Raw genomic sequence first — 72,089 nt, forward strand, 5'->3', positions numbered from 1 at the left:
GATACTCCGGGGGCAGTTTGGAGTATCCAAGGCCTGCAACTGCCCAGATTTCACCCCATTAGCTGCCCCCCCATTCCTGTGCCATGAAAGCTATTTACATGGGTGTCACACTGAGCTGCCCATCACATCCACCACCGCTGTAAGTCATTCCCTTCTGAGGTCAGAACAAGGTGTTCAGTGATGGCCTTATGGCTGAGGGCCTTCTTATGACCTCAGAACAAGCAGCCCATAGTAGCAGCAGATGTGCATGGCAGCTCTGTAGGATGCTAATGGAGACAGCTACACCGGTGTGGGAACGGAGGGCTCTGGCTCTTCCCAGAGGATCTGGCATAACAGGTAAGTTTTTAAACTGTAGTTTAAGGCTGTTATACCCCTGTTCTGGTGCAAAACGTGCCAGACATTGTCCAGACTGCTCATGCCAGAACCAGAGTTTGAGATGTGCATCGTACAGGACAATGCTTAAACAGAAGGGGGGAGATGGGCTTTTTGGCTCATACAGGCAAGGCCTAAAAGTAAATATTTATTACTTTTGAGAAATGGGAACAGAAAGCTTGCTTTTTAAAATGAAAGCTAGCGGGGGCATAGGGATAATAGTAAATAATTGTAAGTAAGTAATAGTAAGTAATTGATTTTCAGTGTAACTTTCTAAGCTCTATTTGAAATAAGAATGTTCCAATGACTACCAATGAGCTGTGTTTCCTCCTTAACTTCTTTTCATTTATAAGACAGGAAAAGAAGTCGTTTTGTCTGCCTTGCAGATACTGTATCACAGGTCCAACTTAACTGTACAAGAAAAAATTTAGTGGCTTGAAGCAGCACTAAAGCTTCATGCAGTCCTATTTATACTCCCTAACATCCTCCATCTCTGAAGGCGGAGTAGCTGGCATAGTAGGTCATTCAGTTCAGTTCAGCCATGTGAGCCCACAAAATGTCTTTTACATGATAAAATTCTTCATTAGCATACCTTGCTGCTTCATAGTTTTGGGAAAAAACCCTGAGGGAACTTTTCCTGAAGCATCTGGAGAACGTAGAGCTAGTAATATGGATCAGCTCTGCTCATAACCTTCGAATCTGACTGTGTGTCAGCAAATAACTTTGTCCTTCCCAGGAGGGGGTGTAGCTGAGTAGTGAGCCAGGTCAGCAAAAGCGGCTTTTTAAACATCAGCTATTGGTATGTAAAGAGTAACAAACTTTGCCATTCACTAGAGCAAGGAGGTCAGAGTCAGGGGAGTGGAGGGAAGAGAAAGTTATTAGGAAAATCTTAGTTTGAATGATGGGCATGGAGCTATCTACAGTTGGGTAAATAAACAGGCTTTATTTGTGCACACTGTTAACTAGGACAGAAGACAGCAAAGCCTCCCTGTTGCATTTCTGAGCTTCTGGTTTCAAACAGCCAAGATGCAGAAGCAGAAGCAGAAACCACCATCCACTGGAGGGACTTTGTGTCATCTCATGCCTGGGAGGTCATAGGACTGACTGTTTTAGCGCCTTAATATCCAGTTAGCACTATGACATCTCAAAAGAGCAGAACCAAAGATTTACATTTTTTCAGTGACAGGATTTTTTCCCCTTTTGTTTTAGAATTTCCTGGCTACCATTCCCCCATAAATATAACCCAGTGTTATTGGACAGATTGCTATCTAACAGGACATTCCATATACATGATGGAAGTATAAACAGTTTTACTGATAAGGTAGGACTCTTTTCTTTAGAGAGGTCATTTTTCATATCCCTAAAAATCAGACAGACTACACCACAATCCTGCCAAATCTCTTTCCCTCCATATGTGTTGTACTCCTATCATCCTCCCTGCCACCCTGGCTTCCAAATTAAAGGTGTAACAAATCTGCTCTGGGTTTTAGTCCAGGTACTTGGACAGGTACTGTCCAAGGTGCTAAACCTATGGGATTCAGTACAAGGTTCACCACCTTGGATAGCTCTTTTAAAATCTGGAACAAAACATAGTGCATGTTCATCACATCCCTGATAAGGAAGCCCCCAGCTGCTACCTCAATCTCTAGCTGGACCTCTTGAGTTCCCTTACTTTACCCCTCTCTTGGAGGACAACCATGTGTATGCCAAACAACCACTTCTGAATAATCTTCTCCATCATGGCTCTAGTACGCTCAGCAGAGATGGGAGACTCTGAGAGTCAATATATGTCAATATACTTGGAATGAAGGGGCTGCCATCTTGTTCTTTGCAAAAACTGCAGAATCATAGAATTAGAGGGGATCACCAAGTCCATCTATTTCATCTAGCTCTTAAATCCAAGAGGTTCCTCCTAATGTTTAGGTACTGCTGTAGCCTCCGAGGGATAGAACAGACAGGCACAGGTCCACTGCGCCTAGGCCCAACAGCTGAGGACCTTTCTTCCTTCCCAACTGCCACTGCTCTGGCCTCTGAAGGAGAGAAGAATAGCCAGCTTCTGCTGGACTTAATCCCTTCCCTACAATCTCTGGAGTAGCAAAAAAACAAGTTCACTTCATCTTCTCCATGACCACATCTCTCCTGTGTTGGCATCCCTTCACTGGCTCCCCCTCCCTTTCCGTATTCAGTACAAGCTCCTGCTGTCGACATTTAAAGCCCTCCATGGACTGGCCCCTCCTTACTTATCAGACCTTCTTTCTCCTCACCTTCCCACCAGGGCCCTCCGTTCTGGTAGTCAAGGTCTGTCTCAGCCCAGGATTTCCTCTGCCCCATCCCGGATTCGCCCCTTTTCACTTGCTGCCCCCCACTCCTGGAACCTTCTTCCCCCACAAGCAAGAGCCATCGCTTCTTTAACCAGCTTCAAAATGGAGTTGAAAACCATCCTGTTCAGAGTAGCCTTCCCAGGCATTGCATAATTGTCACTTGCTATTTGGTGTTCTTTTGTTGTCTGTTTATCAAACCATTTCCTGTATTGCTATGTACTGTATATGCATTATCCTACTTGAGAGTATGTATTTTCCCTGGAAAATGATTAACCATCCATTAAGAACCCAAGCCCTCCCTCCAGTCCATCTGCCTTAGTCCAGGCCTTGGAGGTAGAGAGGAACTGCTGGACCTCTTACCCTTTCCCTCCACCACTCTCTTCTCCTTCTGTGTCATGTCTTTTTAGATTGTAAGGCCGAGGGCAGGGAACCGTCTAACTAAAAAGACTGTATGTACAGCGCTGTGTAAATTTACAGCGCTTCATCAATAAAGGTTAATAATAATAATAATAATAATAATAATAATATCCCATTCAGATATTTACAGTTGGCTATCATATCAGCTGTCACCTTCTTTCCTCTCATCTAAGCATCCCAAGCTCCCTAAAGGACTTGGTTTTCAGACCTTTTACCATCTCAGTTGCCCTCTTCTGGGCATGTTCCAGCTTGTCATTTGTCTTCTCAAAACTGTGGTGCCCAGAAATTGGAAATAGTTTTCCAAACGAGGTCTGGTGAAAACAGAATAGAGTAGAGCTATTATTTCCCTTGATCTGGACACTGTTGATGTAACCTAGAAGTTCACTGGGATTTTTGGCTGCCACATCAAAATGGCTTGGGCCAACACCATCTGTGGAACTGGAGCATCTGCCCACCTATTGAAGAGCACGGTGCTTCTTCTCTGCATGCATATTTGTAAATAAAGCCAGTATCCAACAAAATCATCATACAGTTTTTGTATTGTTGCACCCCAAACAGACCCTTCTTACCACTTAGAGAACTGGAGAGGCATGCAATAATACTGTAAAAAGTAGCATATATTATCTTTTTTTAAAAAAAAAAAATTCTGGGCTATGTATGCTGTTCCAGATGTGAAGGATGGAGAGCTAATTAGTTTTTATAGATTTGAATAAACCACCTAAATTGCTAACAGAACTTCTCAGCAGTATACAAAAGCATGGGGCTGATTTTCAAATGTGTCTACTATGCCCACAACTCTAAAAATAGCTAGAGGCCACCACAGCCAGGGAAACAGGGAACATGTCATATTGAGAATCTTAAATAAAACTTAGCAAGGATGGCTACACTGAAGGAAAATGTTATTTGCTTTATGGCTTTATTTTAAGAAACATTTATAGCTGTTTAGCATCCTCATCATCAATCCTTTCAATGTAGAAAACCTCCTGAAAGACATATGTGTATAAATTACTGCCACCTCCCTGCTAGGAAGTTAACTTAGCAATCCTCCTACTCTTCTCAACATGTAAACAGATTTAAATGGAGCCAGTCTTGGGGTGGGGGATGTAAAGGTAATTGTCAATGCTGCATCAATCATTTCTAAAGATCTTTAATAAGAATCTACTGTCCCACAATGGCACGACTTGTAAGTAGGGATGGCTGAGAATTCTGTTTATCTTATTCATTAAAAGAACTTTTTGCAATTCACAAATATCTTCATCTATTTCCCAAAATATAAGATGTGGGAGAAAGTGAAACCTTGTACAGGCAGGGGTGTTTTGAGTGAACATATGTTGAAAGTTTGGCTTTGAAATCTTGCCTGTTTAACCACATTTGTGATACTGCATTACATTTGCCAGATCCTCTTTTTTTCTTCCTACACTTATGTGGGCCCCAGGGTTGAGTCTGTGGCCCTCGGGGCTTCCAAAAAATTTCCACAATTTTTTTTTGCCCCAAATGCATCCTATTAGGTGTGGCAGCTGTTGTTGTTGTTGTTGTTGTGTGACTCCAAGTCATTATTTACTTATGATGACCCTAAGGTGAACCATATAATGAGGTATGGAAGGCCCCCTTAGACCTAACAGTTGCCCACCTCTGTTCTAAAATCTTTTAAGGCAAGTTGAACATGATACCCATTTACATGGAAAGCAAGGCCTTACTGCATGATATCATAGTTCTTCAGTTCTCTTTCTGTGGGAGATAGTCATAAAAGTGAGTCTTTCTTTCTACCTGGAAAAATCTGTTCTGCAAAAAACTTGCTTTTACAGCCATCTCCCATGGAAAGAGAACTGAAGAGCTATGATGTCATGCAGTAAGGCATGTGGAAAGGCACTGCTATCTAGCTGAACTCCCACTTTCTTTCCTCATGCAATAAGTATCCAAGTCATTCCCAGCTAATGGCAACCCTAAGATGAACCTATCACAGGGTTTTGTTGGCAAAAAATTGTTCAGAGAGTGTTTGCCATTCCTCTAAGGCTGAAAGACTGTCACATGCCCAAAGTTACCTGGTGTGTTTCCATGGCCAAGAGGGGATCTGAACAATTATTCGCAAGGATCCTAGTCTAACATTCAAATACTGCACCCAGTTAAAGATTGTTGGGTGGTAGTTATCCAAAGTTTTCAGGAGGGTTTTCTGAGTTTGCTACCTCTAACAAAATCCAATAAATAACCACCACTAAATCAGATTGTTGAATCAATCACTGAATAGTAAGTAGACCAACATTTGCGAAAAGCCCACTGATTTGATGGATCTTCTCTAGCTGGACCTAACAAGTGGATGTGGGTTTTTCTTTAAACTGAACATGGAATCTGGACAAATTTCCAAACTGGACAAACAGAAGACTATCCTGTGTGAACATATGGTGTGTGTGTGTGTGTGTGTATAGTCACAGTACCTCAATATCTACAGAATTATCAAGCCAAATATTAATGCAGGTACTAACAAAAAAATTGGAGAGGGATGATTTTTAATAGCAAATCCTGCTGGGGAGGGGAATCCCTCTGTCTGCTTTCCCTCAATCACTTCATTGTTACTCAGACTGAGGACATGTTTTTACAACCAGCTTGATGGTAATATTGAGATGACCTCGATCAGCAATCCGAGTCTTACCTCATCGCTGTACAAATACATTCTCTTGCTCAAGTTCCAGCCTGAATCAAATCAGACTTTTTCTTCATGTTTGAAGTGATGGAGATATTCATTTCCTGTGTGTAATGTGATTAAATGTCTTGCAGAAAAATTGTCAGGAAATGGTGGGGATTTTTGTGTATGTGTGTTGTCTTGCAGGGGGAGGGGGTTCACCTCTTGACAAGCAGTAATAATTGGCAAGATTAAGACCCTGAAGGCAGGGTGGAACTTTCTCTAGTCTATTTCCTAACACCAAGCACCCTGTTTTAGATGTTTGAAAAAAATATTTATTCAGTGTTCCTGCTGTTAATCATCTTTCCAAAATTTGTTTCAAAAGCTTATGAACCAGGGCAGGATTTTTCAACAGACATCCGTGCCCAGTATAGCATAATGAGCAATAGTTCTCCCCCAAAATAGCAGGGTAGGCAGTTTATTATGATTCACTTTATTTATAGCCCACCTTTCCCCCAAAATTAAAATAAATACAATACAGTTAAAATATATGAAACAACTACATTAAAACACAATTAAACGATTAATGGCATTGGCTGGCAAACTACACTGTAGTTATAGATTCATAACCTAGAGTTATAGATCTGTAATTCTTTGTATTCAGTCATGCTCCATATTTATAATTGTCTCCCCCAACCTACCTTAACAGGCAGCAGGTGACAGAGAACTGTGCTGTATGTAGAGAGATCTTGTAGCACCTTTGAGACTAACACTGCCCTGTTGGTGATGAGGGTGCAGCAGGATGACATTTCAAACCAGGAATCTCCAGTGTAACTATAAAAAGGAGGACCCCTCTCACAGCTCCTGATTACCAGACTGGAGATCACTAGCAGGAAAGGGTTGGAAAGGTCATCCTGTTGTGCCCTAATCACCAGATCAGTCCTCTGTCATTTGATGTGGCTGCTGCCTGTTAAGGTAGGTTGGAACAGGCCTCCATTGGTACAACAGACCTCCATTGCTCAATGCAGCTGCTGGCTGATAAAGAAGATCTGGGGTCAGCAGATAAGATGTAGTTATACATTTTTCTCTCAGCAATTAAAAACAATTTAGAACATACAATTAAAACAGTACAGCACTCTCTTAAAAACCTTTCTTTAATATTTTCAATTCACAGAACTCTGTTGGAATAAAAAAAGTTATCACTTGCCAGCAGCAAGAGTGCAAGGAGAGAGCCATTCTGGCCTCTTATGAAAGGAGTTCCATATTTTGAAGTGAAGTAATCACACATAGCCATCTAAAGGAGGAGGCTTCAGTAAGCCCAGGAGGTCAAGGGAGTTTTAAAATTACCTAACTTAAAAATTGTCTGGCCTTGGTTCATTTTCACAACCCTGCTTCCTTGTTAGCTTGTGTCCATCGTGTTCAACCCCCTGCCATGCAAGAACTTAGAGTCAAAGCATCCCCAACAGATGGCCATAAAGCCTTTGTTTAAAAACCTCCAAAGAAGGAGACTCCTCCACACTACGAGGGAATCTTTTCCACTGTCAAACAGTTCTTACTGTCATGAAGTTCTTCCTAATGTTGAGGTGTAATCTGTTTTCCTGTAGTTTGAATCCATTGCTCTGGGTTCTGTTCTCTGGAGCTGCAGAAAACAAGCTTGCTCCATCCTCAATATGACACCTCTTTAGATATTTAAACAGGGCTATCATATCACCTCTTAACCTTCTCTTCTCCAAGTTAAACATACCCAATTCCCTAAGTCACTCCTCATGGGGCATGGTTTTCAGACCTGTCACCATTTTGGTCACCCTCCTCTGGACACACTCTAGCTTCTCAGCATCCTTTTTGAACTATGGCCCAGAACTGGACACATTATTCCAGTGAGTCCTGACCAAAGCAGAATAGAGTGGTACTATAATTTCCCTCTATCTAGACCAGTGATTCCAAAACTTTGGTCCTCTGTTTTGGACTTCTACTCCCATAAGTCCCAGCCAACATGGCCAATAGTCAGAAATTCTGGGGGGTGAAGTCTAAAACATCTGGAGGACCAAAATTTGGGAATCACTGATCTAGACACTATACTTCTATTGATGCAGCCTAGAATCACATTGGGTGTTTTAGCTGCCGCATCACACTGTTGACTTAAAAGAAGTGGTCTTTTAATAGCAAGGATCATAACTGATTATATAATTGGCTTAAGTAATACATTCCTTCATTTACCTTTTAATTATCATTCAGAGTTTGAAAACATTACTTTTTGGACAACAAATCCCCGAATCCCTCAGCCAGAGGACAGAGAACCCATATGAACTGCCTTTATTTGTTTATGACATTTTTGTTTCACTCTTCATCCAAGATGCTCATGTTAGAAAGAATGTCCTGACAATAAGAGCTGTTTGGCAGTGAAACATGCTGCCTTGGAACATGCTACCCTGGAGTGTCATGGAATCTCCTTCGTTGGAGGTTTTTAAACAGAGGATGGAAGATCATCTGTTGGGAGTGCTTTGCTTGTGTTTTCCTGTATGGCAGGGTGTTGAACTGAATGGCCCTTGTGGTCTCTTTCAACTCTATAATTCTATGACTTTTTTCAGTGAGGCTGGTGGTCAAACACTCTCAGCAGCTGCATGGGTTACCACCATTCCCACTAGAATTTGTGCAGTAAGTGCAGTTCCCTACAGCAAACATGGCATATGGAGTTTTACCAGGCCCTACATTAATGCTGGAACTTAGGGCAGGCTCACTACTAGCCTACAGGAAGGGCTATCAGAAAGGACATTGTTATGATTGTGCACCTTCAAGTGCCTTTCTGACTTATGGCAACTCAAAGAAAACCAATCTCAGGGTTTTCTTGGCAAGATTTATTCAGAGCGGGTTTGCCTCTCTGAGGCTAAGAGAGAGTGACTTGCCCAGGTTCATTCAGTGGGCTACATTGGATAAGCGGGAACTCGAACCTTGGTCTCCAGAGTCATAGTGCAAGATTCAGACAACTACACCACACTGGCTTTCCCTGAAAGACCATCTATCCCTATAAGAGATTGTCCAAACTTTCAGATCTTCAGGGCAGGGCTTTCTTTCTGCCCCATCACCATCAATTGGTAAGAAAATTGGGTGATCCTTCTTAAATGACTGCTCTCACACAGCAACACTGTGGAACTTCTTGCCATGGGAGGCCAAGTTGTCCCCTTCTGCAATCTCTTTTTGTCAGCAGGCAAATAACTGTTTATTCCTTTATTCTTTCACCTGTTGTAGCAGAAGGTGAAGAACTGTCAACCAGCCTGGGATGTGGCCATACTGTCTGAGAGTCTAATGTTTCCAAATTCTGTCTACTAATGTAAACTTGTTGCTGTTAACTGCCTTAAGATGATCCCAACTCATGGCAATTCTGTAGATGAAACATCTCCAAGATCCCCTATCTTCCACTGCTCTGCTTAGGTCTGTAAACTCAGGCCTGTGACCTCCCTGATTGAGTCTATCCATCTGGTGTGCAGTGTCCTTCTCTTTCTACTAACCTCTACCCAACCTAGCATTCATGTCTTCTCATGATGTGACCAAAGTATGCCAGTTTTATTTTAATTACTGTATATACTCACGCACAAGTCGACCTCATGTATAAGTCGAGGGAAGGTTTTAGGATCAAAATCTTGGATTTTGATATGCCCCATGGATAAATCGAGGGCAGAGTTTAGGAGACAGATTTTAAGATTGGCCTTAACGGAGGGGAAATGGGAAATGCAAAGAGGAGGCAAGGTTTGGAGATCAGCTTGCAAATGGAGGGAAAGGGGGGAAATTTAAACAGGAGGCAAGGTTTGGAGATCAGCTTGCAAACGGAGGGAAAATGGGGAAATGCAAAGAGGAGGCAAGGTTTGGAGATCAGCTTGCAAACGGAGGGAAAATGGGGAAATGCAAAGAGGAGAAAGAAAAGTTTGGAGATAGGATTGAGAAGGGAATCACTACATGCACACTCACAATGGTGCCGTGCAGCTCTTTCAGCAGGTGCTGCTGAGACATGGAGAGTGGGACATCAGGGCTACTTTTTAAAGGAGCTTTATGAGCATTATTACTGTTTGTTGTTGTTGTTGTTAACTGTCCTCCAGTCGATCTCAAGCCAATTATACAAGACCCTTGTATAATTCGCTTGAGATCGACTGGAGGACAGTTATACAAGACCCTTGTATAATTCGACCCCAAATTTTAGGGTCAATATTTGGGCATAAATTTCTCGACTTATAGTTGAGTGTATACGGTATCTTAGCTTCCAGGGAGATGTCAGGTTTAATCCATTTCTTTGTCTTTTTTGGCCACCCACAGTATTCCCAACACTCTTCTCCAGCACCACATCTCAAATGAGTTCATTTTCTTCCTATCCATTTTCTTCACTGTCCAGCTTTCACATCTTTACATGGTGATAGGAAAAACAATGGCTTGGATGATTCTAATTGTAATATTCAATTTTACATCTTTACACTTTAGAATCTTGTCTAGTTCTTTCAAAACTGTCCTTCCCATTCCTAGTCTTCTTATTTCTTGACTGCAATCACCTTTCTGATCAATGTTTGATCCAAGGTACAAGAACTCTTTATAGAATCATAGAATTATAGAATCATAGTATCATAGAGTTGGAAGAGACCACAAGAACTATCCAGTCCAACCCCCTGCCATGCAGTAACTTTCAATCAAAGCATACCTGACAGATGGCCATCCAGCCTCTGTTTAAAGACCTCCAAGGAGGAGGTCTTTACCTGACTTATGCATCTAAAGAAGTAGACTTTAGTCTATGAAACTACAAAACTGACAACTTTTTTCTTTAGTTAGTCTCAAAGGTGCTACAAGATCTCTCTACATACTGATTCTACAGACTAACACAGTTGTATCTTGAACTCCTCAACTATTCCTTATTGTCTAGGTTGAATTTATGTAGATCCTCTGTGGTCATTATTTTTGTTTACTTTATGTTCAGCAGTAAACCTGCCTTTGAACTTTCTTGTTCAACTTTCCTTAGTCAGTGTACCAAGTCTGAGATGTTTTCTGCCAGTAGTATGGTGTCAGAAACCCAATGTAGCATAGTGGTTTGAGTATTGGACTATGACTCTGGAGATCAGTGTCTGATTCCCCATAAATCAGACACTGAATCAGCCATGAAATCCACTGGGTGACCTTGGCAGCTCACATGCTCTCAGCCTCAGGGAAAGGCAATGGAAAACTTCCAATAGCAAACCTCTGAACAAACAAAAAACAAAAAAAAACATGATAAGGTTTTCTGAGGGTCACCATTAGTTGAAAATGAAGGCACATAAGAACAATGTATGGTGTCATTCATATATCTTAAATTGTTGATGTCCCTGCCGTCTATCTTCACTTCTTCTGAATCCGAACCTGCTCTTAGTATGATATAAACTAGCATAAGTAAAAAGTACTTATTTAAAGTAACTTGAAATGTACTTCTGCTGCTTTATAGTAGCAGACAGAGCTTGGAAAAGTTATACTTCAGCCTCCAAATCTACAAGGTCCGTTGTAGTTTTCACCTCTCTTTGGGTTATGTGACAGTGGCCACCCCAGCAATTGCAACCATCTTTTCCTCCCCCTCCTCCCCCAGATAGCACAAATGGCATGACAGTTCTTAAATAAATTAGATCCCAGTCATGTTTTATGATGTCATGGTGAGTGCAGGCCTGACCCTTCATAATCAGCTTCACAGCACAGTGGGGAGCTTCCTGTTTCAGCCATTCTAACAGCTCAAGGAACTTGCCTACACTGCAGAAAATAACATGAATTACCTCACCCCTGTGCATCGTAACAATAACTAGAGCACATTATGCCACATGCTCAGTTTTAGATTTGGGAAAGGAGAAAAGAAGAAGAAGGAAGAAAAGACAGGCCCTCAGTAATGTCTAAACCAGTCCACATGAAGCTTGGTTAATGTCGAGCTGTGAAGACCATTCTTCATAGGAGACCTGGATGCAATTCTTGCACACATAAACTACCTAAGTAAATTGGGAACACAAGAATCTTTGAGATTTTCTCCCAGAGCAAGTAACAACATTATCCATATTTCCGACATTTCAGGCACAGGGTTTTTATTAACACAGAGAACCACTCCTCGCATGGAAATATCCAAAGATACTGTAAATTTCATGGCTATGGGGTTTTTTTAAATGCAAGTTTGTGAACAAAGCCAGATGGAGTTCATCAGAGACTCTCTTTTGTGTGAGAGTATTTCTTGCACAAGTCTTGGTTATTATGCAAATCTTTAGCTGAGATCCAACATATATACAAGCAGACAGTGTAAACTAATATATCAGGATAGTTCCTTTCAGAGCCGATAAAAAGGCGCCCTTTTCGGCACTCCTATCAGCACGTGTGGTATAAACGTCATGCCAAAAGAGCGGCGTGACACCACCCGCCTCTCCTTTGCCATTCTTGGCTCCCTTTTAACTCCCCCCCTCCCAAGTCTTCATGCCTTTTAACAATTTTAACAACCTGTTCAGGCAAATGGTCTGAATGAAACCAGTGGGCACAATGACCTACACCAGGGAGTGGAAGAAAATCAATCTGCTTTGTACTGCCAACCCATCCAGTCTACTTCTGAACGTTTGAATGGATCCTCTTTGAACTGCCTTCCCTGAGCAGACCTAGATCATCCAAGTTCCAGTCCAAGACCCAGTCCAAGATATGCCACACTGGTAATCTGATCATCTGAGTTACTGGGAAAATTCAATGGGGGAATACCTTAATCAGCCAAGTGGCCACTATCCATTCTGACCAGGGAAGTCTATGAGCTGTAATCCAACCAAGAAACCTTTTCATTTTCTGCATTTTTGATATTGTTTGGCTTATTATTTTGATCTTATTGTATTTGTTTTATATGTTGCTGCATACCTTCCAACTGTCCAGATCTGCCAGGGACAGTCTCAATTAATTCTTTGTCGTCTTACTTTTTCAGCTGATTTTAAAGTGTTCCAATTTCTCTCTCATCCTCTCACTTTCCCTCTTTATCCTAACCTTATTTCATTTGCTGCAAACTGGGTTCAAAATGCAAAACGAGTTTGCACAATCAACTAAGCAGGGAGGAGAGGAGAAAAAGAGGTGGAATCTTGCCCTTCCCAGTAGGTGCAAGCAAAAGCAAACTGTTGCCGCCTCTCCTAGTTTGTGTGTCCGTCCTCATTAATAATGTTTGCCATCTTGACCACACACCAATGTTACTTGGCTACATGAATCCCATTTTTCATCTGAAAAATGTTGGAGAATATGTTATTGTTAGCCACTATGAGGTTCTGTTTGGAAGCAGAGTATGCACATGGAAATAGAAAATAAATCATGGTTGAACACAGCTTTTCATCCAAAGCCACCAGCATCAATGAAAATCTTCCCCCTAACTTCAGCTGTCTTTGGATCAGTCCCACAGTTACTATCAGTTCCAATTTTTCCTTGACACTAGTCCAGGAGGAGGAGACTTCTTGTTAAAAATATTTCGTGTACAGTTTGAAAACAAGGCCCAAAGGCATTGTGATGTGTATCTCAAATCCTGGCTACAACCAGGAAGAGGAAACTAGTAAAACAAGATATCAAAATTTTAAAACATACTAAAACTAGGTACTCAGTTTTTCAGGGTTTGATAAGTTCCTCAGAAACCCAGAAAAATATATAGGGATGTTTTGCACAGTCTATTCAAAAGAAACTTCTGGATAGGAAAGTAAATAAGAGTTCTTGGCTATGTATCTGTTCCTGTTTGCCCTAGCCAAACTCCCCAAAAGTGTAAGGCTGTTTACATCCCAAAACAGACCAAACCTTTTTATTTAAAAAAATGGACCATATGCTCACCAGTGGCAAATAAACCTCCAGAAAGCCAGGCAACAAAGAATTGTTGCCGTTGTTTTAATTTCAGGTTGTCAGTTTGCCATAAATGTTCAGCACAGACATATGTGGGCAGATGCACTAGTAAAAGTTTTTGCAGGCTACAAATTGTAGCAGGCTACTCTGGAAGCCTGTACAAAAGAATTCATTTATTCTAATGATGTTGCAAAAATATATAATTGCCTTTTCAGAACTGAAATTGCACAGAACAGATGGTGTACATGTAACATGCAATGCTCAGAACAGTATGCTGTACATGGAACCAGTCCAAGTACTGTTCTTTCACTTGCTTGCATTGACCTCCATTTCCCTCTCCTTCCATTTTTTTTCTTTTTTCTTTTGAATTATAGATCATAAGGTTCTTAGGTAAGGGACTTATCTTTTGGTCAGTCTAGATGTTTCACAACGATGCAGAACACCAGTGCCCAAGATGCACCTATCATGGAGCAGCCTTTAAAAACTATTTGGTACATTCACTACCAGATTGGTAGGCCTTAGAACCACTGCAATAACCCATAGAAACATTACTTCAGGGGTACTATGGGAAATTTGAAAGGGCATCTTTCAGACACCAGGCATGAATCAAAACAAGAGTTTAAAATTTCCAAATAAAGACTCTAAGTTTGCCAGCAGGAGATGGTTAACTTAGAAAGACCTAAATGTAAAGGACCCTAAAACAGATAAAATAAGATTTATTACACAAGTAGAAATGGAGGACCAGGGATTACATAAAGGACAGTTCTCTTATAGATAGCATTATGATAGATACAATATACAGTAGATGCTGAAGAGCCTGTATAACCAGCTTAGTAGGAATACTATGGCCCATGAGGCACATAAGGCCCTAGAAGAACTTCCTGATGGTTAGAGCTGTTCGACAGTAGAATATGCTACCTTGGAGTGTGATGGAGTCTCTTTCTTTGGAGGTTTTTAAACAGAAGCTGGATGGTCATTGCTGTTTCTGCATGACAGGGGGTTGGACTGCATGGCCCTTGTGGTTTCTTCCAACTCTATGGAGATTTTCATACCAGCGCTTACTGTGGGGTAAACGCTGGTAAAACACCAGTAAAATGTTTAGGAAGCTCAAGTGTCTGAAAGCATAACACACTTCCTAAACATCAAGGAATCATCCCCTCATCTCCAGCATCCCTGAATCGTTCAGGGAGTAGCTATTTCCCATTAACAGAAACTTTGCATTAATGGAAAATGTCTGCTTCCCGAATGATTCAGAGACCCTGGAGACGAGGGGATGATTCCCTGACATTTTGGAAGCTCATCAGGCTTTCAGACACCTGCACTTCCTAAACGTTTTACTGGCATTTTATGGTAAGCGCTGGTATGGAAATCTTCAAAGATTCCATGATTCTATGATTCTAGGTGGACTTCAGTGTGGCCCTTCAGATCACACTTAACCCAAAAGACTCCAAAATCCCCCTCAAATATTCAGTTTGAAAAAATTCAGGTAAATAAAACAATTGATAATAACAATACCCCACAAGCTCCCCAATTCTTTAAAACAATTGTATATAGTAATAGCACCCTCTCACATCCCCTAATAGCAACTGGGAGTGATGTGATATATCATAATTTCCTCCTCCAACATTTCACAGATGAAAACCAGATAATCTTGCCAGGCAACCTCAGAGCATGATTGAGATGACAAAAGTTATTAACAAGGAAGGACACACGGGCTAGGAGAGGCTGCAGCAGTTTTCTTTTGCTTAGGTCGAAAAGGAAGGGAAAGATTCTGCCCCTGCCCACTAAGTTAATTGCACACAACTCCTTTTGCACTGTGGACTTGATTTGCAGCAACTGAAATAAGGTGAGGGGAAAGGGGAAAGCTGAAGATGAGGAGAGAGAAAGTGGGACATTTTAAAAACAACTCAAAAAGTGGGATGACAGAGGATTCATTGTTACTGTACCTGCTACACTGCGGCCTTTGGAAGATATGCAGTAGTGCAGCTGGGGCATTGTTGGGGCAATAATGATTCTAACAGTACAAAAATTACTGTATCAATATAATTGAAAAAAAAAACATCTTCTCATTACTCTTTGTGTTAGCTTGATCTGAGCAAATCTATCAGTTAATCATATAACTACTGTATACCTAAATGCCAAACATTCCCTCTCAAATGAAGAACAAACTACTAACTTGAACAAAGAACACAAATAAAGGCATTTGTATTCCAAATGGAAGCTATAAATCCAAAAAAGAAGAATAACATCTCAGCATTTTTCTCACACCGTTTATCACTTCATTTGTCATCTTTTGTCTTCTTTTGTCTTTGCTCATTCACTTTTTTATTTTTATTTTTGCAAGGGGGAGCCTGATAGCCAATGTAAACAGAATATATTTCCCTAATAAGTCTTCTCATTCTCCTCCTTTCTCACTTCATGCTTATAAAGAATTTTCACTCAGTCACCCATGGCCTCTTGCACTTCTAGCGATCAAGTTCCACTTGCAAATCTGCAGCACTCTTTACTTTAGCAGCCAGAAAGGAGCATTTTAATTATGAGTGTTATTCCACTCTCTCAATCACTCCCTCTGCTCAAAGGCATTCCTCTTCCTTATCCTAATGGCCATGTTGATTTTCAATCCAGCTGTGTAAGGCCTTCTGAACAGTACTTAGCTATGTCTTGTTTTCTTTTAATTGTTCACTAAACCTGTGGAAGAATATACCTTGCCTGTGGAAAATTTCTGTACATTGCAAAAGGATTAAAAGAACACCACATGACTAGGCCTAGAATGAATTTGGCTCAAATTTCTCACAAAGAGGATGACTTGTGAATATCTAGCCATGTTGATGATTCATTTTGAGGTCATGTGTTTCTGAAGAACCATGTTCTGTCTCTCTTCCTCTCTCTCCTGAATTAATTGCATGCAAACAACCTTTGCATTTTGAACTTAGTTTGCAGCAACAGAAGGCTGGAACAGACAGGCAGGAAAAAGTAGCTCAATCCTGCTTTTTCCAAAAGCGGGTCAAAACACCACTGTCCATATGGCCCACTCCCAAGGCAGGTCGAATACACATGGACTGGTTGCACAGTTTATAGTCCTGGAGCATGGCTTTGGCCAAGTTTCCAGTCACTTTCAAGGCTTGCTAAACATCCTGCTTGCTAAACATCTAAACATCCTGCCTTCAAAGTACTCGGAAACTACTCTATTTTGCCCATTTGTTTCACCCCAGAAATAAGCTGAGGACAAAGAATAAAAGTGGGAGAGAGGAGAGAGAAACTAGGAAATTATAAAAGCAGCTGAAAAAGTGGGATGGCAGAGGATTAATCAGGGCTGTGGCTACCAAATCAGTATTGTTGGAGGCTATGGGTCTGTTTTTAGCTGTACCCAGAGGAAAGAGAATGAAAGCATTGTCTGTCAAATAAGAATGCAATCTTTCAAATTAATTTTTCTTTACTTCTGAAATGTCTAGCATTTCAGTAATTCAAAATTTCACTTTACCATTTAGAAATAAAGTTTAAAAATACATCCAAAGAAAAACGGCAAGCAAAAGTACCAAGGTAAGACAAACACAGCAAATATAACAGTTCTAGGTATGAACAATTTCCAACATCTCACTCTGGAATACTAGAAATTTGAAAACTGAAGGGAAATTTCATAGGAGATCATCACACAGGGCCAATCCAGTTATGATCCTATCATTAACCCACTATTATGCATTATTATTTAATAATGGGATAATAATGGGATCATAACCTATCTTTTCACACCATAGAGCAATAATGATATATTCACAGGTTAAAAATGGGAGAATTGCACTTTTAACTTATATACCTAGTGTGGCTGAAGTGTTAGCCTTTCAGCATACGCTTAAGCCATGCTGGGGAAAGGGGCAGTGCCCCATAAGGGGTATTGGTGCATGTGCCCATGGTGCGCATGCGCTGCCACACCACCACACCGCTGCATGCCCACGTGCACAAGCCCCATTCGTTTAAATGTGGTTCGAGCATAGGCAGAATTCCCTTTACGTGTGGGGGAGTCCGGAACAGATCCCTCGCATAAAGGAAGGGCAGACTCATAAACACTATTATCTTGTAGGACATAGGGCAGGTCTCTTAGGGGCTCCACAAAAGAAATAAGGGTTCTGTGAGTCAAAAAGGATGGGAATCTCTGGCCTAGAGAATCTGGTATTCATTAGTGATCTCCCATCCAAGTATTAACTAGACCTCATCCTGAGTAGCTCCCAAGATCAGACCAGATCTGGTGCCTCTGCTTAGCCCAGTTTAGCATGGATGGGCCTACCATAAAACACTGAGAACTTTTTCTTCCATTGGGAAGAGTAGGCAGTGACTGGCAGCAAGGTAAGAGCAAAAGCTTAAAGACCTCCTTGGTCTTGGTCCAGCTTAGGCCACACTGCACTTGCTATCATTAAACAGGGTGAGATACCTTGAGCAGTTAGAAAAGGTGAGCAGTGGTGCTGTGGGTGGACACTGCCTCAACCCTTGTTCTAGAATTCACTACCAGTCCAGTTTGCTTTTATACTTGGAATTGGGAGATGTACCATCTTGTCCTTCGGCAAGAGCAAACATCATGGACTGGCCTTGCTAAGGTACTGATAAGGCATTAAAACCCATATGTCTGCATGCAATAGCCCTCTAAATCAGCATTTAGGAAATAACATGTTTCTTTAGACCAATCTGGAAGAGCCCTAAGTTGTACATGAGTTGGCAAACATCATACAAATCTCTGGGAGACACAGAATGTTGGTGAAGCATTCTGCAAATCAGTGTTGGCGCATTTTGGCACAGGGGCATTATCTTGTTGCCATTTAGTAGACTTCATTCACTACAGCTACCATGGCAATAAATCCAGCCAACATATTTTAAGATGAGGCATTTACCTGACTGTTGATGTGTGTTTTTAGTTAAAGCCTGATGCTCAATGTGCCGTCTGTCTTCTTTAATGATCTGCATAGCATGTCATCACTGAGAGAAATCTGGCACTCCTACAAGGTCAATCTGCAAGAAGCAAACTTCCCATAATTCAAATGGGATTTGGATCTAGAGTTCTGTCATTGAACCATTATGCAAAGCGAAGCTCAAGCTGTGCATTTTAGCTTGAGGTTCAAACTTGCTCAAAGCATGAGGCATGTTTTGCTCTCATGTTTTGTTATGTTTCCTCCTCTGCATAATCCTTCCCCTCTCCTTTCTGTCAGCACTGAGCAGAAATAGCAGTGCAAATTGTGTTGGGCTCATGCCTCTCCTCAAACTCTTTTATTCAGAGTGTCTTGAGATTTGTTTCCCCACATCTCCTTTCTAATGAGCTTCAGCTGGCCACATCACAGCTCAAAAAGTAGTGTGTGATACTTTAGGCTAATAATAGGCAATTACATTTCATGAAGCTCTTAAAAATCATGACAGCAAGAGCAAAAAGTTCAGGAGCCTGGTTTTCTTCCCAATAAGGATGGAAAGAATATTCAAAAAATATTCAAAAATGTTTTTAAAAACCATGTTTTTGAACCCTGAATCAAAAAGAATCATAGAATCCTAGAGTTGTAAGAGACCACAAGGGCCATCCAGTCCAACCCCCTGCCGTGAAGAAACTCACAATCAAAGCACCCTGACAGATGACCATCCAGCCTCTGTTTAAAGACCTGCAAAGAAGGAGACTCCACCACTCTCCTAAGGAGTTTTGTTCCACTGTCGAACAGCCCTTACTGTCAGGAAGTTCCTCCTAAAGTCTAGGTGGAATCTCTTTTCCTGTAGCTTCAATCCATTTTTCTGGCTCCTGTTCTCTGGGCCCCAACTGACTAAGGGCATGTTCATATGGTAAAAAGAATCCAGGATGAAATCAGGAAGCAGCATGTTCCACTGTTGAACAGCTCTTACTGTTAGGAAGTTCTTCCTAATGTTCAGGTGGAATCTCTTCCTATAGCTTGCATCCATTGCTCTGGATCCTATTCTCTGGGGGAGCAGAAAACAAGCTTGCTCCATCCCCAATATAGCTCTTCAAATATTTAAACCTGGCTATCATGTCACCTCTTAACCTTTTTTTCTCCAGATTTAACACCCCCAGCTCCCTAAACTACTCCTCATGGACCATGGTATCCATATCTTTCATCATATTGGTTATCCTCCTTTGGACATGCTCCAGAGAAGAATCCTGTCCTGATGAGAATCTTTTCAGGTCTGGACTTATTCTACATAAAATTAACGTGGTTGTTTTGCATGAGAAACAACATATTATGTTCAAGAAACTGCATTTTCTGCACAGAAAATAATATTTCTGCATATAAATATTATACATAAATATTATTTCCTGTGCAGAAATGGCCATTTTCTGTGTAAAACAGTCATGTCAAAATTTTGCATTGAACAAATCCCCTAAATTGCAATTACACTTCGAAAACTGTGTAGTTTTTTAAAACTTCCGTGCAGTGAAAGGAAAATTGTTAAAATGATTTGTTGCTTCATTCAAGAAGAAACGTATTATAGAATTGCATCACTACTTCTCAGATTGTCACCTTTAGGCCAAGAATGGAGCAGTGTTCTGTATTTTTTGTGGAGTTTTCGGGCTATGTGGCCATGTTCTATAAGAGTTTATTCCTTTTGCCAGCATCTGTGGCTGGCATCTTCAGAGAATGCTGACCTGGAAGAGAGTGGGTATATATATACTGTGTGATCCTAGGTGAGGAGGAATGATTCCCATGTTAATCTTTGTATTGTTCTGTTGTTGATGGCCAGGCCTCAGGGTAGGAGGATATGCAAAAGAGGATTAGTGTCTGCTAATTGGTGATCACCAAAGCCAGGACTCAGCAAATGCAAATGAGGGGCTCTCTCAGCAGACAATAATAATAATAATAATAATAATAATAATAATAATAATAAAATTTTTATTTATATGCCGCCCTTCCTACGATCAGGGCGGCTTACAGCAAAATAAAATGTACAAAAATACATAGTTACATGGTTAAAAACAAACAACAAACAAAAACCCCATAGCCCAACCTCTTGGCCACGGAAGAGGAGGGAGGCCCACAGGATATTTATTCGGGGAATGCCTGTTGGAATAGGAAGGTTTTAAGATCCTTCCTAAATTGGGCCAGGGTAGTAGACGAGCGGAGCTCTGTGGGCAGCGCATTCCAAAGGGCTGGGGCAGCTATGGAGAACGTCCTCTGAGTAGTGGAGGCCAACCTAGCCCCAGGCACCTTCAGCAGCTGCTGCCCAGACGTTCTGAGGGTGCGAGGCGGAATGTACGGGGAGAGGCGGTCCTTTAGGTATCCTGGGCCCAAGCCATTTAGGGCTTTATAGGTAATTACCAACACCTTATATTGGGCTCGGAAGCGAATGGGCAGCCAATGGAGATCTTTTAGAACCGGTGTTATATGGCTGGTCCTGGGAGCACCAGTGACCAGCCGGGCTGCCATGTTCTGCACCATTTGCAGCTTCCGAGTTTGGTATAAGGGTTGCCCCATGTAGAGTACATTGCAGAAATCCAATCTCGAAGTTACCAGAGTGTGTACAACCGTTTCTAGGTCCCTCTGGGCCAGGTATGGGCGCAGCTGGCGAATCAGCCGAAGCTGATAACAGGTGCTCTTGACCGTCGCACTCACCTGAGCAGTCAGGTGAAGCGACGAGTCCAGAAGCACCCCCAGACTGCGCACGGAGTCCTTCACAGGGAGCGTGACCCCGTTCAGGACAGGTGGAACCACCGCCATTCCTGGGCCAGGAGAACCTATCACTAGTACCTCCGTTTTCTCTGGATTCAGCTTGAGTCGGTTTTCCCTCATCCAGCCCATTACTGACTCTAGACAGGCCACGAGAGGAGAGACGCCATCCCCAGTCACTGCATCAGTCGGAGACATAGAGAAAATGATTTGGGTGTCGTCAGCGTACTGATAACCCCGCGCCCCATGTCTCCGGATGATCTCTCCCAGCGGTTTCATGTAAATGTTAAATAGCATGGGAGACAGAATGGCTCCTTGAGGGACCCCCGTTTTAAGGGGCCTCTCGTCGGAACACACGTCTCCCAGCTGCACCATCTGGGACCTCCCGGAGAGGTAGGAGCGGAACCACTGGAGTGCAGTGCCCCCGATTCCCACCTCTGCCAGGCGTCCCAGAAGGATACCATGGTCTATGGTATCGAAAGCCGCTGAGATGTCCAAGAGCACCAGCAGGGACACGCTTCCCCTGTCGATGCCCAGACGGAGATCATCGACCAAGGCGACCATGGCCGTCTCAACCCCGTAACCCGCCCGGAAGCCAGTTTGAAATGGGTCCAGATAATCCGTTTCATCCAAGACCGCCTGAAGCTGGACAGCAACCGCCCTCTCGATCACCTTTCCCAAAAATGGTAGCAGCGAAACAGGCCGATAATTATTATGTACCGGGGGTCGAGGGAGGGCTTTTTTAGGATCGGTTTTACAATGGCCAATTTAAGATCCGATGGAAATAGCCCATCCCTCAAAGATGAATTAATTATCCGGCGTAACAATGATGTTACCACCGGTCCCCCCTGGGCCGCTAACCACGAGGGACAGGGATCAAGAGAGCAGGTTGTTTTCCGAACACTTCCGAGGATCTTGTCCACATCCTCGGTACTCACCAACTCAAACTGATCCAGTTTAACATAGTCCACAGAGGCTCTGGACACTTCTACCCTAGGTTCTGCATTAATGTCGGCGTCCAGACTTTCGCTTATACGAGAAGTTTTATCCGCAAAAAAGTCATTAAACAAGTCACAGCAGGCCTTAGAAGGTTCAAGGATCTGGTTCAGGGCGGGAGGGAGCTGAGTTAGCTCCCTAACCACCCTGAACAACTCTGCCGGACGCGACTCAGCGGACGCAATACGAGCACCATAGAACGAGTTCTTTGTTGCTCGTATTGCCTCTCCATAGTCCTCTAACAGTTGGTCTAGGAGAGTCTTATCATCTAAGCGAAGGTGTTTCCGCCAACGGTACTCTAGCCGTCGCAGAGCTCGCTTCCTTGCCCGGAGATCTTCCGTATACCAGGGCTTGCGTTTGGAAGCGGGCCTGAGAGGGCGCTTGGGAGCGATCCTGTGTATAGCCCTAGAAAGACCGGTATTCCAAATACCGGTGAGGGCATCAACAGAGTCGCCGTCATTTCCAACCGTGAGCCCCTCTAAGGCTTCTTGGAACCTCTCAGGTTCCATCAGCCTTCGGGGGTGGACCATCCTAACAGGTCCACCACCCCCGGGGGGGATCTGGGTAGAGGCCTTGAGTTTCACCTCTACCAGGAAATGATCCGTCCATGACAGGGGGGAAAAATTGACTATTTCCGCCCACGGATTCTCCGCCTCCGAACAGAAGACCAAATCGAGAGTATTACCCGCACAATGCGTAGGACCCTGTATCAGCTGGGACAGGCCCATGGCTGCCATGGTCTCCATGAATTCCCGAGCCGCACCAGATGGAACATGGCTGGCCGTGAGGGAGATGTTGAAGTCACCCAGGACAAGGAGCCTGGGTGTCTCCAGCATCAGCTCAACGACCAGCTGTGTCAGCTCGTTAAGGGAGTCTGCTAATGCACGGGGTGGCCGATACACTAACAGAATCCCTAGACTGTCCCTAGCTTTTAGGGTCAGGTAAATACACTCGATATAGGAGGTCTGTCGGATGTGGTTCCTGGAGAGGGACACGGTGTTCCTATGTACCAAGGCCACCCCCCCCCCGCCCACCTAACCTAACCGATTAGCAGACACTAATCCTCATTTGCATATTCTCCTACCCTGAGACCTGGCCATCAACAACAGAACAATACACAGATTAACATGGTAATCACTCCTCCTCACCCAGGATCACACAGTGTGTGTGTGTGTGTGTGTGTGTGTGTGTGTGTGTGTGTACACATTCTCTCTCTCTCTCTCTCTCTCTCTCTCTCTCTCTCTCTCTCTCTCTTTTACAGGCCAACATTCTCTGAAGATGCCAGCCACAGATGCCAGTGAAACGTCAGGAATAAACTCTTCTAGAACATGGCCACATAGCCCGAAAAACTCACAAAAAACTACAGATGCCGGCCATGAAAGCCTTCAACTTCACAGTGTTCTGTATGACTTTGTTCAAAGACCCAAACACAATTTCTAGTCTACCATTTTCCCAGCCACTGACTGCCCTAAAAAGTGGGGAATAATTTAGGAATATCTAATCATATGTATTAGAGGCCCTTATTTTAAGTGGCATCTCCAGTTTCACACACAGATCCAGGCAGCCTGGGACCTCAGTGATGTCAGAACATGGCCTATCATTAGGTAGATGGAGACTTTTACCTCAGCTGGAAAAATGGGATGAATTCATACCAAACAAGACCTAATAATGGCTCATACAAATGATAGAGACATTCTACAATATTTCACACAATATTGATGCCAATAGCCTGTGGAGATACCAAGTAAACCGAGGTAAATAACAACAACAACAACAAAATGAAGGCCAGAAAAAATTCCAACAACTCATGATGGCAAAGTGCATTGATGACAAGATGATTACACCTAGTGGAGTTGTTTGGTTGATCTTCTTCAACATAAACAATTTTCAATGTCCAACATGTCACTTCCCAATAGTGCATAAGCTCTAATTGTATCAACCTAGTCCGTGTTTTTTTCTTTCTTTCTGTGTCACCTTTCAATACGTTAAGACTGGATGCAGTTTCCATGACTGTTTGTAATCTGTGACATGAACTGCTGGAATTCTATTCAAGCCTACATTTTTTGTAATTACTTACCTTATTTTCCTTGTTATCTAAACAGGTCATAGGTATTGACATTATTTGAAATATTATGCACTATTTCTATCACTTGTGTGAGGCATGTTTATTTATTTTTATGGTCTTCAATACAAGAATGGACTACTCCTCTTGTACTGAATGAGGCTGCATCGACATTGCAGAAATAATCCAGTTTGAGACCACTTTTACTGCCATGGCTCCATGCTAGGGAATTTTTTGGACTGTAGTTCTGTGAGACATTTAGCCTTCTCTGTCAGAGAGCTCTGGCGCTACAACAAACTACAATCCCCAGAATTCCACAACATGAAGCCATGACAGTTAATGTGGTGTCATACTGGATGCCCAGCTCATAGTAACACTGTACCACTGCAGCCGCACTCCTGCCTGCCACAGCTGCTTGGCTATATCACCTATGGTGGCTTTTTCTGCCTTCTTCACACCTTGCAAACCTCTCTTGCTTGAAAAAGCCAATCCTCTTTTGTTATTCACCCCTCCTCCCTTAGCATGTTATGAGAGAGAAGAGTATGGAAAGCACAGTGAATATGTTGGTCTATGCTGATACCAATATGTAAGTATCAGAATGACATATGAAGCAAAAGAAATGTGGGCAGATGTAGACAGAGGCCTGATATCTATTGGTTAGCCCCACCCAAAATACATCCATTGAATAAATTGTTAAATACTCAGTCAACATGTAGGCAAATCCCATTGATTTAATAGGTTTATTCTGGTATATTATTGCTAGTTGCTGAGCAAGGCTGATGGGAGCTGTTGGCCAAAACATTTGGGGCCTTTTCACACTATAATAATAATAAATAATAATAAAATTTATTTATATCCTGCCCCTCTGCACTCAGGCAATCGGGGCAGCTTACAACATTAAAAATTATACAAATCATATCCCCCAACCCTCCCACTATGCAATTAGAGCCCTGTGATTCCCTTTTAACTGCCATAGTTCCACCTTATGAAATCCTGGGATCTGCAGTTTAGAGAAGGGTACTTAGAATTCTCTGGTGCCTTCTCTGGTTACAAATCCTGAGATTCCATAGGTTGTTGCTGTGGGAGTTAAGTGGAAACTTAGCTCTATAACTGTGTCATGTGAAAAGACTCCTAAAGGATCAAAGGTTCCCAACCCAAGTTATAATCCATAAATGATTTTTTCTCATGGATGTCATCATTTTCTCCACCATTGTCTTTTTTTATTTCTTTTTTTTTTTACACTTTCACTTCATTCATTGTTTGAAAAATAACATTTGATTTTATCTGGCAAATATTTTAGTGAAATTAACACACACACACACACACACCTTTCCAAAATATGCCTTTCTGATCGATTGTGTATGAAATCTTACATTTCTGCAGGCTCATTCCTAAACTCAGGCACAATAAAAGAAGAGGTATGCTAAATGATGCTGTAGTTCTTTCCCAGAACTAAGCCCTGTGATATGCATTTGCAGCAAGAGAGTAGTTACAGTGTGCTGTTAATGGAACAAGTCTGCTTTCCATTTAGTCCAGGGGGAAAAGCATAGCACTGGCACTGAACAGAACGAAGTGTGGAAAGTCTAACCCTTTCCATAGTCTCTTGCCATTCGGATGTTTGTGTTTAAGTGAACAAATTTATGATCTGCTGAGGATTCCTTTGAGCACAGGCATATTCCAGCTATATACTGAGTCCCAGAAATATGCATATTGTGAGAAACAGATTCATAGAGTTGGAAGTGACCTTGGATTACAGATGGTTGAGAATTTTGTTCAGTTCATATAAGTTTTGCCAAATTTGCACAATTCTTCATAAACAGGATGGGGAAAAAATTGAAAGACAAAAAAAAATGCATGTGGGAAATAGCAAAACGTACCTATTAATCCACCTAGGAAGCAGGGTTTAAGTGGTTAGTTCTTCATACAGATGAACACTTCTTTATTAATAATAAATAAATACCTTTATATATTAGAACTGAGGGAATGTGCAACTGACAGATTCTTCTATCCCTATCTTGGAGGGCACCCACAGAACTCAGAAATAAATTAGATCCTCCATCAGGACACATAACTATGGAAATATATCTATGCCCCCCCCCACCAAAAAAGCCAAAAAAAACCCAAACCCCTACATACTTTTAAAGAAGTGCAGCCCCTACAACATGGCCATTTCCATGTTTCCAGAGAGTGGGGAGATAAGCAGGGATGCATCTAGCAAGAAAAGAGCAGGATATGTCCCAGCTTATCCCCCCGCTCTTCAGCAATATGCAAATGGTGGTGTTTGGGGGGGCTGCACGACTTTTTGTTGTTACATTTTTGGACAAGAATTCTGACATGCACAATGTGAACTGTGATGGTATGAGTCAGACTTACAACACTGTAATTCATGGATGAGCTGAATGCTAACCATTGTATTAAAAATAATGTGTCATGTTAATACATTATGATTTTTTGAATAATGTGCTGTAATTCAAGGGAGTGTTGTAATTCAGGGGAATGTGCTAGTGGTATCTAGCAGAGATTTCTGAATATCCCACCAAATTACATATCCCATAAATCTATAGAATGTAAGCATGATAGTTATAGTGATATCAAACTGCTCAGAGCAGAATGAATTTGGGATCCTAGCTCCTGAATGTAAAATATGTACCACTGATTTCTACAGACCACACTTCTTGACTAGGAGTAGGGAGGAAGAAAGGGTCCCGTAATTCATTTGCATAGGAAAATGTTCTGCACATGCTCAAATTGACTCTGAAAAAAATTCATATTAAGAATTATTCACTCTTGTTTTGCTCACTAATCTTTTCAGCTACCATTCATTCCTGTACTTGCAGAGGATCAATGCCCAATAACTGGAATAAATCACTCCTTATTACGTACTATCAACACATCTGAACAATGGGTGAACAGTATATGTTGGTGGGGATGGAAAGCAAAGAGAAATGTAGATGAATGACAAACTGAATCGAAGAGCTTATAAAGTGAAATCTCACACTTTGGGACAGACTTTCACAACCCAACAGTTTCCAGATGTGTTAGACTCCCACCATTTTCAGTCAGCAAGTGTACAGTGAGACCTCCATATCCTGCATCTATGGATTCAACCATTCAACCAGCCTCTAAAGCAAACTTTTTTTTTCATTTTATATAAGGAACACAATTTTACTACCACTGTATAAAATGGGACTTGAATATCCATGGATTTTGGTTTCCTTGGGAGATCCTGGAACCAAAACCAAACAGATACCAAGGGGTCATTGTATTATGAGAAAACATGGGGGAAAGTCTAGCTTGGGTCCAGTCACCTTTAAAATGACAGAAAGAGCCATTTTGATGAAGCCCATAACAAAATGTACTCCTTTAAGATCAACAGTATCAACCTCCATTCTCTGCAAATCGCATTGTCTGGCCCATCCCTATTGTTCTAAACACTTATTAATGGTAACAAATAATTAAATGATTTAATTATTAATCTTTATGGTGATGAATTCATCTGGCTCAGTGTAGCCTACATTAGGCAGCAGTGGTTCCCCAGTGGTTTCATCCCTGCGTATTTTCCAGCCCTTCCTGGAGACGACATACATGGATCAGACTGTTCATACATATGCTCCAATCTGTTTATGGATTCTTTTTAAATCTTTGTAAAGTTGTCTGCATTTAAACCTAAAATACATTTTTGATCACAAAAGAGGCACCTCATATGCATTTCAGAACAATATAACCTTCTTATGTACCTTTTATCATAGAATATGTATTTTCTATGCACCTCAGTACTCTTTAATGGTGAAAGCTGCATCATGGAAGTGTAGACTTGGAGGAATAATTGTGTACCAATGTGGACATTGGTCTAGGATGTGCAAAACAGAACAATTTGCATTCAGTTCAGACCCAACAAATCCTCTAGCATCCTTCATCTTGGAATGCTAGGGACTGAACTTTTGAAGCATGCACTACCTCTGCGGTAGAGTTTTACTTTAGCTGAAGGAAGGTGGCCAATCTCTGTGGAAATATCAAGAAAAGGTATCCATTGGAAAATTACAAAATGAGACCTGGTGGTGCAGTGGTTAAATGCCTCTACTGCAGCCACTGGTAAACCAAAAGGTTGTGAGTTCAATACCAGCCAGGGGCTCAGGGTCGACTCAGCCTTGCATCCTTCCAAAATCACTGAAATGAGTATACAGCTTGTTGGGAGCAATTATCTTACAGTTGTAAACCATTTAGAGACTGCTTAATGCAGTATGAAGCAGTATATAAATGAATCTGCAGCTGCTATTGCTAAAATTCCTCCCTGAGACAAGCCATCTGTTTAATGTTCTGCCCACTAACAGCTCTGAAAAAGATAGCAAACCCATTACTGTTCTATTTCATCAAACTGAATTTGGGAGTTGGCTGCTCATGTGATTGTCTCTGTAAAATATGCCAGAACAGTGTTCCACAAAATGTCTAGAACTGCAACACTACCCCTTATTTCACTCTCAACTAACAGGAAATTTACCAGTCCATGGTCCCCGCCTGACACAAGAGTCATTGCTCTTTCAGCAAAATCCATGTAATCCCATGATACATTTCTGGCCTTTTGGTGTCCTTTGGAGTCACTATGGTCTAATGCTTACTGAGTTGATAAAACTATGTGTATCTAATGCTCATTGAAATGATGAGACTGCAGATAAGGCCTCTCTTGCAGTAATCCTCATCCATCTAAAACAGGGGTAAGGATTGTGCAACCCTTCTCCCAAACCCAAGTTCAAATTCTAAAAATTCAGCTGAATAAATGTGATTTTTGCCTCCAGTGGCACAATTTTGTATTTTAATGCTTAGAGAGACATAACGTGAAATAGCATAAAATCATCTCTCCACTCATCCACTTACCCACATATATTGTTCAAGAGTGATTCCCAGTTTGCAGAGCATCTTTTGGATTTACCTAAAATGGCCACAGTGCATCTGATGCAGGATTTATAATCCTTCAATCATCCATGCATGCAGACCTAAAAATAAAACAAAACCATTAAAATCTTGCAGGCTTGGAGGCTTTGCAACATCAGCCCATTGCTATTAACACTGCAAGTGTTTTGTTTTGTTTTAATTATTACTACAGATGCAGATATTTTGCTGGTGTGGTCACATAATGGGACTCTGCTCTCCTCGCCTTGCCTCGCCTTTCTCCACCCCACAGTGCTTGGGTACCTTCCTTCCCAAACTTGCTCCAAATGAAATTTGGAGAGCATGCAAGAGGATGCAGGGGAAGTGTTAATTCTCTCCTCCTCCTCCTCCTCCTTTTTGTTTTTTGTTTGTTTGTTTGTTTTTTGTTTTTGTTTTTTGCTGATGGAAACCATTCCTTCCTTCACTGAGAGGGGTTAACTGAATGTCATCCATTGTATCTGTGCTCAAATACTATTCATTCTAGCTACCCACAGACACAGTGTGAGACTATTGACATGGCTACATGTGGGTTCATTTTAAAATTGTGGTGACCTCACTGGCACAGTTGCAGATTGTGTGGGCAGGAGCAGTGAATTATCTTTCTCAGGGATCAATTGGGGGCTCTTCCAGGTTGATCCAAAGAGCATGAGTTGTCATGGTATAAATCCTTGGGTTTGGTAGAGTTTTGCTGGTTACTGATGCTTCTATATCCCCTTGTTAAATTCTTTGGAGGGGCTGATTGTAGCAATTATTTGGATCTCCACTAGAGCTCTCCCAAAGATTGTTTTTCTTAAACTGGGGCTTGGCTGGCCAAGATAGTCCTTATGTCTGATTTTTCTCCTCTGATTTTTTTTCAAGAGTTAGTGCAAAAGTGCAATTTTCCTGATACAAGAGTTTTTTCAAGAGTTAGTGCAAAAGTGCAATTTTCCTGATACACTAAAACAATCTAAATAATAATAATAATAATAATAGAGGAAGGAAACATAGGGCCTGAACAGACAGGCTTTAGTACTGAAGCGCAGCTTTGGTGTGGCTTCCAGCCTCTTAGGACGCATGAGTCATTTAAACAGCACACTTCCAAAGTGACCCAAAGCAGCTTCATTTTGGCCTGTCTCTTTGGGCCCATACTGTTCTGATATGTCTCAGAATTAAAAAGAAACCCACTTGAAGGTAAGAATAAAATGTTGCAGCAGGTGCTACTGTAACCCCTATGAATTACTGGTTTGGATGAATAAATGGGGAAACCATAAGAAGGGGCTATACTTACTAGCTGAACTAAGGCGAGGTACAGATCGCCAAAAAGAGGCGCATACAAATTGTGCAGTGTTGCTGTGCAGCAAAAAAAGAGCTCCAAAAAGCGGCTCTTTTTTGTTGCGCCGCAAAGCGCCAGAGACGGCGTAGTTACGTTGCAGCTGCTCAGCGCCGTTTGGAGGCGGTGCAGCTGCAACGTCATTGTTATTCACGCCATCTGTAAGGTGCTGCGTAATGGCAGCACATCCACAACGTGCTAGGGTTGCAGGCCGTGTGCACGCACCACCCCAAGGCAACCGTAGCATGTCATGGATGCGACACAAAGGGCCCACCTGTACAGGGCCTTAGACAGAGATGAAGAGTTGGAGCTGTAGAGGTGCTGAAACTGCCTTGCCTAAGGAGTAGGGTTTTTTGCCTTGTAAAAGATGTTGATATTTTTCATTTATGAATTTAGGAAGGAACATTTAGGAGGGCATCTTCTTTATGGTGTAATTTCTATATTGCATTTACATCTGTTTTGTATTTTTTATTTAGGGCTTTAAAGTTGTGTTAAATGTGGTAATAGTTCTGAGAAGTACAGACAGAAAAGTCCTTCAATCAAGTCCTGTATTGGCACTTCACTGGGAACATAGAACCTTTGAGTAATAATAACAATAATAATAACAACAACAATCAATAAAATCCTAAATGACCTGTTACAATACATAATTTTACATCTACCTAGGAATTGGGAGGCAGTGTTGCATAGTGGTTTGAGTGTTGGACTACAATTCTAGAGACCAGGGTTTGATTTCCAGCTCAGTCATGAAATCCACAGGACACCAATGTACATCAGGCATTTTTCTGCCTCTGCTACATAGAAATATAACAGCAGCCATCTACTGGTTATGGACATTACATGTGGAATTCTAATTCCAGCATATGTAAGTCCACTTACAAAGACCTAAGTCTGCACCAGGATTCCAACCAATAACAATACCAATAATAATTCGTTGTATTGTTTCTAATATATATATAGAATCATAGAATCATAGAGCTGGAAGAGATCACAAGGGCCATCCAGTACAACCCCCTGCCATGCAGGAAATCTAAATCAAAGCATCCCTGACAGATGGCCATCCAGCCTCTGTTTGAAGACCTCCAAGGAAGGAGACTCCACCACACTCCAAGGGAGTTTGTTCCACTGTCAAACAGCCCTTTCTGTCAAGAAGTTCCTCCTAATGTTGAGGTGGAATCTCTTTTCTTGCACTTTGCACCCATTGTTCCGTGTTCTAGTCTCTGGAGCAGCAGAAAACAAACTTGCCCCATCCTCAATATGACATCCCTTCAAATACTTAAACAGAGCTATCATACCACCTCTTAACCTTCTCTTCTCCAGGCTAAACATTCCCAGCTCCCTAAGGTGTTCTTCATAGGACATGGTTTCCAGACCCTTCACCAATTTAGTTGCCCTCCTTTGGACACGCTCCAGTTTCTCCACATCCTTTTTGAATTGTGGTGCCCAGAACTGGACACAGAATAGAGTGGCACTATTACTTCCCTTGATCTAGACACTTTACTTCTTTGGATGCAGCCTAAAATTGCATTGGCCTTGTTAGCTGCTGCATCGCACTGTTGACTCATGTTCAACTTGTGGCCTACTTGGACTCCTAGGTACCTTTCACACGTAGATTCTGTTTTGAATATTCAGTTATATAGAACACAGAAAGAGGTACAGCAATCTGCCAAAAAGTAGTCTGAAACAACAGCAACATCATTTGGATTTTTTTAAAAAATCCAAGAACCAAAGCAACAAATCCTAGTCCTTCCAAGACATTTACCCCTTCTGGGGGAACCATATGAATCTGTTTTTCTGTGTAACATGTTTAACATCAATACTTACATGGGTATTTTTCGATGGAGGAAAATATTATGGCAGACTGATGCCCTAAGGTATAATTCAAATTCACTGCAAATATTCCATGTCTAACAAGGTACATTACTAACAGTACAATTCTGTGCAGGCTTACTCAGCTCATTCAGTCAAAGTTACTCTCAAGTAAGCATTCATGAGACTGTAGCCACAAATTCTTATACTCTTTATACCACTGATATATATATTTGAAATATTTAAGTATATTGAGACATCTGCATTTAAAATAACTCACATTTTAGCAATGCTAACACTTGGAACCTATCCCCAAAACATGTTTCTATATGACCAGTGCTTAGTCACAATGCCTGTTACAGACTGCCAAAATAAAGCTGCTTTGGGTCTCTTTGGAGGTATGCTATTTAAATGATGCATGGGTCCTAAGAGTCCGGAGGTTGCGCCAAAGCCACACCCCATTCCTAAGCACTGGAATGCAGCTTTGGTGCCGCTTCCAGATTCTTAGGATGCATGCATCATTTAAATAGCATACCTCCAAAGAGACTCGAAGCAGCTTTATTTTGGCAGTCTGTAACAGGCCAATGACTGACAGGAAAAGAATGAAGAGAAATGAAATTGAAAACAATGGCAAAGGCAAGAACATAGTTCAGTTGGAAACAACAGTAATTTGTTATATCTGCAACGTATTTTTATTTTGAGAAGTATCAATGTGTAAGTTGAAAAATTATTTTACTTTTGAACCAATACATTTTCAATACATAAGTTTCACCAAATATACAACTTTTAGTTGAATTTTGGCATTCAGGCATGAATTTATGCCAGTCCTAACCAAAATCTGTGAATGTGTAAAAGTTTAGAGGTGTATCAATGAATGCTGACTAGCTAAGCCTAAAATTTTAAATTCTGCCTATCTGGAATGAAGCTCCACTGGACTCAGTGAGATTTACTTCTGAATGTAATGTATAGAAGTGTGTGTGTGTATCTTCAAGTCGATGTCAACTTATGGTGACCCCATGAATTTCATATGTTTTCTTGGGCAAGGAAAATTCAGAGGTGGTTTTGTCAGTTCCTTCCCCTACCTATGTGATTATCAATATCTGGTTTTCCTATAAATGGAACAATGTGTATTTTACACAATTAATCAGAGGTTATCAAAAATTATGGGAGTCAGCATGGTGTAGCGATTTGAGCATTGGGCTATGACTCTGGAGACCAGGGCTCATATCCCCGCTTATCCATAGAAACCCACTGGATGACTTTGGGCAAGTCACACTCTCTCAGCCTCAAAAGAAGACAAAAAACAAAGATTTTTTCCCCCTAAAATGTATAGGTTCACATTATGGACACCATAAGTCTTAAATTACTTGAAGGCACACAGTAACAAGAATCCTAATTTACAAGGATTGTAACCAGTTTGGGGAATTTGCTATAGCCTATATATATGCAGACCAAGTGTAAATACTTGTGCTTTCCAGATGTTTTTGGTTTGCTGACCCCTGCATGGGAAGCATGAAAAACACAATTGCATAATCTGTGGTAGCTTTGATGGTTTGTTCAATAATTAAACATAAATCCCAGAAAGCATGCCAAACATTCAAGGATAATGGGATCTGTAGTTGAAAGCATCTGGAGGACACCAAGCTGCCCACACTGCCTATATAGCAAGGAATAGACAGATAACACTGGTAACTCAAGAGCCAAGTGGGAGTAGTCATCTCACCCTTGGGGGACCATGTGCACTCAGATGGAGGGATGGATAGATGGATCAAGGAACATACAGGTAGCTGTGCAGAAAATTGAGCCTTTTTCATTTTCCAGATTTGTTTTAAGGTACCAAAGTTTTTCAGAGCAAGTCCTGTTCTATTCCCAAAGTGATATTATTTTGACAGTCTCACAGCATAAGACCTTATTGTGCACATGCATGCATGCCTTTTGTTTATATAATCCTTCCTAATGGCAACAAGGTGTTTACTGTTCAACAGAACACATTGGATTTTAATGGCCAACAGTAAAACTGTCTGATAAAAGTTTGATTTAGTTGACAAAAGCAAGTTCCCATTTAGGGCAAATAAATCCAGGGCACTGCAGACAGCTGTTTGGAGCCTATAATCCTTGGAGCTCTCACAGCAAAGTAGCTCTCTAGCCCTCCTGAATGGCAACAGAGAAGGGCCTCAGCTGTTGAGGATGTGCTCTATTTCAATGGTAATCTAAAGCACCGGACTGCATGACTTCTATTTGATGGCCGTGAAGCAAGCCAGCCTTCCTCCTCTAGACAGATGCGCTACAGACAGCTGACACTGCCGCTTGTGTTCTGCAGACTTTTTGACTAAACCTGTTTTCCAGTCCATTGATACTGGAGGGAATGCTGAGGGGGTTACTCCTCTACCCCACTTCATTCTTACAGTTCAGAATCCCAAAGGAATATCATCGTACACGATTAAGAGGGAGTTAGCAAAAAGGCTCCAAGTGAGAGGAAAGTTCAGATTTCAGAGAAATGGCTCTAACAGCCTTTCCCACCTAAAAGAAAACTCCCGCTACATTTTTCTTCCTGAAGTCAGAAGAAAGCCATTTCAATTGCTGGAGTTACTTTATTACAGAGCCATTTGATAAAACAAAATAATCTGAAATGTGTGTGTGTGCGCGCACATGCGCGCGCACACACACACACACAGACATTAAAAACAACTGTATGGTGAAGGGTAAATAACAAGAAGTCTTTTAAATCATTTAATTCAAAACCAAAGGAGACACACCTAATTAAAAAGTGCCTAATTCTTCCTTGAAATGGAGAAATTCTTGCTCAATTGAAATTAGGATTCTTGGGAAACCCCCTATTCTCTTAAAATTTACTATATTGTAATTTGAGCCAAAATCCATGGCACAGTGGTTTGAGTGTTGTACTATGACTCTGGAGACCAACATTCAATTCCCAGCTCAGCCATGGAAACTCATTGGGTAACCCTGGGCAAGTCACAGTCTCTCAGACTCAGGGCAAACCTTCTTTGAACAAATCTTGCCAAGAAAACCCCATGATAGGTTTATGGCCGTAGGGTCGCCTTAGAGCCTTAGGGTCACCATGCATCAGAAACAACTTGAAGTCATACAACAACAACAAAAACAGTCTGACCACATACTATGCAGGTCCATGTTACATGGTCCATGTTCAGTTATACGAGAAGACCTCCTTAATATTTCCCATGTTATCTTCTGCTGCTAACGCTATCTGGTGCTGCTGATGCTCATCACATTTTCTGGTGCTGCTTGCACTATCTTGTGCTCCTTGTGCTACCTCACATTCAGTGTTGAGTGTTTCCTGTTGACTGCCTTATGCCATAAGTTGCTCCTGCTGGTGAAGTGGTTGTGGCAGTGAATCGGCTGTGATGTGAAATGGTTGAGTTGGTGAATAGTGGTCCCCAAATGCAAAAGTGGTGATGCTGTCAATCCAGATAAGCAAACTAAAATCTGTAAAGTACTTTCTTTCAATGAGAAGGTGAAAGTTCTGGGCTTGATTAGGAAAGAGACAAAATTTGGAGGTTGCTAACATCACCAGTAAGAACAAATTTTCTATCCATGAAATTCAGAACTAGGAAAATAAATTGTGGTAGGTTTGTTGTGGCACCTCAAACTGCAAAAGTTACATCCAGAGTGCATGACAATTCTGTAGTAAAAGTGGAGAAGGCTTTAAATTTGTGGGTAAAAGACACAATGGCAAGGTGTTGTATCAGGAAGTATTGAATCTGAATGAAGACTTCAGCAGAGCATCTCTTGAAATGAATGCTACCAAGCCATATGCTGCAAGTAGGGGATGGTTGTACATATTTAGGGTTGGGCATGGATTTGAAAATATAAAACTGACTGGAGAGACTGTATCTGCCAATGAAGAAGCTGCTGTCACATTTCCAAAGCAATTAAGAAGGTAATTCAGGAAAAAAGATACCATCCAAAGCAGGTGTTCACTTGCAATAAAACTGGGCTCTTCTGGGAAAAAGATGCCCACTAGAATCTACATTCATAAAATTACAAAGGCAGCAGCAGGGCATTAAATGGAAGGACAGATTAACTCTGGTCCTATGTGGCAATTCTGTAGGGCATATGATGAAGCCAGGCATAGTGTACCAATCAAAAACTCCAGTCTTAAAAACAAAACCTATTGATAAAATTAAAAACCAGTTCAAACATAACCATTAGAATGAAAACAGGAAACAATACAGCACATTATGCAAGGCCCTTTCATCTTGAGCAATCAGTTTTCAAAGGCCTGCTAGAACCAAAAATGTATCTTCATTGGGGATACTTCTGCAATTTTGCATCTCAGAAATCAGCATAAAAATGCTTATCTTGAGGCAAATTGTGCAAAATAACGTATACACAGTGGAAAACTGTACAAAAATATGAGTCTTACAGAAGGTTGCATACCTTACAACATTTAATAGATTGTATGTATTGGTTGATGACTGAAATAAAGTGTCTTGTCTGTCTGTCTGTCTGTCTGTCACAGATATAAACCAGGACACAGATGACCAAGCAGACTATGACCAAAGTGGCAAAAGATATACTGTATTTTCTGGTGTATAAGACTACTTTTTAACCCAGAAAAATATTCTCAAAAGTCGGGGATCGTCTTATACGCCCGGTGTCATCTTATAGGGCCGGTGCTGAAACTTCCAATCCGGACTGGAGAATCTGCAGTTGCTGCATATGGTGGGGGGAGCTCAAAAATGGCTGCAGCTGCATCCCAGCCATATGCACTGACCATATGAAAGCAGCAAGGGTGGTGCTGTACAAGTACGGTGGAAGAAAATCCACTCACCAGGATTCGTGAAAAGAAGTGACTTAACATGGTCTCGATGACTAGGTGAGGGGGCGCTTCACCGGGAAGGTATAAGTGAAGGGTGGAGCAAGCTGCAGGCATCCAGGACACTCAGGGTATGGAAAGAAGAGCTGTGTTTGTGCTACTGTTGTAATAGTCTTGGAGACAGGGAAGGCTAGGCAGGCAGGGAGAGCTGAGCAATCCAAGCAGGATTTGTATACAATAAGTTTTCCTGCTACGTACCTGCATGTCATAAGCATTTGAATTAAACTGATGTTTTTTTAATTTTTATTTGGTATGCATTGGAAGAGGGGTAGTCTTATACGGTGAGTATATCGCAAACTCTATATTTTAACTGGAAAAGTTGGGGGTCGTCTTACATGCCCAGTCATCTTATACGCTGGAAAATACAGTAAATGAATAAGAACACACCAACTAGGAGAGGCTGCAGTAGTTTGCTTTTGTCTGAGCATACTGGAAAGGGTAAGATTTTGCCTTCTCCTCTCCCCACTGCTGAGTTGACTTTTGCACTTTGAACTCAGTTTTCAGGAATTGATATAAGCGGAGAACAAAGGGAGAAAGCAAGAGCAAAAGGGAGAAAAATGGGGGCTTTAAAAACAGCTGAAAAAGTCAGACAGTATAGCACTGATCAGGACTCTCCCTGACATACTGACTCAGTTGGATTTACCTATATGTTGATTCACCATTCATCATTTCATTCAATGCATCTACTCTAGTAGAGACTAGCCAACAGGATTCCCATCATGGTATGTGACTTCAAGAAAAAGAGGCTTCTTGGTAGTTATGGAATGCCCCTTCTAAGGATTTTCTCCTGGCATCTACTTTAATGGGTATTTTTTTCACATTTTTGCCATTGCCTTCCTCTGAGGCTAAGATAGTGTGACTTGTTCAAGGCCAAAACCAGGGTTTGAACCCTGGTCTCCCAAGTCAAAGTCCAAAGCTCAAACCACTACACCACACTGTAGCAGTAGTAGTAGTAGTAGTAGCAGTAGTCATATTTCATTTATATGCTTTCCCACAATGTTGTGACCCAAGGCAACTTTTTAGCAATTGCTGTATCTATCTTTAAAAGCATTCTGCATTGCAGGAGGAGTTAACACTTCTCAGTATCTGTCAATGATTACATTTCTCCTTCATCATTTATCACCCCAAAGACCATGACCCCTGCCTCTTTATATGGAACTTGTCTCTGAAACGACATGACAGCAAACCCAATGGAAGTCTGGTAGGAGGCATCTATTTAGAGCACAAGCATTAGGGAGAAGATAGTGCAGATGGCCCCAAAATAGTCTGATCACCAAGACCTCAATATCCCAGATACAACACCAGATTAATCCCATTATCTGACACAGAGCTACTCTGATGAAAGTGGCTCAGGATGTTTGACTTGCAAAAAAAGAGAGACTTGGTATCTCTGCTTTATGTGCAGACAGCATACTCTCTATTGGTTGTGGCAGTAGAAGATCATCAAACAAAAAACAGATGCATTGCCAAATTCTTTGTTGTTTGGTCCTCTGCTAAAGTCTATGATTAATTTGAGTATAAATATCTTGCCAGGCCTCTACACCTTTCATTCTGGTTAGGTAATGTACTCATAATGGTTTCAGAGAGTCTTTTCTGAAAATATATACAAACTTTTGGCCAGGGCTTAAGTAGAGAGGAGAGAGAGAGAGAGAGAGAAAGTTAAGCTCTGGCCAAAAGTCTGTGTTCACTTTTTCAGGGAAATAATTATGTTCATGCCAATGGCCATAGATAATTTAGTTGTAAACAAGTAGTTATTTTTGTGCCTAAGGGTAGATCCTACAGTGGTTTCAGTTGCACAGGGCAGAGATCTTGGGGGAAAGCAGAGGAAGTTAACACAGCTTTGTGGAACTGGCCTAAGAGCTGTGCTCTCACATTCAGTAAAAATTGGCAAATATGGCTCCGGTTGGGTACTATAACAGCTGAGGTTCCAGGATATTATAGGTATTAATCCATTCAGCCAAAGAGGCATACCCTAACAGGGAAGGTTGCCTGCAGCTACCAATAGCATCAGCTATGCTCTGACAGAATGCTCCTGTCTTGATTAGACTTTCCAATACCCGCCACAACTCTGCCAATGCCTCCTTTTGGCTGAGATCCTGCCGTGGGTAATGTATTGTAATGTTCCATCCAGGTGAAAGTACAATACATCTCTCCTCTTCTTCCTACAGGACTCACCTTCCTCCTGCAGGGACCACCCCTCCACAGACATTTAGTATTCAGTAGAGAGCAAGGTATCAGAGGAGCATCTGGCTATGTGCCTATAACAAGATGCGCAATGGCAATGCCATTCTCTGTAACCTCCAGAACACCTCTAAGAAGACATATTTATAGTTCTGTGTATGGCTATAAGGACAGAGTCAACTACCTCTCCAACATCTTCCACTCTCCACTGGCCACTAAATGACTGGTGAGGTGGGGCTCCCTGCATGAGACCCTCAAGGCTATTTTTGCAGTCCTTGATCTCTCATCTGTCCACTTTTTTGGCCAAAGGAAATAAAGTGATTTGTCTCTCCCAGAAGCCTCTTGGGCCCCTTGAGCACTACATAATAATAGATTACTATGATTCTACTTGAACTACCATAGTTTCATCCTGTGGAATCCTGGGATCTGCAGTTCAGAGTTTAATGTCTAATGCCTCCCTAAACATGTCCAAGATGGAGCTTCTTGTCTTTCCTTCTAAGTCCACCCTTCAACACTCCTTTTCTGTCTCTGTGGACAACGTTTCTATTCAACCAGTCCAGCAAGCCCGCAGTCTTGGTTTTATCTTTGATTCTTCTCTGTCGTGTATCCCTCAGATCCAGACCACAGCCAAGGCTTGTAGATTCTTCTTATACAGTATTGCCAAAATCCGACCATATCTCTCCGCCTCTACTGCCAAGATCCTGGTCCATGCCCTAATGGTCTCACGACTTGATTACTGTAACATCCTCCTGACTGGGCTTCCTCTTTCTCACCTCCGTCCTTTAATCTCTGTCCAGCATTCAGCTGCACGCATCATCACATCCGCCCACCGCTCTGACCACATCTCTCCTGTGTTGGCATCCCTTCACTGGCTCCCCCTCCCTTTCCGCATTCAGTACAAGCTCCTGCTGTCGACGTTTAAAGCCCTCCATGGGCTGGCCCCTCCTTACTTATCAGTCCTTCTTTCTCCTCACCTTCCCACTCGGGCCCTCCATTCTGGTAGTCTGTCCCAGCCCAGGATTTCCTCTGCCCCATCTCGGATTCGCCCTTTTTCACTTGCTGCCCCTCACTCCTGGAACCTTCTTCCCCCGCGAGCAAGAGCCATCACTCCTTTAACCAGCTTCAAAACGGAGTTAAAGACCATCCTGTTCAGAGAAGCGTTCCCAGGCATTGCATAACTGTCACTTGCTATTTGATGTTCTTTTGTTGCCTGTTTTATTGAATCATTTCCTGTATTGCTATGTATTTTATATGTATTATCCTACTAGAGAGGCAGGCTAACTCCAACAGGCCTCCCTGGAAGAAGTTTACCAGTCCATTAAGAAGCCAAGCCCTCCCTCGAGTCCATCTGCCTTGGTCCAGGCCTCAGAGGTAGAGAAGAACTGCTGGCCCTCATCCCCTTCCCCTCCACCACTCCCTTCTCCTTTTGTGTCGTGTCTTTTTAGATTGTAAGCCTGAAGGCAGGGAACCGCCTAATTAAAAGATTGTATGTACGGCGCTGTGTAAATTTACAGCGCTTTATAAATAAAGGATGATAATAATAATAATAATAATAATAATAATAATAATAATAATAAATTGCAAACCTGAGGATTCCAGTTAAAGTGGAATCATAATGCTATAGTTGTGTGATGTGAAAGGGCCAAAAGTGGTGATTCACATTTTAAATATTGCACTCTGCATCTTGAAATATCACTTTTTCAAAACCAAAAGTGGACTTCCTCTGGTCTTCCCATTTAACTTTACCTGGTGAACCATACAGAGATAAAGATATTTTTATAAGGTATTTAAATGAAACTCAATGGTGGGGTTTTTTGTGCAGGGTCTAAGGAAATTATCACATGAGCCCCCATTCTCACTATGACCGTGTTAATAAAAAAAAAAGTGCAAGCATACCGTTTTAGGAGCAGTCCCTATCACATATGTCGGCAAGCATTACTGTTCTGGGACTCTGTTTCCCAGCATGTTTCTTAACCTCAACTCCCTCCCCTGTTGCTTTACTAGCAAGCTTTTCAGGTTCTGTATTATTATTTTTCTTCTCTTTCAAAAACAAATTAGGTATTATGGCAATGCGATTTAAATGGGGGGAGAGGAAAGAAAATAAAATAAAGGTTTTTTTAAAAAAGAAAACGCTGCTTGGGAATAGCGGGTGGGGGGAGATGAAGAAGAGATGAGGAAACTGATAGCACATGACTGCCCAATGCCAGATTTGAAACCTAGACATTGGCTGCATCTGCACTGCAGAAATAAATGGTGACACCACCTTAAGTGCCACAGCTCAATGCTATGGAATTCTGGGAATGGTAGTTTGTTGTGGCACCAAAGGTTTATTTAACCAGATTATTTCTGCCGTGTGGATGCAACAATTATCACACACACATCTAGTGCATCAGTAACAATACTGGGAGGAACTGATGGGGAAAGCCAATGAATTAAAAGCTGTGTGATAGTTACTGATGGAGGACATACCAGCTACATCTCAGCCATGGCATCATCTAATACGGTTCTGTTTTATTTCCACTTTTTAACCTGGTCTGATAATCTCATATCCCAGTGTAGGCAACAAATGGCTATCTGCAGCTTTTCTGTATTTGCAGTCCCCCAACACACACAGTTGGCAAATCCCAATAGTTAAGCAAAGAGCCAAAATTAACAATATGCATGCATAATTATATACCACAAGTATAAAACTAAAAAAGTGGTCATATGAAAAGGGCTGGCATCCTGATAATAACATGTAGACTAAATCCAAGATACATCTGGATACTCGCTGAGATCCTCCACAGATTCTGGAGGATGGCATTGTCTTTGTGCATCTGGCTCTCAGCTGTACACCAACTCAACTCAAGAAAACAGCTATTGGTTTGCTCTAACCTGTGCTCAGTCATATTCAGATCAAGGCTTAAACCATCTTCAGACAATGCCTATTTCATTGCTTGGCGGTCCAATCTCAATAAGACAGGAGAGAGAGCTCTGGGGTGATTGTTCTGATGGCGATATCAGTGGTGACACTGTGAGACAAGTCTTTAAAACAACAATAACAACAACAACAACCATGCTAGCTGGAAAATTCCTCAAAATCATTTAAAATCCTTTTGATTCCATTGATCTGAGGTGGTGGATCCTTCATCCTAAACTGGTCCTGTACATCTGCAAGAAAGGCTATTTATAGCTACTCTAAACTCCATCAAGGGGTGGTCTACTCAGTACAAAAGTTTTACATTGCAACAAGAGGAGTTCAAAACAGTACAGTATTGCTGAGGAAAATCCACCACCATCACCCCTCACATACCCTACACCAGCTACTATGATTATTGCAGATAAGTTGAGGGAAATATGAAAGTCTGAAGTGGTGGCAGATCGCTTCCCTGCTATTCAGAAGATCCCTGCATTTCCACCCCAATCCTTGGCTCCACTGTTCAGCTGGCCACAAGATACAGAGAAAAGAAATAGTTACCAAGTTTCAGTGATGAAAATCTGTTTGACCCAAGATGCAATTTAGAACTTATCTGTCTTCACACTATTTTTAAAAATGTGGCATAGACAATGATACAGACAAGGTACTTTCCTCAATTAACCATGGAAGAGCGTCATGAACATCAGCCAAAAAATAAGTACAGCTGCTTCAAGTCTCTTTTCAGGACATCCCACCCAACTGTTAAAAAGTATACACATCCAATTGGCATATTAACATCTTACCTAGTGCTACAGTCCAAGTCACACAAGTTTCCAAAGCATGTGGACATCTGCAATTCAGGTGATCTAAGTCTGTGTGAAATCAACACAGAAATGAAAGAAAATGGGGATGGGTGGCACCCTCACTGACGTCCATGATTTTTGCTCTTTCAAAATCATGATAACTTGCTGCCCGACCAGATTTACACCCTTGTATTGCTAAGCAAGTGGGCAGGTGCGGAATCAGAATATGAGTGAGGGAGATAGTATTAAGACCTTCCTTAGCCTGTCACCCTCCAAAGAAGTTGAACTACAACCCTCATCACCCCCCTAGCCAGATATTCAGAACATAATAATGAGCACAATGGGAGTTCAAATCCAACACATTTCTGGATAGAACCAGACTGTGCAAGTCCATTGCTTGATAAAAGTATTTCAAATGGGGTGAAGGAGCTCTTTAATTGGCATCTATGTAGTTATATACTTTTCCATTGTGAAGATGAACAGAGATGTACTTGGATTATTTCTTTCTCTTAGATACTTTCCCATTAAGATGTAAAAGCTCTGGTTTTGTAAAGGTTATGGGAAATAATGTGATCTATGTCAAAATGAATGGGGTTAATGTGGCACTGATAGCTAAACTATTCCATACCTATCGAGTCATAAAGCATCATCAAATATTCTGTGAGGATTTATAAATGAATGGTAGGAAGATCCAGGAAAGAAAGGCAACTTCCAGGTCACTGCTGATTTTAGATCTTTATTTGAAATTATGAAAAAAATATATGAAATATTTCAGCTGTAAAAATCCTTGAAGCACTCACATTCAAACAAGTTTTGAACTTGTACCATTAAATTTTTCATGAGACAATAAATCAAAGGACGTGGGGGATTGTTTGAAGAATTTTATTGCTGTATTCTTGCTTTTAACTTGCAGATGATTACAAAATATGTATGTTCATTAAAATATATTGCATTTTAGTTGGATCTGATCTCAAAAACAACATTGAAAGCAGTTACTTTCTGCCTTTGTAGATGCCCTTTCATTTTTTCCAAGAGTCTATCTTTTTTTATTTATACCTGCTTTAATGATGTTCATATTTTTACAAGCTAATCTTGAGTACTGCATGCATGTGTGTGAGAGAGAAAAAGACAAAGTAGAGAGAACGCTATTTATAGTTTCCACAGCATAATCACTTCTCAATCTGAAGAAATGACCCTCAGATACTAGAATGAGTCAAACTGCCTGTCGTCTGTTTAAAATGGGGGCTGCAGTCCTTAATCAAGGGATCTAGCTACAAAGATGAAGGTATGTCTTGTAGCTCCATCTCCCAATGCTTGCCCCCCAAAACGTACTTTTAGGTCATACACACACACACACACACACAATTGATAGTTGCTGGAGAGTGAGGAAATGAGTAGTCATGCATCCAGTTCTTTTGATGTAACTGGGCATGTCATTGCTCACTTCCCTACTCGCCAGCAATTCAGGGCTGTGTTAAGGGGCTGCATGGCTTACAAGGTAGGGTTTTTTTTGGGGGGGGGTCTTTGCAGTGCAACAACTAGAAAAGTAAATTGTGATGTCATACACATGACTTATAACATCATAATTTCTGAAGAAGTTGCCAGCCGGTATGTTAATAATAAAATAATAAAAATTTTATTTGTATACCGCCCTTCCAAAGATCAGGGCGGTGAACAGCATAATAAAATCAAACAATACCACAAATTGCATAACATCAATACAATCAAATGTACAATTACATCAATAAAAACAAATTAAAAAACCCCGTTAGCCAACCTTCTTGCCAACAAGGAGGAAGGGAGGCCAGCTGGAACTTCAATCGGGGAATGCAGCATGGAATAAGAAGGTTTTTAAGTCCCTTCTGAATTGAGCCAGGGAGGTGGCCGAGCGGAGCTCTGTGGGCAGCGTGTTCCATAGGGCCGGGGCGGCGATGGAATATGTCTTCCTCGTTGTAGAGGTTAGCCTAGCCCCTGGGACCCTAAGTAGTTGCTGCCCAGAGGTTCTGAGAGTGCGGGGCAGAATGTATGGGGAGAGGCGGTCCTTCAGGTATCCTGGGCCCAAGCCATTTAGGGCTTTATAGGTAATCACCAACACCTTATACTGTGCCCGGAAGCGAATAGGCAGCCAATGCAGGTCTTTTAGCACCGGTGTAATATGGCTGGCCCTGGAAGTACCAGTGATCAGCCTGGCTACCATATTCTGTACCATCTGTAGCTTCCGGGTTTGGTATAAGGGTTGCCCCATGTAGAGTGGATTGCAGAAATCCAGTCTCGAGGTTACCAGAGCATGTACCACAGTTTCAAGGTCCCTCTGGGCCAGGTATGGGCGCAGCTGCGAATAAGCCGAAGCTGATAACAGGTGCTCTTGACCGTCTCATTCACCTGAGCTGTCAGGTGAAGCGACGAGTCAAGAAGCACCCCCAGACTGTGCACGGAGTCCTTCACAGGAAGCGTGATCCCGTTCAGGACAGGTGGAACCACCGCCATTCCTGGACCAGGGGAACCTATCACAAGTACCTCCGTTTTCTCTGGATTCAGTCTGAATCGGTTTTCCCTCATCCAGCCCATTACTGACTCCAGACAGGCCACGAGAGGAGAGACGCCATCCTCAGTCACTGCATCAGTCGGAGACATAGAGAAGACTATTTGGGTGTCATCAGCGTACTGATAACCCCGCGCCCCATGTCTCCGGATGATCTCTCCCAGCGGTTTCATGTAAATGTTAAATAGCATGGGAGACAGAATGGCTCCTTGAGGGACCCCAGTTGTGAGGGCCCTCTTATCGGAGCACACGTCTCCCAGCTGCACCATCTGGAACCTCCCAGAGAGGTAGGAGCGGAACCACTGGAGCGCAGTGCCCCCGATTCCCACCTCTGCCAGGCGCTCCAGAAGGATACCATGGTCTATGGTATCGAAAGCCGCTGAGATGTCCAAGAGCACCAACAGGGACACGCTTCCCCTGTCGATGCCCAGACGGAGATCATCGACCAAGGTGACCATGGCCGTCTCGACCCCGTAACCCGCCCGAAAGCCAGTTTGAAATGGGTCCAGATAATCCGTTTCATCCAAGATCGATCGAAGCTGGATTGCAACCGCCCTCTCGATCACCTTCCCCAAAAATGGTAGCAGCGAGACTGGCCGATAACTACTATGTAAGAGGGGGTCGAGGGAGGGCTTTTTTAGTAAAGGTTTTACCATGGCCAATTTTAAATCAGATGGAAATTGCCCCTCCCTCAAGGATGTATTAATAATCCGGCGTAGCAGACCTGTTACTGCTGGTCCCCCCTGAGCCGCTAACCATGAGGGACAGGGATCGAGAGAGCAAGTTGTCTTCCGAACACTTCCAAGGATCTTGTCCACATCATCGGTACTTACCAACTCAAACTGATCCAGTTTCATGGAGTCCACGGAGGCTCTGGACGCCTCTACCCTAGGTTCTGCTCTAATGTCGGCGTTAAGACCTTCGCTTATCCGAGAGGTTTTATCCGCGAAGAAGTTATTAAATTGGTCACAGCAGGCCTTAGAAGGTTCAAGGATCTGGTTCAGGGCAGGAGGGAGCTGAGTTAGCTCCCTGACTACCCTGAACAACTCTGCCGGACGCGACTCCGCGGACGCGACACGAGCACCATAGAACGAGTTCTTAGCTGCTCGTATCGCCTCTCCGTAGTCCTTTAACAGTTGATCTAGGAGAGCCTTGTCGTCTAAGCGAAGGTGTTTCCGCCAACGGTACTCTAGCCATCGCAGTTCCCGCTTCCTTGCCCGGAGATCTTCCGTATACCAGGGCTTACGCTTGGAAGCGGGTCTGAGAGGGCGCTTGGGAGCGATACTGTGTATAGCCCTAGAGAGACCGGTATTCCAAATACCAGTCAGGGCATCAACAGAGTCGCCGTCACTTCCAACCATGTATCCCTCTAGAGCTTCCTGGAACCTCTTGGGTTCCATCAGCCTTCGAGGGTGGACCATCCTAATAGGTCCCCCACCCCCGGGGGGGATCTGGGTAGAGACCTTGATTTTTGCCTCCACCAGGAAATGATCCGTCCATGACAGGGGGGAAATGTTAGTTATTTCCGCCCACGGATTTTCCGCTTCCGAACAGAAGACCAAATCAAGAGTATTACCCGCAAAATGCGTAGGACCCGAAATCAGCTGGGACAGGCCCATGGCCGCCATGGTATCCATGAATTCCCGAGCCGCACCGGATGGAACATAGCTGGCCGTGAGGGAGATGTTGAAGTCACCCAGGACAAGTAGCCTGGGCATCTCCAGCATCAACTCCGCGACCAGCTGTGTCAGATCGTTAAGGGAGTCCATTAGCGCACGGGGTGGCCGGTACACCAACAGAATCCCCAGACTGTCCCTAGCCTTCAGGGTCAGATAAATACACTCGATATAGGAAGTCTGTCGGACGTGGTTCCTGGTGAGAGACAAGGTGTTCCTATGTATCAAGGCCACACACACACACACACCGCCTACCTAACCTGGGCTGTTCCTTCACCGAGAACCCAGCAGGCAGGGCTTGAGCCCACACAGCATCTCCCTCAGGCCCAAGCCAGGTCTCAGTAATGCAAGCCAGATCGCAATTATAATCCTCCAACAGATCATGGAGGATGTGTAAAAATGCAATGTTTAAAAAATACCAGTGAATGTAATTAGAATTAAGCAATCAGTGAAGCATTTCTGTTCTTTATTTCTTTTTCTCTTACAAGGGGGTGCTGAAAAGTTCTTGGCCCAACCAAGGAGGGAATGACCTAGAGCCATGAAATTTACATGTTATCCCACATGTTCATCCCAAAGTTTGAAGCACTTGGCACATCATTGCTCAAGTTTCTTTAATCCTTCCAAAAAAAAATCTGATGTCTTGTCTCTAAAATACTGGTCTGCTGATGCTATAACCTCTGAATCATTTGAAAATTCCCTTCCTTTCACACTCTTTTAAAGGTTTGGAAACAGGAAATAGTCAGATGGAGCAAGAACTGGTAAGTAGGATTGATAGTCTATGCACACAAACCCTATTTATTCAAAATATCCATTGTCTTGTCATCCACTTGATTTCATTTCTGGTCAGCATTCAAACATTTTGCATCCACTTGGCTCATGAATTATGACCCCAATGCATTCCTGGGATATCTCCAGTGTCTCAGCTATTGTTTTAGTTGAGATTCAGTAATCTGCCAAAATCAGGTGATGAACATGCTCAACAGTTTCAAGAGTGACATTGTTGATGACCTCCAGACCTTGCTGCATCTTCAGTCTCAAAATCTTCCTGCTGAACATTGGCACATCACTTCCCCACAGTTGAGCATGATGGTCACTTGTCACTCAATGTTCATATCATATGCTCGTGGATTTCTTTTGGAGCTTTTTTTTTTCAGCAAGAACAAGAACTTCATGATGGCCTGGTATTTTTAGTACTTGAAAATTGCACACTTCGTTGACATGGTTCTATTTGAAATCTGGAATCAGACAAATCTGAAAAATTCAAAAATTAGAAATATGATCCTGCAAATAGGCAATTTTCAATACAAAAGGACAGTTTTTCAAGCTACAATAACAAAATTACATTCAGATTCTGGGAAGTGGGTCAGGCCCTTTCATACAAGAAGATTGTGTACTACAGAAATCTCAGTATAATATGTGAAAGAAGTGACATAATGTCTAATAGTGAATGAATGTCTCCTGAACAATCAGTACAAACTAAATAAATAATCTCTAGATAAGTAAAGAAGTGACAATACATATATCAAAATATGCTGGACATCACAAGCACACAATACAGTTCCAGATGTGCTATTTTCTTGTACACTGACAGCTATCAAATCCAACCTAGCAATACAATCTAGCAGTACATGCCCCAAAATGGATTTTTAAATTAGATTTATATTTCCAATAGTCCAAAAGAACAAATGCATCTTGCTATTAAGTTCTTTACAAACACATGCAATAGTTTTAGTTGACAATGCACCTGATCTTAATATGCTAGAAACTCAAATTCCATTTAAATCTTTGGAGGGAGGTAAAACTCCTGATACTGTATTCAATTAACTAATTGGCTGCAGCTTTCTTTCAGCATTTCTGAGTCTTCTCCTTCCTCTACATTACCACTGTACGTGTGAACTGATTAATCTGGATGCAGTAGTATTATTTTTATTTCCTTCTTTATTTCTATGCCAATTCTTTACTTTAAAAAAAAGCAACTCAGTGTATAGTAAATCAAAACACTCAGTAGAGACATTTCAGAAAGTCATCTTAAAACATTAAAACCAAAATGAAACAGTAATTATTTGAAAAAGGCCACTTTCAAGAGATGTGTCTTTAAACCCTTTATAAAACCAGAGGCTAAGAGCCTATGTGAGACATGCAAAGCATAAAGTTTCATCATTGTACCTCCATTAGGAGGGCAAAGGAGAGGGAAGACAGTGAAGACAGCCAGCCAGCCAAACAGCTGTGGGGAAAAGGTCTACATCAGTTTATTATCTAGCTAGATTAGTCAGGTCAGGACTATCCAAGGCCCTGTAATTTTATGGCCAAAACCTGGGACCTAGGGACAACCCCTTATGATGTCTCAGATGGAAAGCTCCTGTGATCCTATGAGTGTAGTGTTACAAAGCGCAGCCTCGGGGATGTTATCAAGCATGATATCTTAAGCATCAACCACAGTTGCACAGAACATGGCATTCAAACTCATCATCATCATCATCATCATCATCATTATTTATATGTAACACCCTTTTCATCAAAGCACCAAGTCTAACATATGCGATATAAGCACACACGTGTTTTAGGACAGCTATCTCACCCTGAGATTCCTCCCTGAGGACTGGAGGCTGTAGCAGGAAAATGGCAAGTGAGACTCTCCAGAATATTCTCATGCCTTTCTCTGAACAGCCAGGCCATATTCTTCCAGCTGGTTGGAGAGCAACTAGGAAGGCTTTTTAGTATTGTGCATGGGGCCCTCTTAACAGGAGCAGTACGCTATTAATTTCTTCCTGAGCTTCACCAGGTGCTTCATTCTGCCTAATAGGAGACTTGTCCTTGTTTCCTAACTGGTTGCAACTCCTTGTGTCATTCCTGCAAGGCAATAAAGAAGAGAAAGGACAGTTGGGACCCTTTATAGCCCCAAGCTCCAGGATATGTTCCAAAGCCATCAGCCCCCCCCCCCCCACCAGAAGCATCTGGTATCAGTAATGGATTGGATGTGGTCTTATAAATTGAAGCTTAAGAGAGAAGTGATCCTGGTCAATCAAAGCATATATCAGAGATTATTTATTGATTGATTTACAACGTGAACACCTTGACTATCTTTTTCATTACCTTTATTTTTCCTAAGAACAGTGGGGTATAAATAAATCAACTGTACCACAATGTCACACACCAAAAAAAAAGAAAAGGGGGGGGGGGAACACACAAGTTAGGTTTTTTTCCCAATTGCAAGATAGGTATGCTTCATGGATCATAAAAACATGTCACAGCTGTTGCTAGGTCCATGTATCACAAAGTGTACATGACCATCTGCCTACCTGAGGCAATCTTACAACTTTATACACAGATCAGGGACTCCATCTCAAAATTCTTAGTTTCAGGATTCCCAGATCCCTATCTGACACCTGGTTTTCACTGACCTAAAGGCAAGTATAGCTTATTTTGAACTAAGGTCAGGTTGGCAACAGATCAGCTTATAATAAGTGGCCCCTGCTGTGTTGAAGGAAAAAGTGCCCTGGTTCAGGATTCTCCTATGACTACAGCATAAATAATCCAGTGTGACACCATTGTAACTGCCATGGCTCAATGCTATGGAATTCTGGGAACTGTAGTGTGTTGTAGCACCAGAGCTCTCTGTCAGAGAAGGCTAAGTGTTTCACAAAACTACAGTTCCCAGAATTCAATAGCATTGAGTCTCTGGCAGTGAAAGGAGGGGAGCAGCCTAGCCCCTTGTAGAAGAGAAGCTAGGCTGACCAATGGTATCAAAACATGGTCCTAAGAAATCTATTGGGATCCTTTTCAAGTTACCAGTATATTTGGACAAAAGATATCCCTATGCCAGTGAACCACAGTGCCAAGAAGCAGAAGTGACATATTGTGGTTGTCAGTAGTTTGGTGCCATTCAGCGTGGACACAGGAATTTGCAGAGGATTTGGAAAGTAACAGAAGGGTACATTAAACCTTCTCAGGAACCGCTAACCAAAATGCAAACTCTATTGCTAACCCTCAAGATATTAGAATTCTCATTGGGGATCAAAAAATAACCCAAAAGTGGAAGGGTTTTTCAATCCTGGTACGTGCAAATCAAGATCCTTCTTCCAATGAATTAATAACTTCTTCAAATATGAAAGTTCCATGAAGCCTGCTAATACCTTCTGGTTTGTGGATGCTGACTTTTTGATTATGTAAAGATATACAATCAAAAGTGTTTGCTACTGGTTTGGAGAACAGGGAGAGGGTAGCCTCAGAGGACTGGAAGCTTCATATGCCTCCCATGAGATCTTGGAGGTTTGTACCCCTTCTTGCCATGTGCTTCTATTTTTAGGGCTTTTGGAGGGATAAACACTAGTGGCAGTGCAGCTAATTCTGCTATGGTTTTAGACCTACCTGGGCTAATTTAAGTTGAAAAAAGACCCCCTTTTTCCACCAAGAAAGCAAACTAGAAGTCCTGCTTTACTTCTGGATGAAGAAATAAGAGTCAACTGCACTTAAAAGATCCAGGGAGTGGGGCAAATCCCTCTATATTATAATATAGGGCAAGCTGATATAAAACTATATTGCATGATTTGGCAGTCAGATATTACACTTAGGCAGGTTACAGACCGCCTGTTTGGGGTGGCATGCACCCGCCCCTTTCCCCGCTGTATCGGGGCCTCAGCTGCCAGACCGTCAGCCTCTGAGGCCCCGATCCGCCGCTTTCCAGGCTGCGGGGAAGCTGCAAAAGGCTGTTTCCCCGTGGCCTGGAAAGGGGTGTCCTTGGGGCTTCAAGCCCCAAGGACACCCGGCGATGGCGGGGAGGAGGAGAAAGGGGCCGCTAGGCCCCTTTCTCCTCTGCGTCGCTGGCACAGCCGTCTGAAGGCTGCACCCAGCGACGCAAACCCAGAAGGAGCTCCGAAACGGAGCTCCTTCTGGGGTTGCAGAAAGGGCACCCTAGGCGCCCTGGCGCAGCCCCAATATGTCACAACCGTGCCGCCTCGTTTGGAGGCGGCGCGGTCATGACGTAGTGATGGCGGCGGCCATGTGGAACGGCCACCGCCATTTTCTACGCACAGAGCGCGTACTAGGGTTAGGGGGTGCTGAAGCACCGCCCCTTCCTAACCCTAGTACGCGCTCGTCGCGTACTTTCTGGCGGTCTGTAACCCGCCTTAGATCCATATCCTATTCCTCCACCATAATACAGGAATCTATTTCTGACCAGACTTTATAAACTCAGACTTCAGGTCCAACATAAAATGGATCCTGATCATTTTGGTTTTTTGGTTCTCAGAATGATAGTGTCATGCCTACAACCCTGAGCAGAATAAGAGTGCTACCCTCGTGAAACATTGCTTCCATTTTAGTAAATTCCCATACTCTATCTCCAAGATGTTTCAAAGAATCATGTAATTTGGTAGCAAAGATTTTATCCTCTCAAACTATACAATTTTTATTAAAAAAAACTGAACTGGGGTGAAAATACAATTTTGAAAAGAAAAAAAATACACATCCGGGGCAGAGTGTGAATCTTTTCACAAGTCCATGAAGACTGATAGGCAGATAGCATCAGTAAACTCATATATAGTTATTGTAAACATTTGTACAAGATGCAGCAACCGTTTCCAGACAAATCTTATTAGTTACAGTGTGCACTGAACCAATTTTACTTAAAATCCTGAAGCACTACAAGAGAGAAGGAAATAATATATCCAAGATTTTAACATAATGAACCATCTATTGTGGTGTATTTCCATTCCAGCAGAGCCAATTGGCATCCATTAAAACATCACAAAGGAGAGAGATTAGAAGAAGCTGTTTGGAAAAACCATTCAACCACAGTTAAATGCAAACAGAGAGCTAAACACAGTCTTCTAAATATTCTTCTGTTCCTATTCTAATAGGGCATAATTGATTTAAATTACTGAAATGAAATAATCATCTGTCTCATTTTCAGATTAATCCCAGCATCCACATGTTCCTTTCATTTGAGGAGATTGCAAGAGACATTTTATACCTCTGCTCAGCAAAGTCAGAAAGTGGAGTAGACATACATTTTGTGAGATAATGTAGTGGTTGGCCACTTCAGAATATATGAATCTATCTTTCATCTGATGATCAGGAGTATGTATCTTACTCTGTCACATTGTTTGCAATAGCAGCAAAGAAAGTTAGAATGTAAACTTTGAAATCAGCTAGCACCAGATAGTAAGGAAGCTCACTTGCTCAAAGAGGCTTAACCTGGGAAATTTTATGAAGTATTTAAATTAAATGTAAAAAATTGTATTTTTAAAATGGCTTATAAATGGTTTATAAAAACACAGAGAGACTTGGAATTTTACTGCAGTGTATCCTGTTGTATCTCTTGTTTACCACGATCCATAGCTAATAACAATAAATATTTTCAATGCAATTGGGTTAGAACTGTTGCAAATAACAGCTGTAAAATATAGCCCACTGAAGAGGTGAGCTGAAATGGAAAACCCAGTGTTAAAACAAAATGACTACACTGACAAATTGTTTGGCAAGGCTGAAAAATTGGAAATTCAACCTGGCATGCTTCTCACAGGCAGCACATGAAGTGACAAACATGTGACTAAACTTTATTGCTTTGGACCATACAACTTTAGAATGTGTGCCTGTATGCATCCAGGGGAGTTACAAATGATATAATGCTTGTCCATACAAAATAGAAAAAAAAATGCACATAGAAAACTGCTAATCAGAGATGACTGTTAGAAGCCTTCTCCCTCCTTCCCCTTCCTTCACACCAGCTGTCACTACTCTATTTTAACTATGGCAGGGACAGCAACTAAAATGAGGTTGTGGACTGGATTCCCCCAACCACTGTTCTCTGTGGATAAAATGACATCAGGAATGAAGTCACAGCCCTTCATGTCATAAGATTCCAGGTAGCGATATTTGTCAATTTTCTCACCCACGAAAAACCTGCAAGTCCTTTAAGATTATTCACATCCTGCAGGAGGAAAACTGTGAGTGCTTCCCCCACCTCCACCACCAACATCGCTGTAAATTTACAGAGCTTCATAAATAAAGGTTAATAATAACATCGCTTCAATTTCCACAATAAACCCTGGTACAAAATTAGTGCCTTTCTCCTTTGTTAAGAAGAGCACATGCAACAAACACAAAAGGAAATGATCAGGGATCAAAAGACACAAACAACCCTTCGAAAGGTTTGAAAATTTACACAAAAACAGGTCTCCTAAATGTGGATGCTTTCTTCAAAAATATGCAAATAGCTCTTGCCACCTTAGTTGTTTATTGATTCTTGCATGCAGGATGAGATATGAGGGTCAACTGTAGTTCTTCCATGAAAGAGTTAGGGGGACCCCATCACGTTTTCCCTTCTTCCATGATGGAGGAATAAGAAGAAGAAAACTCTCATGGAAGCACTAACTGAAATCAGGAAATCCTTGCTATTTCCAAATATTGATGAGAAATGAAGTCTCCCTTACCTGGACAGATAGGGTCCAGGAGGGATGGGAGGACCTGGTCTCTGTATGGTATCTGGATCCTCCCTTGCAGAATGAGTTCCACAGGCCATGTCCCCCTCCCCATGTTGTAACACCGTTTTACTGGCTCATCATAATACCACTCTGTATACAACCAATATTGTCTGATTTCCTAAGCCTAACAGATCTAGGCCTAGTTAATACTTGGAGGGGGAACCACCAGGGATGTACCTAGAGGAGGGATAAGCATTCAGAATAAGAATTCTGCCCGACAATGGCCTTTCATTCAATCCCCAAATTTCTAAAACACCAGTTGACCATTCAGACTTAGTGTTTAAGCAGCTGGGCAGGCAAAGTTACCAAGGGAATGTGAACACTGCAAATATAAGATTTCTAGTTTTGAAAAATTATCAGTGTCTTACTCTGCAGTACTGGAAATTTGGGGACTGAAGGCAAATTGCACTGGGGGATGAATTCTTATTTAGGGCATAATGCTTTCATTTCACCACCACTACCCTAAAGTTACAACCCTAGAAATCAACAGAGAATACCAGGGATCAGCAAGATTACAGAGCTTGGGCAATACTAGGCAAGATGGACCAGTGGTCTGACTCAGTATAAAGCAGCTCTCTATGTACCCACTACAATATTATAGCAATAATGTCTTACAACTTAATTTTTTTTATTAAAAAAACCTGTTTTTTCACACACAAAAACTTCCCCTGAAGACAAGCACAACCTCTGCTGACCCCTCTCATTTTGTGGAGATGAGGGTGTCACACAACAGGGCTAGTTATGAAAAAGTTTTTTAAAAAAGAAAAGGGAAAAGGAAAATAAAAGCAGTGTCACACACATTCCCCTCAGGAAAAGACCTTTGCCTCGAAAAATTCAGCATTTCTTCCCTTGTCCTGGTTGCCATTGCTTTAATTTAGACCATTCTCCTTGCGAGTGTTTTTATTAAGTGATGGAATACCACTATGACACCTACCTTAATGCCAAATGAGTTTGTAATGATTTATGCATATTAGTAAAGAATATCAATGAAATTATAGATGGTGTTACCATAAAATCATGGAAACTGATGACAGCACAGCCTCTCAGAAGCTGAAGAAGTGGTTTTAGAATAGACAAAGAAGAATTTGAGGTTTTTGTTTGAGGGTAAATCAGAGAGCCCTCGTCAAATGCTAAATCAAACGCTCACTTAATTCAACTTGTAGAGATTTTACATATTTTAAAAGGTATTATTTTTAAAGGAATTGTAAATCATAGTTACTTAAGTAAATCCTGAAAATACTAATATTTATGTATTTTCTTCTGAGCAGTAAAAGTCTATCTCATTCCAACCCTTCTCAGTATTTTATGGCTTCCTGTGCCGAGGAGTTAAACGCCATTTCAGGTCTCAGCAGAAAATTGAATAGGATGGAACTGATCAAAGCCGGTTTCAGAAAAGACCACCAAATATGGGTTGTTAACGTAAAGGAATCAAATACACCCCATGCATGCCAATATGCTTACATAAAGCTAGAAGTAAAACCCATTGTGCATCATACAGCTTAGTAAATATATATTGAAACGAAGGATGATACACTACCAATATGCCTTGTGCTATTCCCAACATTGTTATTTTGTCATTATTATTTATTGTTTCTTCCATCATTTTAAAAGCGTAGATTAATGGTCTTTCATTTTCTCTGACAAATCAAACCCAAAAGGAGAGTCATACTCCTAAGTATTTAGCAATGATTCACCTCTTTAAGTACTTCCAGAAACTAGGGCTTTGGGATATTTTTGACGCTGTGGAAATGACTTCTGATTCACAGAAATTTCTATCCATCATCTGACAAGAGATATCCTGTCACTTGCAAAGCTCACCTCATCAAAGTGGATGCTTTCTTAGGCAGCTTGAGTCAGAGTTTGGAAAGCTACTTTCAAATGTGAAGTCTTTCATGGCTGGCATCCATAGGTTTTTGTGGGTTTTTCAGACTATGTGGCCATGTTCTAGAAGAGTTTCTTGCTGACATTTTGCCAGCATCTGTGGCTGGCATCTTCAGAGAATGCTTGCCTGGAAAAGTTGGGTGTGTATATGTGTGAGTCTGGGAAAGAAGAAACCCTTAAAGTGAACAAAATTTGGCTACCAGTCCTGAAGAGTAGCAAAATGGGGACTCAGCAAATGCAAATGGGAAACCACTCAGAGTCAGGGGCTTTCCCAGCAGATAATGATCACCAATTAGCAGACCATTAGCCTCCCAACCTGAGGCGTGCCATCAGCAACAGAGCAATACACATGCAAATCACTCCTGCATTCCCAGGCTCACACAGTGTGTGTATACACACACACACACACACACACACACACACACACAAATTTTCCAGGCAAGTACCCTCCGATGATGCCCGCCACAGATGCTGGCGAAATGTCAGGAAGAAACTCTTCTAGAACATGGCCACATAGCCCGAAAAACCCACAAAAAATACTTTCAAATGGTAAGTAGTTACTATTACACCGTCAGTGCATCCCAGAGCAGGTATTTCCTACTATTGTTGCAACAATAACAAACTGTCATTGCTTCCTCATTATTTATAAGTGAATAAATTATTTTCATTTGCTTTTTTTTTTTTTAAAGGCTCACCTGTGGTATCAAAAGAAAAAGAAGCAAACTCACCCAGCTAGTGAGGCCAAACCTATAAAAATCTATAAAAGCATATAAAACACAATTACAATCATGCTGCTAAATAAGGGAAGTTACCCTTCATTCTGATGCAATTACAATATAACTTCAAGGCAGAACCTGGCTTTGTGCAAAAAATGAAAATTACTTTGCTTAATTTGGATACTTTATTGCAAAATCACAATATTCAGTACCCAGGCAAGTAATAATTCTAGGGACAGGAAGAATATTCGAGAATCGTTAAAAACACGTTTATTAAGTGTCAAGAAATCCTTACAAGAAGAATCCTGGATTTATGACAATCTTCACAGTTTGAGACTTATTCTACACACAATTTGCATGTGCTTATTTTGTGCAGAAAACCACATTTTTCTGAAAAAAATATTTCTGTGCAGAAATATTTTCAGCCTGGTATGCCCTTTCCTATGCGGAAGCGCCGTTTTCTGTGCAAAACAACTATATGTGAATTTTAGACAAAGTAAGTCTTGAACTGTGAACAGTCTTTGAAAATTGTGCACTTTTTGAAGACTTTCTCACAGTGCGAAGAAAATTGTTTTTGTCTTGTGAGATACCTTGGGTCCCAATTGGGGAGAAAGGTGGTATAAAAATGAAATAAATAAATAAAATTATTCAGTGCTTTCTTTGAGATGAAAATGAGCAAAGAACTGATTCTGTAGATACTGTATTTTCCCCACCTAGTACAAAATTCCTGCTGAACTTTCCTTCATTTCGAATTTATTTTTGTAAATGCTGCAACGACCAACTATTTACAGGACAATTCTACAGTTGAACTGGACTGCTTCGACACACCTAAAGCCATAACAGGCTCCTTCCGCACAGGATGGAAGAAGACAAGAGTGGCATTTCTCATGCTTCCTCCCATTGTTAACCATTTTCTTCCCACTGCACAGCTACCCTTATATCAGGAACCTGTGGGACTCTGGGTATGTTGGAGCACTCTGATTTAACTGTGGGTTGTCCTGTGCCTGAAGGAATACAGTTAAGATAGAAGGAATTCTGAACAAGATGATGGTAGCAGGGTTATGGAGGGCCTTGAATCCTGCACATCCAGGGGCTCTCCCACTCTATCCACATCATGCATCCACTCCCACAGACTTTGTCCCTTTCTCCTTTTTCTGGACATTATCACACAAGGGAAATTGGAAGTATAATCCAATAGCAATCCGAAAGCAATCATGGGATTTAACATTATTGCGTGATCGACTACCACATGCAATTTCGGGTAATGGGATGTCAGTCCAAACGCAATCTTGGGGTTTCACGTTATTGCGTGAGAGGTGATCACATGCAATTTCAGACAATAGCAAGCTATTTTCAGGCAATGGGAAGTCAGTTCGAATGCAATTCGAATTCACATACATTCACTGAACTAGCAAAATCACGTGAATGTGTTCTGGCCCCACTTTCTTTTCATTCGAAATTAAGAAAAATTCCTCCCATGTGATAAACTCCTAGGTCACTAGAGAGGGAATTTCACAGATCATGCAATAGTGATGGGAGATCAAATCTCCTTGGAGTGGCTCTTTGAGGGGCTCAGCAGGTGGGCCAGAATAGCATGAGCTCAGCCTGGCCACAGTGTTCACCTGGGTTGGTCTCTGGTTGTGTGCAGACAGGTGGATGTTTATACATCCATCCCCACACCAAACCAGGATCCACTACCAGTGCATATTCCTTATCTTGTAGTCCAATCACTCTTATTCAGAAGCCCGTTTCCATGTTAGATGTGGCAATGTGTGGCTTGTGAGTAAGAGCAATGGTGCAGCAAGATAAGGAACACTGGGAGAGCATGTAAAAAGCTTGGGTTTGTCATGGAGTTTCTAAGAAACTCCACAGAAAAACAAGGGTAAATTACCCTGGGGTATCAGCAGTTTACCCTGGGATCAGACTGGATCCTCTAAAACAGGAAGGGGATTTCCTATCTTTCCTATAGTCCCTGAAATGATAGCCTAGAGATTATAGGATTGCACTCAATGTGAACATTTTTAGAGGTTTTTTAGCCTTAGCTTAACTATATTTTCCCTCTTCATTTTGAAAGCATGCACATATATATTATTTTTTAAGGAGAGCAACATGATGGGCACTTACCATGTACAATTATTCTGGTCCCCTTTGTTACACATGGATGGTACAATAAACTAGCTTGTGATGCACTAAGACAATTGCACCAACTATGCAATGATTCACTGAGATCTTTGCAAAACTCCTATTTTTGTTATCTGAGACTGCACTACGAGTCTCAAACATGTGGGCATAATATATAGCAGGAGGGATGAGTCTATGGAGTGGCTAGAAACAGTGCCACCCTGCAGTCATTGAAAAGTAACATTACCACTAAAAAGTGGAATTCTGAAAATTTGGGTTCTGTCATCAAAGCCCACTATCCCATTTTGACTCCCACTTTATGTTCATTTTCTGAAGAAGACTTTGAGTTTTCATCTTCTATATATACTCACCAAATCTGTGTATAATGGTGGTGGGACCAAGTGAAAGCCCTTCCCCAAAGATCTTAGAATTTTGGCTGTTTCTAAAATAAAATAAAATAATAATAATAATAATAATAATAAAATATAAATATAAAATAAATATAAAATAAAATAATTTTGTAGCAGGAACCCTGATTTTAGCAGGTACCCAGATTTTCCAGATATGCAAAAATCTTCCCTCTTGATCATCACTCTACAGATGTGGAGAGCTACAGGAAGGAGAGTGGTGGGACTGAGACATATCCTTCATCTCATGTTTATTTAAACGCAGTAACACAATGCCTGGATCCAACTCAAATTCCAATTAAAACAAAAATAAAATCCTAAAGGAAATACTTTTCCTGCTTGAGCATGGGTAATGATGACAGTATATTTCTCTGAAGAAATTCAGTGCAACACTATTGTAAAAGGGGACTTGGAGAAATATGCACATGGCTGGGACAGGTTTGGATTGATCAAACAGGAAAGCTCTTTTAATAAATGCACATCAAAAGAAGCCACCTCATCAACAAATCATTCACTTCCTCCATATTAAAGCCTCTATGTTTCTGCACTGTCTGGTAATATGTCCTGCAAAAATGTGTTTATTTATTCCAGAGAGGGTAGAGACATCTGGTTTCTTTACAACCTTTTCTTCCCCAGCATCAAAAAGTGGTAATCCAAGGATTCCAGAAGGGGAAAGGATGCATCATGTGATTGGCTTTATCACAACCACTGTTTTACAGAACTAAGGTTGTCTAGAGAAAAAGGTTCATGGTCACTATCCTACCTTATGGCACACAAAGTGTATCACTTCACAGATGCAGCTTCATGATGTCCTTGTTCCCAGATGTCAGCTTCCAAGCACTGGGAGTGCTGCCACAACCATTTTCTGGCCTAGAATGAGAGAGGTGATGACAGCTACAGTTGTGTATCTGGGAGAACAGAAGTGAAGTCACCTTCATGGATCAGGGCATCCTTAGTTCTCTTTCTCTGGCTGCAGAACTCCAACTGGGACAAGTGATAGCCACTCACGTTCACTCCCTTTCCTTCCTCCAGCCAGTAAATAGTTATGGCATCACTTGGAAGCTGCTTAGGGGATGGATCGCTCAAGGAGATATTGAAGACTTCCTTGTACAATATCCATAAACCCAGATATGCGTGCATAACATGTGCATTTCCACAGTTCCACTCCATGTGCTCTTAACATGTTTTACCCTTTCATATAATCTCACTTTGTTCACTGCTTAGCACTCATTCCTACCACACAGTAATTGCCCCCACTCAAATTTCTATCCAATATATCATACTCAAATAATAGCTGAAGCTCTGGGATAATACGTCCAATTATCTCTCCAAAGGCAATAAAATTACAGCATCCATCTTCATGATGCTGTTTTTGTATGCTTTCAAGTCATCTCTGACTTACAACAACCCTAAGGCAGCCTTTCTCAAATAGTGGGGCGGGGCCCCCAGGGGGGGGCACGAGGCTCCGTAAAGGGGGGCGCGAGGCTCTGTTATGCAGAGGTGTACTTATAACAATTTTATAGACAAATGATACTATTTACAGTCGCGCGGGGGGCGTGAAATGTTTTCTTCTTCCTAGGGGGGGCATGACAGAAAATAATTGAGAAGCACTGCCCTAAGGTAACCTGACATGGGTTTTTTTTTTTTTTTTTTTGGCAAGATTTGTTCAGAAGGGATTTATTTTTGCCTTCCTCTGAGAATGAGAGTGTGGGGATTCTTGTCCAGTGCTTAGACCACTACATCATCCTGGTTCTCATATCTTCATAGATACAATGAATAATTTATTCAACCTATATTTGAAATCATCAGAAGAAAACATCCATCCCACAAGTCAAATACAGTCTGTGAAGGACCTTACAAAGGGTCCTAGAAGTGGCTCTCTTCTCCCTAAAGCCCCTTCCCCTACCCAAATTTCCACTCAAAGAATAAGAAGGTTCCTCTCATGCATAATATTTTACAGTTGTGGAAACATGGGGAAATCCCATTGTTATGTTCCATCTCAAACTGGCGATTAACAGGGTGATTCTACCTTTCCAATGGATATAGGGCACCACATACTAGGAGCAGGAACTATGAAGACCATCACATTATCTGTCAGAGAGCCATACTGCTATAATTTAAGGATGTTCAGAACAGAATTCTAAGTACCTCACCAAACTACATATTCCAGGATGGAGCTATGGCAATTAAACTGGTATCAAACTGCTATAGAATGATTATTAAATATGGTTTGTGTAGACTATTTTAATATCTGCAACTATATACATCCTACAAAAGCTGGGTCTGTGAAGTAGAATAAAAATACTTCAAATAAACTGGCTGGCACTTATTGATTAATTAATCCAGGAAGAAAAACTCTAGATCAAGATTTATACATGGTTCTTCATAGGGGCTAAGTAACCCAAATGAATTTGTCCGGACTTTCTCTCCCACTGCAAACCCCCTCCCTTCCATCAATAGTTACATTCAGTGCTGCTTTGCCCTTTGAGCATTTAGAAATAATTTATGGTTGATTTATTCCACCCACCATATAAATGTTAAGAGGTTTTGTTTTAATATTGGGCTTTTACTGTGCATTATGTCATTATGACATATGAGTACAGCTCATATAGGAGCCTGTCTGATACCGAGGCCAGTGTAATAACAGAAACAAAAATACTCTTGAAACGAAATAAAGGAGAACATATAAAAATGTCTCCGAAGTCCATTTTTTAAAAAAGATATCTCTGAAAAGGGCAACATATTCTCTTTGGGGAAGGAGTGGTGTGCTGGGATGTAAGCGTTCAAAATTTAAGACCCTTAGTTTTTCCTGGAAACTTTACTTACATTTTCCATTATAGTTTTTATTTCAGTTCAATTCCTGGAATTACTATACTGACAAAGAAGAAATAAAGCATAGCAGGGACAGAATTGGGCAATACACATGCTGTCCTAAAGGCTAAAAAGGAGTCCATTATGTCCTGGTGTTTACTGGAGTGAGATGGTTGCTTTGGTTCTATGACTGCTTCCCATGGTGATCTACAGACTGGACAATGTACAACCTGTGAACCTCATGATGAACCTCCTGGAACCCAATTTTGTGTCTGTGGAAGCACTCAGCTAGTCCCACCAAGCCCTCCAACAGCCCCCCATTTTTAAAAAAGAAATGGCATGAAAAAAACCATGCAGAATACAATTACCAGAGTGAAAACTAAAGAGGGCTCTTGTAGCTTTAAAAGCTGTACGAAAGGATCTTGTAGCACCTTTGAGACTACCTGATGAACACAGCTATGCCTTTGAATTCTGCCACCTTTAATGATGGTTTAAAAAGGGGGATTTCAGCAGTTATTGCTTGTTGTTCAATCATGTAACTGCTGAAATCCCCTCTTCCATAAAAGCATTAATGGTATAGTAGCCCTCTCCAGTTTGCACTCTGGTAAATCTAAGCCCTACAAAGTATGAGAATACTTGAAAATATCTCCACCCCCACAAGCACACCAGGACTCTGTATGTGTGTACATGTCTTCCAGTTGCCTGTCAACTTATGGCAACCCCATTAATTTCATGGGGTTTTCTAAGGCAAGAAGTGCTCAGAGATGGTTTTGCCAGTTCCTTCCTTTGAAAGACAACCTACTGCCCCCCAAACACTTCCATTTTCCTCTTTAAGTAATGACAAGTAGAGATGCAATGCCACTTCTTGTCACCATTTTGAAAGAGACAGGAGAGGAAAACATGCTGGGGGGGGCATGTGGTATGCAGGGAGAAGTCTACATAGAAAATTGGCACATAGATCCCATACAGTTTTCCACTCCAGAGTTAGAACATCATAAAGGGAACATGTATAAGAAAGGGGAATTCAAACAAATAGCTAGCCTGTGTAGAGGTAAAGTCAGAAAAGCTAAAGCACAGAATGAACTCAGGCTTGCTAGAGAGGTTAAGACCAATAAAAAGGGCTTTTTTGGATATGTCCGCAGCAAAAGGAAGAAAAAGGAAATGGTAAGGCCACTGCGTGGAGAAGATGGCAAAATGCTAACAGAAGACAGAGAAAAGGCAGAATTACTCAACACCTTCTTTGCCTCAGTCTTCTCAGAAAAGGAAAAGGGTGCTCAACCTGAGGAAAATGGAGCAGAGGACAGAATAAGGGAATTTCAGCACAAAATAAGCAAAGAGATAGTACAGGAATACCTTGTTAATGTAAATGAATATAAGTCTCCAGGACCAGATGAACTACATCCAAGAGTATTAAAAGAACTGGCAAATGTAATATCGGAGCCATTGGCAATAAACTTTGAGAAATCCTGGAGAACAGGAGAAGTCCCAGCAGACTGGAGGAGGGCAAACGTTGTTCAGATCTTCAAAAAGGGAAAAAAAGAGGATCCCAACAATTATCGTCCAGTTAGTCTGACATCAATACCAGGAAAGATTCTAGAGCAGATCATTAAACAGAGAGTCTGTGAACATCTAGAAGGCAATGCCATAATCACAAAAAGTCAACATGGGTTTCAGAGAAACAAGTCATGCCAGACAAATCTTATCTCTTTCATTGATAAAATTACCAGCTTGGTAGATGAAGGGAATGCTGTGGATATAGTATATCTTGATTTCATTAAGGCCTTTGACAAGGTTTCCCATGACATTCTTGCAAACAAGCTTGTAAAATGTGGGCTAGACAATGTAACTGTTACATGGATTTGTAATTGGTTGACTGGCCAAACCCAAAGGGTGCTCAACAATGGCTCTTTTTCATCCTGGAGAGAAGTGACCAGTGGGGTCCCACAGGGCTCTGTCCTGGGCCCAGTGCTATTCCTTTTGTAGCTAATATATCTTATCTTTGTTTGTTGTTGTTATAGAATGTTCCACTTCAGTTTCTCAAAGAAATACAACCTTCCTTATTTCTCACAGTTTTTGGCAATTATAGCCTCACCAGCTCTCCTCCTGCGACTCTCCTCCTTCTCTCCAGCCGGAAGCCGTCCAGCCTATTCAACATCTTTGTCAATGACTTGGATGACAGAATTGGGGGCATACTTATCAAATTTGCACATGACACCAAATTAGGAGGAGTAGCTAATACTCCAGAGGACAGGATCAACATTCAAAATGACCTGAATAGACTAGAAAGCTGGGCCAAGGCTAACAAAATGAAATTCAACACAGAGAAATGTAAGGTACTGCATTTTGGGCAGAAAAATGAAATGCACAGATACAGGATGGGGGACACTTGGCTGAACGAAACCATATGTGAAAAAGATCTAGGAGTCCAAGTAGACCACAAGTTGAACATGAGTCAACAGTGCGATGCGGCAGCTATAAAGGCCAATGCGATTTTAGGCTGCATCAATAAAAGTATAGTGTCTAGATCAGGAGAGGTAATAGTGCCACTGTATTCTGCTTTGGTCAGGCCCCACCTGGAATATTATGTCCAGTTCTGTGCACCACAATTCAAAAAGGACATTGAGAAACTGGAGCGTGTCCAAAGGAGGAAGACTAAAATGGTGAAGGGTCTGGAAACCATGTCCTATGAGGAACGGCTTAGGGAGCTGGGGATGTTTAGCCTGGAGAAGAGAAGGTTAATAGGTGATATGAAAGCCCTGTTTAAATACTTGAAGGGGTGTCATATTGAGGAGGGAGCAAGCTTTTTTTCTGCTGCTCCAGAGACTAAGACCTGGAACAATGAATGTAAGCTACAGGAAAAGAGATTCCAACTCAACATCCTGACAGTAAGGGCTGTTCAACAGTGGAACAAATTCCCTCGGAGAGTGGTGGAGTCTCTCTCCTTGGAGGTCTTTAAGTAGAGGCTGGATGGCCATATGTCGGGGATGCTTTGATGGAGGGTTCCTGCATGGCAGGGGGTTGGACTGGATCGCCCTTGTAGTCTCTTCCAAATCTACGATTCTATGATTCTATAAGATGTATATTTGGCTATTGGTTTCCTTTGGAATGCCCAATTAGACCCAGGGCCAGCATTTTGTTCTCAGAAGTGATTAGAATATCTAATCAGACCCCTCTAGGGCCCTATCTACACAGGCCAAATAAACCATCTTCCTGCCTGTCTTCTCAGTGGGGAGTGTGGACAGTGCACAGCCCAAACCCTGGTTTTAGTGCAAACATTCCAGAAAATGTCTGATCTGTTCAGCACCAAACTCAGCATACACCCTCCTTATACTGAACTTTAAAAACTCACCTTTTGTTCCAGATTTTGCTGAAAGGTCTGAAGCCTTCCATTATGACACTGGGCAGCTGTTTACACCATGTCACACTTTGCCACCAAGTGCAGCTGTCACTGGCACAAGTCACTCATTCTGACATCAGAACAAGGTGCCCATCCATATGATTAATGCTGGATACTTCATTCTGACTGCATAGGGAGTGACATGCAGTGGTGGAGTCGGCCACACCAGGAGGCACAGCAAAATGCACATGCAAACAACCATCCAGCATCACAACGGGAATGCCAGGTAACAGGGGAGCACTAGGGCAGTTCTTGAGCCAGGCTGCCCCAGGAGTATTCTGGCCCATGCAGATAGGGCCTAAGACAATAACAAGCGGGGGGGGGGGGGGTGTCTGCACTATACATTTATATTAGTTTCATAACACTTGAACTGCCATGGCTACATCCTATGGGATCCTGGGATTAATGGTTTCATGAGATACATTAAATTTTCTATTAGGAGAGCTCTACTGCCTACCTACAGAGAATTCTAATGACCTCAGAAACCACAGATCCTAGGAGTTTTTGATAGCACTATGACAGTTAAAATACCATTAAAGATATGTAACAGTGGAGTGCCAATACAGTGTAAAGATATGTAAGAGTGGAGTGCAGAGAAGAGGACAAAAGCATCTAATATACATATATGTGCATACATGTTAGGTAGCACATTTTGAAGGATCTGTGGCCTCACCCCACTATGGAACCCCTTTGTACTGTTGTTGCTGGTACAGTTCCTTTCCAACACCTTTGCCTATAGCCTTTCTCCCCAAAGCAAGTGAGCCTCACTGAATAAGTTCAATCAAACTGGCATTTTAACCAGCAACATCAGTCCTACTACAGAAAACATATTCATGATTGTAAACAAACTTTTTTTATAATTCATCTTTTAATGATTTTTTAATGTTTGTAACTGGGAGAACAGTGTTCAAATCTCCACAAAGCCATGAAAACCTACTGGGTGACCATGAACAAATTACACTCTCTCAACTTAAGAGGAAGGCAATGACAAACCTCCTCTAAATAAATTGTGCCAATAAAATCCTCTGTAATGATCATCCTAAATCAGAGTCTACTTGAAGGCTCACAAAAACAACCAAAGGTTACAAAATAAAGCGTGAATTTCACTGAAAGTCAACATGACTAAACTGATATTATTGTGCTTTAGATATATCATTAGAAGACATGACTCACTGGAAAAGACAATAATGCTGGGCAAAGATAAGAGGAAGATTACACTACAAATGAGTTGACACAATAAAGGAAACCACAGCCTTGTGTTGGCAGGACTGTTATTTGGGGGGTCTCTTATTCATAGGATTGCCATAAACTGAAGACAATCTGACAGCACCTAACAACTTTTGATTATAATACTCAAAACAATGTGCAGCTGATGGTATGGTTACTGTTAAGGTTTACTAGAATAATATTGTCTATGTAGATATGAAAACCATCTGATTCCTGGATTTATATTTCTGTTAGGTGGACTATTATTGTTAGTGAGCTGCCTTGTAAAACTGAAGATTATATGTATGGGAGGGTTCTCACCCAAGTCCTATCAGAGAAATGTTCACAATACTGTATATCAGCTTTTGTCAGCACAGGGGTTGGCAATGAGTGGTCCTTCAGATGCTATTATAAAAACGTTGAAGAAGAAAAAGGAGAGATAGCAACATTGATCAAAAATTTATTTGAACAGCTCAAGGCTGAAAGGCCACCTCACAAATATGAACCTACCTAAATTTTAAGATAATTGGCAAAAGCTTTGTTACACATTCCAAAACCTGTGAACAGAAACTATCATACCCAGAGCAGGTTTACACTCAAAAGAAGGAGTGAACATTGGGGGAAGGAGCATCAACAATCTAAAATATGCAGATGACACCATAATATAGCAGAAAACAACAAAAACTTGGAACAATTACTAAGGAAAGTCAAAGAAGAAAATGCAAAGGCAGGCTTACTGTTGAGCATTAAGAAAACAAAATAATGATTATGAAGTATTTACATAACTTCAAACTAAACAGAGAAATTGAAATAGTTACCTTGGCTCATTCATTAATATGAAAGGAGATTGCAGTGAAGAAATAGAACAAGACTAGGATTGGATGAAAGTACTAGACAAGATCCTAAACTGCAAAGATATGAGATTTTTTTTTAAAAAAAAAACTGAACACTAAAGTTAATATTGTCCATGCCACTGTTATCCCCATCACCATGTACAGATGTGCAAGATGGACAGTGAAGAAAGTTGATAAGAAGAAAATCAACTCATTTGAGATGTGGTGCTGGAGAAGAGTGCTGAGGATACCATGGACAGCTGAAAAGACAAACAAATGGCTCCTTGAATAGATCAAGCCTGAACTTTCCCTAGAAGATGACTAAATTGAGGCGGTCATACTTTGTCCACATCATGAGAAGAGAAGACTCACTAGAAAAAACAATAACGCTAGGAAAGACAGAAGGCAGTACAAAAAGAGGAAGACTGCATACCAGATGGATAGATTCAATCAAGGAGGCCCATGAGTCTGCAGGACCTGTGCAGAGAGCCTGAAGATAGAGGGCTTGGAGATGTCTCATGCATGGGGTCGCCATGAGTCAAAGGTGACTCAAGAGCAGTTAACAAGAACAACAGGCTGACAGTTACTTATGACAGGGCTTTCCCTGTAGAAGCATGCCCAACAGTAGAACTCCTTCCTGTGGGAGGTCTGGCTGGCCCCATCCCTTCTGGGCTTCCAGAAGGCAATGAAGACGGTGCTTTTTTTTTATTGTGCCCTTTGGCTTCTAAAGCTAGGGGTGTCTGATCCAGCTGTTTTCCAAATTGTTTCTCCAGCTTTAGAACCAAAGAGGAATTCAGACTGTTTTAATTGGGTTTTAGTTATTTGGTTTATGTTTTTAAAGTGCTTTTATCAGCTGTGCATCACCTTAAGGGTCAAAATGCTTTGAATAAATAAATAAAAATAAACCTGGTGTATTTTCATTGTTTTCACTAATAAAGACTCATCTATATGTAAACCTCTGGAAAAATGTAAGAACAGTGGCCTAAATACCCTAAAGGCACCAGATCCCACCTGATCCTGGAAACTAAGCAGGGTCAACCCTGGTTACTACTTGAATACGAGACTGCCAAGGAATTCAAGTAGCTGTAGGCTATATTTCAGATGAAGGAACTAGCAAAACCACCTCTGCCCTAAAAAGCCCTAAGCAATTCATGGGATCACCTTAAGTTGTCAGGCAATATAAAGGCACATACACACAAAAATTGAAAAAGTTTTTGTTCGACTCATGTTGATAGCCATTGATCTTCAGTATGGAGTTGGCACTACATCCCACACAGATTTTGAAACTTTCCTCATTGGACTGGATTCTGGAAATGAACTAATCAAATAAATATTGACTATTCTAGTGAGCTTGTATTTATTTTTGTGTTTAATGACTTCATCTGTTCTCGCAACCTGTTCTTTGCTATATGTCCTTGGTTTCCTTCATATCTTGTATGGTTTTGCAAATTCAATAAAAATATTTTTGAAATACAAAGAACAGGAACAGAGAGAGACAAACTTCTATCTTCCTATTGCTACCCAGTTGCTTTCCATGATCATTTTTCCTGAATCCACTGTGCTGTCTAGGAACTCTGGGATCTGAAGTACTAGGAAGTAACATTTATGAGTTCTGATCTAAGAACATCTAAGCAGTCCATCACAAATATCATTGATGAACCAGCAAATTAAATTGGCAATATTTTTTTTCAAAAAGGAATATGAAGGCCCACATAACTGCTCCAGTTAAATACACAGATTATTTCCACATTAACACTGCTTACCCAGAAACAGTTTGCTCTCATTAAGTTGTATCCAAAAGAACTTCCCTAGAACTACTGGAACTAAGTCTGACCCCTTCCCATGGACTATTTCTTTTTAATGGTCTCTGATTGGTATACAATCTTGAATAATTCCAGCAATTAGAGATACTCATTTTCACAGACTGAAATGCTAACAGTTTGGAATTAGTTTTTATGGACTGGAGCTTTTAATTTAAGATTTAAAAAACATCATAGCTCACCAAAAAGCAAATAAACTGGAGCTAATGAAATTCACAGAAGTAAAGTACCCACTTCTCACTAGCTTTCTTGGGTGATTTATTGACAGCTGGTTGTAAAAACAATTTTATTAAAGGTCATAATGTTTGGGGGATTTTTTAACCAAAACCCCCCACTTAATTTATAGTGTAATTAGCCTTCTTGCAGTAGGCATGATGCCAGACCCATCACTTACGGCTTTGAAATAAGCACTTGGTGTTTTTAATTATATCTTTAAGAATGTGTTCAAAGACAAGATTCCGGCAGGGTGGTGTTATTTCCCTCTTTATGGCTATTTTATTGATGTGGAAAAAAATATCATAAAAACAAAACATTACATTTTGACTTGCACTGATTGATATCTGGTAATTAAGTAGAAGTGCCTAATGGATGGAAGAGTGATAAATAACTGGTAATAACACAGAGACAGATGAATCTCTTTGGAAGCAATAGCTCATGCTTCACACTTGATCCAGCAGAAGTTCAGGCTCAGGCCCTTTGGGGAGCTTGCCCAAGGATTGTTTCTCACCATTTTTCTTTTGCTTGCCTGGATTTTGACATACATTTTGACCTGCAAATGAATCAAATGCTTTTCCAGGCGTATAACTCCAACTACATAGAAAATCCAAAAGGAGAAACAAATTGGTCCTGGAACAGATCAAGCCTGAACACTCCCTGGAAGCCAAAATGACTAAATTTAAGAAGTCGTACTTTGGTCACATCAGAGAAGACAATAATGCTGGAAAGATGGAAGGCAGCAGAAATAGAGGAAGATCACATGCCAGATAGATAGACACAATCAAGGAGGCCACAGTCCTGAGCCTGCAGAGTTGCTGAGAACAGAGGGTCCTAAAGGTGTCACACTCACAGGGCCTCCGTGAGTCAAAGTTGGCTCTAGGACAGTTAACAACAGGCTGGTAGTTAAATGCTATAGGGCTTTCTCTGTAGAAGCATCAACTAGGATGTAACTAAGGCATGGGTCATCATGGCCAGATGGTGCACAAACTTTAGCTTTAGCCACCTCTGAAACCTGGGCCTCCAAAGTCAGAAGTGAATCCAGGAGCACACCCAAGCTGTGGAGCTGTGTCTTCAGGGAGAGTGTAACCCCATGCACTACAGGCTGAATTCCTATTCCCTGATCTAATCTTCAACTGACCAGGAGCACCTCCATCTTATTGGGGTTAAGACATACAAAGACCTTCTTATTTAGGCAGCCCTTTGGCTTATAATTCATGTGGCAGAAAGGGCTCCCAGTTTCAAAAAGTTACTGTTTTTACATCAAATGTATGTATCAAGCCTTCTTTAAAGAGCAGGATTCAAATCCTCATTCAAATCCTCGTTCAGACATGGAAATCTATTGGGTGACTTTGGACAAGTCACACACTCTCCATCTTAGGCTGAGCTCTACTCTGGTGCCTCAACAAACTGCAGTTCCTAGAATTCCATAGCACTGAGCCATGGCAGTTAAAGAGGTATCAAACTAGATTATTTCTCCAATGTGGATGCAGCCAATGGCAAGCCTCTCCTGAATGTATCTTGAAAACCCTATGATAGGTTGGCCTTATGGTCACTATAAATTTGAGTTAATATGAAGGCACAAAACAGCATGTCCAGCAGAGCCCTGGTGGCACAGTGATTAAATGCTTGTACTGCATCCACTCCCTCACAAACCATAAGGTGGTGAGTTCAGTACCAGCCAGGGCTCAGGCTCAACTCAGGCTTATACCCTTCTGAGGTTGCTAAAACGAGTACCCATCTTAGAGACTGCTTAGGTAGTATGAAGTGGTATATAAATGAAGCTGCTATTGCTATTGTCACTGCAGGAAACCCACAGAGAAATAGCAGATCACACTACCTCCTCTATAGGACTGGCTTTACCACTGCTGTATCAGCTACCTCTTCCCTCCATTCCCAGCCCTCTTTATAGCAATAGCATGCAATAGCAAGTACATTTCTATAC

The sequence above is a fragment of the Sceloporus occidentalis genome, unplaced genomic scaffold (assembly GCF_023333645.1).
Source record: "Sceloporus occidentalis isolate IW3139 unplaced genomic scaffold, rSceOcc1.0.p SCAF_6, whole genome shotgun sequence".
NCBI classification, from domain to species: domain Eukaryota; kingdom Metazoa; phylum Chordata; class Lepidosauria; order Squamata; family Phrynosomatidae; genus Sceloporus; species Sceloporus occidentalis.